This window comes from Acanthopagrus latus, chromosome 11, assembly GCF_904848185.1.
Source record: "Acanthopagrus latus isolate v.2019 chromosome 11, fAcaLat1.1, whole genome shotgun sequence".
Taxonomy (NCBI): Eukaryota; Metazoa; Chordata; class Actinopteri; order Spariformes; family Sparidae; genus Acanthopagrus; species Acanthopagrus latus.
The window spans coordinates 10,085,913-10,156,849 of NC_051049.1; the positions used below are offsets into that span (position 1 = coordinate 10,085,913).

General features: G+C 42.1%; 4 protein-coding genes and 1 long non-coding RNA gene across 9 annotated transcripts in view; 4 read left to right on the forward strand and 1 right to left on the reverse strand.

Annotated features, from left to right (window-relative positions):
• LOC119028881 overlaps positions 1-1,899 on the reverse strand; it is a 3,117-nt gene extending 1,218 nt beyond the window's left edge. The window contains exons 1-3 of one of the 2 annotated variants that reach the window (XR_005077832.1): positions 1,615-1,899; positions 1,344-1,403; positions 1-554 (exon numbers count right to left, since the gene is read on the reverse strand). The exon at positions 1-554 is cut by the window's left edge and continues 1,218 nt beyond it. This is a non-coding gene — a long non-coding RNA (uncharacterized LOC119028881). The remainder of the gene's footprint in view (positions 555-1,343; positions 1,404-1,614) is intronic. The other variant, XR_005077833.1, reaches the window with a different exon arrangement.
• On the forward strand, positions 1,168-8,298 carry fstl3 (follistatin-like 3 (secreted glycoprotein)). Of its 3 annotated transcripts, none has more exons than XM_037115293.1 (7): positions 1,168-1,428; positions 1,970-2,175; positions 2,367-3,932; positions 4,388-4,573; positions 6,314-6,529; positions 6,613-6,840; positions 6,942-8,298. In XM_037115293.1, exons 3-7 carry the CDS (start codon positions 3,863-3,865, stop codon positions 6,992-6,994), a joined length of 753 nt encoding a protein of 250 aa, XP_036971188.1. In that variant the 5' UTR covers positions 1,168-1,428; positions 1,970-2,175; positions 2,367-3,862; the 3' UTR covers positions 6,995-8,298. The 3 variants fall into 3 exon arrangements, with proteins under 3 accessions (XP_036971188.1, XP_036971189.1, XP_036971190.1); XM_037115294.1 differs by having other exon boundaries at positions 2,003-2,175; XM_037115295.1 differs by lacking the exon at positions 1,970-2,175.
• Positions 8,299-18,073: 9,775 nt separating this feature from the next.
• LOC119028343 (E3 ubiquitin-protein ligase RNF126-like) lies at positions 18,074-24,289 on the forward strand. Its single transcript, XM_037114205.1, has 9 exons — positions 18,074-18,212; positions 19,586-19,644; positions 20,228-20,288; positions 20,796-21,031; positions 21,503-21,571; positions 21,673-21,742; positions 21,930-22,023; positions 22,584-22,699; positions 22,803-24,289. Exons 1-9 carry the CDS (start codon positions 18,138-18,140, stop codon positions 22,983-22,985), a joined length of 963 nt encoding a protein of 320 aa, XP_036970100.1. The 5' UTR covers positions 18,074-18,137; the 3' UTR covers positions 22,986-24,289.
• A 1,516-nt stretch (positions 24,290-25,805) lies between these two features.
• On the forward strand, positions 25,806-38,526 carry bsg (basigin). 2 transcript variants are annotated; one of them, XM_037114207.1, is made up of 8 exons: positions 25,806-26,026; positions 32,300-32,468; positions 33,378-33,466; positions 34,165-34,301; positions 34,502-34,778; positions 37,037-37,049; positions 37,134-37,206; positions 37,394-38,526. In XM_037114207.1, exons 1-7 carry the CDS (start codon positions 25,963-25,965, stop codon positions 37,192-37,194), a joined length of 810 nt encoding a protein of 269 aa, XP_036970102.1. In that variant the 5' UTR covers positions 25,806-25,962; the 3' UTR covers positions 37,195-37,206; positions 37,394-38,526. The 2 variants fall into 2 exon arrangements, with proteins under 2 accessions (XP_036970102.1, XP_036970101.1); XM_037114206.1 differs by having other exon boundaries at positions 25,807-26,026; positions 37,025-37,049.
• Positions 38,527-40,708: 2,182 nt separating this feature from the next.
• hcn2b (hyperpolarization activated cyclic nucleotide-gated potassium channel 2b) overlaps positions 40,709-70,937 on the forward strand; it is a 39,989-nt gene continuing 9,760 nt past the window's right edge. Inside the window, exons 1-5 of the mRNA XM_037115937.1 lie at positions 40,709-41,764; positions 43,931-44,354; positions 49,554-49,715; positions 60,089-60,307; positions 70,386-70,532. Coding sequence (XP_036971832.1) covers positions 40,902-41,764; positions 43,931-44,354; positions 49,554-49,715; positions 60,089-60,307; positions 70,386-70,532 — 1,815 coding nt within the window. The 5' untranslated portion in view covers positions 40,709-40,901. The remainder of the gene's footprint in view (positions 41,765-43,930; positions 44,355-49,553; positions 49,716-60,088; positions 60,308-70,385; positions 70,533-70,937) is intronic.

The following is a 70,937-nucleotide window of genomic DNA, read 5'->3' on the forward strand; positions in this document are numbered from 1 at the left end:
CTGCTTTCAGCCAGTCTGGGGCAGACAGAGCAATTACCACTCCCGGGCCCTGTTTAGCCCAGTGACGTACGCACCAACAGTATGACCTAAGATAGGGCAGTGGGTGGACTGTAATGGGGAGGTAGTATTTCTGTCTTTCTATCGATTCGATGTCTCTAATGGAAATAAACAAGTGTTTTCTGTCCAGCTCTAGCACAAAGACACAAACTTCATATCCTCTACTGGACTAGTGTGCAAGTTCTTTTTCCCCCATTGAAATGAAGTGTTATGGTACTTTACATAAAAGCTACAGAATGATATCACTGAGCGGGGAATGCCTCGGAGTCACACAGGAAATCAAGAAAAAAAATCAAAGATGCAAGCTGACGACAGGAGAAGGTTATGCCCAGTTAGTCACCATGAAGTTGAACTAAGTTGTCAGTGTGACTCAACCAAAGGAAGAAAAACTTGACTCATCCTCACAGTGTGATGGTCATGGTCAGCTGTCGCTCCTCAGGGGATGGCACTGCAACAAGGCCTCACTTAGATATCTTAGATAAAGATGACCGATGGACCTAAGACACAAGTAGAAATTAAACCTTCGACTGCTCTGATGTCTTTATTTAATGCCTGAATGAAATTGTATATAAAGTGAGGACAAGGAGGCAGCAGAGGTGAGCACACTGACTTGAGAGTGGATGTCAAATCGAGAGAAAGGCGAGGGGCGCCCCCGTATGGTCAGCCTAATTGATTGCAACCGCAACCACACAGCATGGACCCCCAGCAAAATGCATAATGCAGCATCATCGTTGGTATTATGCAACATATGGTTAGATGCGTGTGTGTGTGTGTGTGAGTAGGAGTGACAGTATATGATATACTCAAGTGATATAATCTCGCATAAAGAAAGGGCAGCGTCTCTTCCCCCCCCAAGCCTGTGAAGCACCTGGCACTGACATGTGTCTCGGACTCATCCCCTGCTCTGCATGCAAATAAACTAAATGCATTTGCCGTATTAACAAGAAGGTCCAAATGATCAAGAATTTGTCATTGACAGCGTTTTCCAAAGTTTTTAATGTTTCCTTTAACTCAACAACTCACAAAATTGAGCGATTTTGTAAGGGAGTCTGGGGAATTTCGCCACAGGTTACAAAGTAGTTGACTGTATTTGTTACTGTTTACTGCATTTGACATGTTTACCATTGAGATCTTCTGTAAATTGTGTAGCTAAACGTTTGAAACAGAGGAGGCGTTGGTATTAAATTTAGAGTGTGTGGTTCGGCTACAGTGTTCAGCTACAGAACGTTAGGCTTAATGCCAATTAATTGACAAACGTCAGGTGTTTAGCTTGCTGGTTAACTTACCTGCTAAGTCAGCTAGCTAACGCAGCTAGCTGATATTTGCTGATGGCATAGTTGCTCATGCTGAAAGTGGAGCGACATGTGAACGGTAGGTTAATATAAAATTGTGGATAACAAACAAATTCTGTTTTAGGCCTCACTTAACTGGCTTGCTCGTCACTAGTAGTTATCTAGCTTAACTAACTAATGTTATGGCTATCGCGCTAAGGTAAGTTAGCTAGTCTCTTCACTTGTTTGAATGAACTGTTTGTGAAATATGTTCACTTCATGTTACCTTTTCCAATGGGGAGCATGCCAATGTTCCCACAGCCCTATATTCCCCAAATTCCCCAAATTTTCTCAAAATTAGGACCTATGTTCCCACATTTCCTTTTTCATAAATTTGTATAAGATTTTATCCCCCCTTGTCCCAGTTTGGAAGCCAATTACACCCCTAACCCAAAAAATCTTGTGGTAGGATAGGGCTTAAATTGAATTGAAGGGAAATGTATTTGTATTTTATTGTTTGAAATCTGTCGTGTTTCTCACACAATAATGTGATATACAGTAGGGAATACAAACAAACTACATTACCTGAATTAAATGGTTATGATGAGGGGAAAACAAACCCTACTGCCAATTTCCTCCAGGAGATGGCAGTGGTGTTTTTTGCTTTTTTTCAGCATTATCAACGGGCGAGTATCCAGTGGAACAGTCTGGAGCTCCACACCTGCCCCGAGATGAGGCACACTCGCTCCATTTCACATTAGACACAGTCCACCATGGGCTCCTTGGATTTCATACCACCCCACAGAGCCACTTGAAAGAGACCAGTATTTCTCAAAGATGAGACATAGTAAGCTGTGCCCCTAATAAAGATCATACATTAGTGGGTGCTCTCAAGTCCCCACCATGCTGTATCCATTTGTACGGCTCGGCGGTGGTGATCCAAACCATATGAGGAGCTGAGTGGATCTGCAGAGACCCATGGAAGAAGGCAAGGCCACCCACAGCCATAGCTCACTACTCTCCTTCCCTCCCTCCCAGGTCAGGCAGCATTCCTTCGGTGCCCTGGGGATCTCCGCCGAAGAAGAGAACATCATTCACAAAGACTCAGATACGACAGCATATGCTACCCTCATCCCCCCCACCAAACGATCAAAAGGGAGCATGAAAAAACAGTGACAGACAGATGGGTAGACTCACATTACTCTGCAGGCGTACCTCTCAGTGTCGGAGGTGAACGAGTGCAGAGAGAGGAGCAGTGCAGATGTTCTGATCGGACATGATGATAGTGCACATCAGCCTCTTGTCAACTCTGCTGATCCTTTTTTTTTTTCAGCAGAACATGTCAGTCCATCTGCTCGACACGCTAGACACATACTGTATATCTATCCACAGCCTTTCAGTGATTTCAGTCTCGCTTGGCTGTGGCTGTCTGTGTTTGGTCAAAGGGGGCTGCAGACATGAATGTGCTTGATAAGCTCCGGCATAGTCGTGTTTATTGAACTTGATACACTGCTCAAGGGCAGACCACCTTCACTCCTACTCTTCCCCTCGTCTCTCGGTGTTATTGTAACCGCAGCTGTAGAGCGCAATAGCAGCATTCGCTGACAGACAATCAACAAAATGTGGTATGACAGAGTTGGAGAGGCAAATGACTTCATTAATTCAAGGGCTGCGCATATTTTTAGCAACTTGATTTAATCTGATCTCACGCAAAACGGACTTATAACAACCTAGGACATTACTGTTGCCGCTTTGCTGCAGCGGCCCCCCTTCCTCACTCTGCATTTACATTACAGAGAAGCACAATTTTAGGATCAAAAGATAACGCTTTGAGCACAATAATGAGATGAGATTGGCCGGATCTGTCATTTCTGTAGGCCACTTTTCTCCTCCACAACCACATGGTGCGGCTTATGGACAGATACAGAGAGAGATGAGACAATACAGAACATAATGTTCAGACAAAAAAAAAAGTATTGGCTTAAACTTCTTCTCATGAGGTCACACCATTCACATATTATGCAATAAAGTGTTTTCCCAAATAACCAAACAGCTAATTTAATTAGTCTGTGGAATAGACTGCATTTAAAAAAAAACTTAATCTAAAGTTTAATAATGAAAGCCTAATCTAAAGCCCACTCTAAATCTTTTCCAGGACTCAATTAGCCTTTAATTAGTCTAATATGGTGTGAAAATGTTTTGTGGGGTCATATAAGTGCCCAGTGTCTGGCGCTGGAGGGCATGGATCATTTCCCGACTCTGGAAATTGAGTCAGAGTCAAACTGTGTCCTGCCCTGGCTTATTACTGGCTGAGAGGATCGCCCATCCCAGCAGCATAATTCCATCTGGGCTAAATATTTATACAGAGGGGGAACGACATCACTTATCCACAACACATTCATTCACGTAAGGGAGAGCTACTTCCAGAGTGGAGTCAGAGTGATCCGTTCGGCTTGGAACATCGCTGCTTCTTGCTGATATTTGCTCAGACAAGCTTTTCAGAAAACACTTTTTGTATCAACTAGAGAACAACAATGAGCTTCTTCTTCTGTGTTTTTGGAGTGATTCTCACTTTGCTTCAGATTGGGAGGAATCCTGCCAGCGGTGAGTGGAAGATCTTTTTGTTTCTGTTTCAGTATTTTTGAAAAAGTTGGACCACGATGTAGCCTGTTTTTAAAAATAACTCAGTGAATTAATGATGAGGTACTTTTATTGTTTGGGTTTTTTTTTTCACAGAATTCAGATTTTTATATCATTGCCTCAGTCTCTTGGACATATATTGGAACCCTCTGTTTTAAACAAATGTGTGTTTTCAAAAGTTTGCACAATATAATAGATAGATAGATAGATAGAATCACAACAGGTGAAAACATCCTAGCAGACAAATGCTAAGGAAAATCACAGCTGTGAAGTCTCATAACTAGCCATTTATAAGTGGATCTTGACTAGAAGGAGTCCTTTTTTTTTACCTTTTAGTTTTTTTTTTTTGTCTGAGTAACTTGTGTAACTAGTGTAATATTTCTACATATATATATATTATAATATTTCTTTGTCTCCAGCTGGGATGTGCTGGCTGCAGCAGAGTCAGGACCAAAGGTGCGACATGGTGCTGATGAGAGGGGTGACCAGAGAGGAGTGCTGTGCTGGGGGCCGCCTGGACACAGCGTGGTCCAACACCAGTCTGCCCATGAATGAAGTCAGCCTGCTGGGCTTCCTGGGAATCGTCTCCTGTAAACCATGCAAAGGTAAACAAACAAACCATTAAAAACAAAGTGGTTGAATCTGCCGAGAAGATGGAATTAGTTACTCACGTATTTGTTTTGTTTATCACAGCGGGGCATGATATTACTCACAGGCCTTACAGTCATATTGTGAATAAACATTGTAAATATATGTTGACTGAAGTTGCTACTGTCATTGGTAAGTACTTGGAGTTTTTAAACTCTGCTTAGGTATCATTCACAGAAGAGTTAACTCGGGTTTTAAGTATCGCAGGGACATAAACTGGCTGTTCCGTCAGACAGTATAACTCGCAGTGGGAGAGTTAGTGAAAGTTAATTGAAACCACGTCATTTGCGAATCCAGATATTTGCACAATGAGTTCCCGGCGCAGCTTTCTAACAAAATGCAGACGTGGATGGAAGAGAAGGCGTTCCACATAACTCCACCCAGCTGTCCTGAGAAGCTTCCCCTGCTGGAATCGCAGCAAGGTTCATTCAGGTTCACTTGCAGATAAATTCTGTTTTCATAAGCGGCACTTACACTATGTGATCCCGGGCCAAAGAAGTGAGAAATTCTCCAGGTTGTTAAGTTCCAGTAAAAATCTAGCTACTGGCATCTTTTCAGCATCGGCCCCAGGTTTTTTCTGGCCTCATTGTGAAACAGAGATGTGGACTGTATTTAGATAAGAAGCAGGGAGACCACGGTTAAAGGTAGCCTACAGCTTGATAACAAGAAAAATGCCTCCCACATAAAGGTAAACCGCTGCTTCACATGAAAATGAATGAAGTTGAGGAATAGACCCTCTCTCCTTGTTATGTCTTCACTTATTCTCCAAAGCTTGTTAAAAAGGAGCCCTGTTTGCTTCCATGAACAAAATAAGAAAATGCATTCCTGCAGGATGGAATAAATGCCTGCCACATGCCCAGATGTCTGGGACTCATAATGTGCAATAGTATCTTAATCATTTGGAATTCTGTGGGAGGAAAGCAAGAAGATCGTCGAAGTTTAAAGGTGGCTCGAGACACCTACGCAATCACGAGGCGTTTGTTGTTCTCAGACATTTCCTTATTGGGAGGCACAGAGGTGATAGAGAGAAAATGTACACACAGCAAGACACAGAGTGAAAGATGGAAATCAACCAAAAGAAGAAAAAAAAACACAGCTCTTGAATAAAACAGGATATTGAAGTACTGGCAGGGACAGGAAATAAGAAATAAGTTTCTCATTGTTTACAGGATCTTCAGGACTCAGAGTTGATCAGGCATCATCCCTAAAGACTCAGAAAGGTCCTGGGAAGAGACCTGTGTGCATTGTCTAATGTTTACTCTGCACTGTGTAGGATTACAGTTCCCCCTGCGCTTTGACATTATGGGGTGTCAGAGGAGCCCGGGGCTTCCTCATTTCTCAGCCTGTAAACGTCTCTGACAGCTATTTGAACTCCATCTACCGCGGAGCCCCTCCGTCCCTCTGCAGGAGCTTAGCCCAGTCTGTGTGCAGCCGTACACATAGATCTGTTATGAAAACACGCCAGCCTCACATTCCATCAGGCGAGACACCCCTGTGTGTAATGGTCAATAAAGAGATGTGATTATTGTAAATATTGTGCAAGGTGAAAGTTGTGTTATGGTCTGGGAAAACCCCAGATCTCAAGCTTGTTTTGTATGAAAATGCCTGTGGGTCACCTGATGTCTGCAGACTTGTTAATACAGTAACATTACGCTGACACTCACGCACATCTGAAACCACTGGCTGTGCTTTTGTAGAGACTTGCGAGGGAGTCAAATGCAGTCCTGGAAAGGTTTGCAAAATGAAGATGGGAAGGCCCCAGTGTGTGTGCTCTCCAGACTGCTCTCACATTACCCGGAAGCACGCTGTGTGCGGCAGCGACGGAAAGTCGTACAGGGACGAGTGCACTCTGCTGATGGCCCGCTGCATGGGACACCCGGACCTGGAGGTCATGTACCAAGGAGACTGCAAAAGTAAGCAAAATGAATCTTGCTTATGCACAAAAGCATCACACTTTATTTTGGCCAATACTTCATCTGTCTTCTTCCCTGCACAGAGTCATGCTCCAATGTGGTGTGTCCAGGCACCCACACCTGTGTGACTGACCAGACCAACAGCGCTCACTGCGTCATGTGCCGCACAACTCCCTGCCCAATATCCATGCTGTCTGAGCAGGCGATCTGTGGCAACGACAACATCACATACCCCAGCGCCTGCCACCTGCGCCGGGCCACCTGCTTCCTCGGCCGCTCCATAGGAGTCCGCCACTATGGCCATTGCAACAGTAAGGCCAGAAATACAACTGTCACGTTCTCTTTTTACCCGATTTAACTTATCTTTGCAACAAACGAGGATCTTACAGCGTACAACTCTGTTTTTGTGCAGATCCCCCTCGGAAAGCTAACAACTCAGTTGGCAGCGAGGAAAACGCAGTCTAGACGGACAAGTCCCGACACAGCCCATGTTTCAAGAAGAGTTTCCAAGTGTCACACCACTAGCTTCCTATGATGACCTCTTTTTTTCCACCCCCCCCCCCCTTTTTTTTTTACTCAAAATGACAATACATTTTATATGGAAGACCTCTGTTGGAAGACATTCATTAGTGTAACTGCCTCAAAAAGCACCACAAAAACCTTTGTGTAGAACAGAGGCAGATGATCACATGTGTCTCGAGGTAGCGATATCTCCTTGACTCTTTGGAGGATGTGTGCATATTGTAAATAGAATACCACTGCTATTTATTGGAGAAGGTATCAAACTCTATTTATGTTTTTATCCTAGCAACAAATCCATATATCCTTGGGAAAGCTGATGCAAAAAAAATTATATATTTATTGTGTTTTGTTTGTTGTGTATATACAATAGCGGTCACTGGCATTGGTGTTTTACAACCTTTTTAACAGTCTCCATTCCCCCGCAAACAAACAGTTTCCCCTCACGAGCTGATGGAAGGCAACGCTAATTTGTTTAGAAGATTCATACCACTTCACAGCCTACCAGTGTGGTTTCAGCTCACCACAAACAACAACAACAGGATAACTACAGTTGTACCGTACGTACTTTAGCTTATATCTGGAGGTGAGGAAGAGGTCCAGCCTAAACAAACCTGTATAGTCTGTCTGCCCCCACACATGTTTACTCTGGATCCTGATCCAAACCAACGACCACCCGGTGATCACTAAAAATTAACAGTTTGGAGTCTCAGAAAACTGTTGGTACAAACCCCAAAACATTAACAATACCTCCTCTGTTGAGTGCTTGGCTTTGTTTTTCTCGGTGCATTTTTGTAGGTCATGCTCGTCTTTTTTCCGTTGCTGTTCTGCTGCTTTGATTCGATTGGGTATTTTTTTTTTAAAAAGAACCTCTGAACAGACAAATGTTAATTGCACCGTCGCTGAACAGAAAATTAAATTTGTCTCAGAACGGACCCAAATTTAGGCCTTACTTGATTACACTGACATCGGAGATGACAGGGCGAACCTGGCAGATATCAACACAAATGGCCAATTTCAAGTGGTCAAGTGATCCGTTGAATCTTAAAGCTCAAAGTAGATTTATGAATTACTTTCAATAATCTTTTTTAGTGTATTACGCATCTTTTCAACGACCCTTCTGTAAATAGCAGTCTCGTGTGTACCTACCTGTGTACCTACTGTGAACTTTGAATGATGAATGCATCGACATATTTTTGTATTTTTGTACTGCCATTTCAAAAACAACATAAAGTTTATTATTTGCCACACGGTGTCTTCTTTCTTTTACAACTTTCAAAAAAGAATGAAACGTGTTTCAACCTTATTTTTTTCCTACTACATCTCAACTAACCTCGTTTTGTCTGCAATTTATTTAATTTCAATACACACAGTACTCTATGAACGTGAAACTCTGACATATTTTATAATATTTGGATTCTTCTAAACTGTGTCACAGTCTTAATCATGGCCAGCTTTCAGTCAAATGAGATCACACTTGCACCCTAAGGGGGAACTGGACAGCTTCCCTCTCACACTGGAGTTACGGGTGGTGCGTGCAGACCGGCACTCCTGTGCGTGCAGTGGCTGAGTCGCCTCTCGGACAGGCATCTCGAGGCCTCGTGAGAGGCGACAGAATCAAATCCAGGCTGAGTGGCTTTGCTCCTCAGGGATATCCCCCTGCTCTGGATTAGGCTGGGAGGGTGAGGAGGGACGGAGGGTGAGGGAACCGAGGAATGAATGTTTCGAAGTGCCGAGGCCCGGGTACTGACTCACTTTCCTGTGTGAAGTACCTCCCTTGTTTTTCAGTCTTTCTGCCTTTCCTCTGAATCCTGCGCTCCACCATGCAGCAGCATCTGGTTCGACTTTAGGGAGATGTTTATATTCCTGTCCAAGTACCCTTTTATTACACTGGGAATGGAATTAGATGTTTTGCTAGCCTGAACTGGGCAAATAACAATGCCACACGAGGCTGTTATGTGTGCCCACACATAAAATGCACAAAAAGAAAATATATCTTTACGGGACAGCTAACCCCAAAATCAAAAATACATACATTTCCTCTTACCTAAAGGGCATCAATCCATATATCCACACATCCATCTAGATTTGAGTGCCTTCTCTCGGATATAATGGAACCACATGACACTTAGCTTGCGGTGCTCAAGTAAAAAACAGCACTATCTCTTTCCAGAAATCATTAGCCGATCACCATAATCCACAGATCTGGGTGAAGATCTTGGTTGGTCCCAAGGATTAACTGGTAATATGAGGGGTCACCAGATCCAATCTTAAGCCTGACAAACTTTTCCAGACTCATCGTGGCTAACCTGATAAATATAAATGTGTTTGATGTGAGAGATATATCCCCAAGCCATGGATGGTGATGGCAAGCCAGGGTAAACAAGTAGTGTGAGCCCAGCATTAGTTAGCTTAGATAGCTAGCATCTCATCCATGAGTAATCAGAGGCCTGAGAATTATCTTGAGTAACCATGTCATGATTTCTGGAAAGAGACGTTGCTGTTTATTTATTCGAACATTGAAAGCTGAGAGCCATCTAGTTGCATTTTATTGGAGAGAAGGGAGGCATGTTGAGGCTTAAACATCTAGATGGCTATAAAGCACCACACGTAATAGAATATGAATTTTTGATTTTAGCGTGAACTGACCCTTTAAATGTTGACTCAGTACTGTGTATGAAGAAATGTTTTCAGCCACACAAGCACTACTGTGCAGATTTAGTCATCAGGTGTGCAGACGTGACCTCAGTGTGGCAAACTGGACCGAGGAAGACCTTCTTTCAACTCACGACAGTTTGATTGTTTATTTCTTCTTCTTTAACACATAGAAACATGTTCTGCATATTAACCAAACTGCCAGACCTAGACCTCATTACATGGAGAATATAATGTTAAAGCCAGTCATTCCCATACCTTTATGAGTGAGCGTGAGTCATCTATAAATTCTTCTGCGACCCACACAATAAACTCACCAAACCAGTGTTTCTCGCCATAGTTTAAAAAGTGGCAGCCCCACAGGAATTTCCAGAGAACACCCAATGAAATGAAGCGTTCACCTCACTCTGCGGTGCATATGTTGAAATGGCTGTGGTCTTCCAGTAAAATACACAACAGAAAAATGAAGTTGAGACAGCACTTTTGATACACGCGTCTGGACAAACCATCCTGATGGATACAAGGCGAAAAAGGAAAAAAAAAAAAAAGAAAAGAAAGAAAAGAAAAGAAAAAAATCCCAGTTGCTGTTGTCGTTATGACTGCGTGATACCTTCTCCCGGAACAACACGTATATCATCACAGCCCTCTGACTGATGTTGGATATGCTGCGCCAGTGTCACACCAGCGGTGGTGACGACAGAACCGCAGCGTAAACATACGAGCCATTTCACAGCTATTCTAATTACACTCAACATGAGACCTCAGGAATCCTCTGCCCACTTTACTCTGTGCTTTGTCCTTTTTTTTTCCCCGACATGTTATGGTCCATGTGTGGCCGGCCAGGGTCGGCCTCTCTGCCACTGAGGCGCAGCTTTGTGGGTGCGTGGGTGTGACTGCTGGCGCTCCTCTCCCCGCTGGAGCTCACCTGTTGTGAGCACGGCATCAGTCACACACATTACATCACGACCTCTGGCCGGGTTGTTTATATCCCTACAAACACATGGGGTTATAATGTGACGCCCACACTGACATTTCAAGGGATGCGTAATCATCCTCCTCTGACATGTCGAGCGTGCTTCTCAACGATGTCCACATGGTATCATTTCCGCCAAGTTGCCTTACTACTTCCAGTAAGTTAACAGCCAACATTTAGATCTGAAAGGATGTTATGATGAGACGAGGCGCTGCGGAGTGTTTTTTGGAGACCACCCACTCTCTGGATCGCGCCACTGGAGTGTAAACAGCTGAGTCCAACATCTGAAACTAATAGATATCAGATCCATCACTCCATCACAATATATCTGCCTCAGACACCATTTCCCACACTTGCTTTGTTTCAGGGCAAGTTTTTTAATTTTTCCACATGTGCCTGAAATTTACCTTCTGACAGCTGATGATAGTACTGACACAACAGCCCATGTTCCAGTCGTACAGTTTATACTGCGGCAGATCATGTTTTATGGATTTTCCGGAAATCTGAGCTCATCTATATTTTACTGGGACATATTCGATGGCCTGTCAGCTAAACTGTCATCGCAGATGAAGACATATTTAACAGTTTTTAGACATGATAAAATGAGAGCAGCATGAATCATCGATTCATACTTTCGGAGCCCCAGGACAGAAAGTTTTGCCAGGCTTGTGATTCATTGGCTTGGAGAAACTTCGAGGCCAAGGCTACTATCAGCACTTTAAGCAACAATTGAAAATCCAGGCAGGTTTACTGCAAATGAGCAGTGCCTGTCAGCATTACATCCCCAACAACAAATCAGCAGAGTTAGGAAGTTGTGCAAATGCTAATTGTCCCCAATTATTCTTGCTGAATTGTTTCACTTCCTCGTCATGACCTCTGGGACGGCTTCTCTTCTGGCTCCTTGTGTGGTCTGGCCCATATGTATGAAGTCTAACAAGAGGACAATGTACTGTGTGGATACATGATACTATAAATCAAGCCTTTGAAAAATATGTTAAATGTAATTAGATTATATGAATTATAATAAACAATAAAGTACTTTCTGGGAACACGTGTTCCTGAGACCATGTCTTCGTACTGACAGGGTCATTGAATTAACTGTGGTTTGAGTTCATGTTGAAATATCGAGCCACATGACCTTAAAAAAAAGTAAATGAAGTGTGATAATTGGCTGCATTTAGCTTCCAAACCTGTCTCAAATTGAGTTCAATTTCGTAATTTGAGGCTTGGAAGATCACCAGGCCATGACCATAATTTCACATCAGCTCTGCAGGTGGCTCTCACACAGAAACAAGCCGAAAATACCTTTTTTTTATAAGCCTTGGCACAGATACCTGTTTGTTTATAATGGAAAACTGGTTGGTTAGCGTGGAAAATTGCTTGAACATTTAATGTGCTGTCATGTGTAACGGTATGCCGCAAAGACGAGAGTGGGAAAGTGGCGCTGGTTTGGATTTCATTCAGTTTGGCCTCGCTCATTATCAACAGCTTCTTTCAGTTAAACATCTACAATGTCCACTAGAGAATAATCTGTTAAGAGATCCTCTGCTGGTTGAAGTAAGACAGTGTACCACAAATGAACTCGGGAGGCTCACATAATATCTATTCCCCCAGATGACAGAACTGCACATTGTGTAAACAGATTGATGGCCAGTTTTAGATTAGAGGAGCGACTTCACTCATGCATTGTGTTATCAGTCCCCAGTGTTGCTTGGTGTTCAGGCTGATGTGACATGCAACTATGTGAGCGCACTTACATGATGTGTATACCGAATGCGTGCAAAACACTCTGACACACTCTCACACACACAGAATGCATGGCAAAAGTAATAAAACTCCATATACTCCTGTAAGGGATTATTCTACAGTCCTCATGCACAGCTTTTTGTAATTGTCTTTTCGTTTGGCACTCAACCGCCTGTCAGGGAATTTCTTGTTGAAGTTACATTTCTGTCTCCTGTGAAGGACTATGGAGGATGGGCTAGTACAACACGTATGCTCTCTTTTGTGTCTTGCTCTTAAGTGTCCAAGGTCATTCTGATATATAAAAAATGATTTCATACAACCAGTGCCTTAGCAACACTTATAGCCTACAGCCGTGCTACCCTGCAAGTTGAGGTACAACGACGTTGTTAACATGCCCACAAAAGCAATGCTAACATACGGATGTTTACCATGCTCATTAGCTTTGTTTAGCCCGTTAGCATAGTAATACCATTTTGTTTTGTTTGTTTTTTTTGTTGTTGTTGTTTTTTTTTACCAGTAATCACGAAGTAGACCCACACCTGAGGTTGATGAGAATGTCATTAGCTGGTGTTTAGTCATAAACCAAAGTATTGGAATATAAAGAAAATTGATGATGGGGCTAAATCAGAAGTTTAACACATGGTAAGTAATTTCTGCTGCTAAGCAAAAACAAATGCCCCAAGTAACGTGGGATCATGGAATTTGTCTTCATTCTTAAACAACCACCGTAGAGCTTATTCACACAGCGGCCATTTTACCTGAATGACGTGTTCAGGATGGATTGTAATGTATTGCTGCTTGTGTTTCAGGTGGCAAGTCGTATAAACATAGATAGTTGTAAAATGACCACACTAGCTGCTATTCAATTGATCAACGACTATAAAGATGATGGATAGTAAGAAATCGGCCATATTTCAACATTGAAACAACACATTTGATGATATTATTAGCATTCAACAACTTCCCAGCTAATATTATGGTTTGATTACGTCGAGTTCCACTTCCAGGTTTAAACAAATGTCTCCAAGTTTTACGTTGATTTCTCTGAATTAATTGACACTTTTCCCAATCATATCGCATCAAAACAGAATTGCACTAAACAGCAGCATTAGCCAGGATGTAGTTGCCAATGCTAATGGTAGCTGTTTTCTAACCTGTATTTTTACCTCAAATATGGTCCGATTTCCCCTCAAATTAAACAGTCAGTTATCTTCACAGTTGCTAATCAATCAGAAAGCAGTGAAAGGATAACAATCTGTCAGACTGACATGATTTGCGCCCTAGAAAAACAGAAGCATGACATTGGAGTTTCCCAACTCGAGTGTGCCGTTAGAGCACAATGGCTGGTGTTTGAATGTGGTCTATTGCTGATGACATTCTACTGCTGTGACTTGAGCAAGAATATTCATGGAAGAGGTGGCGTTTTAAAGGTTTCACGTTATGGTTAATCGCATTCACCGACTTCCTTCATCACCCTCTGAAGTTATAGGGACAGGCAACTAAATGAAAGTTACTGACTTCTCTGGGTTTGAACATTGTTGGAAGCATTTAGGATTGAAAAAAAACACACAACTCCCCAAACTATATAAGAAAGGTTTCGTAATTTTGGACATTTTAATGCTGAAATGTTTGTTTACTTTTAAGAGGTTACCCAGAAGGACATGAACGTCTGTACCAAAATTCACGTCAGTCCATCCAAATAACTATAACTTTCAACGTGGTAGTAGCCCTCGATGAACCCTTACCAGACTGCAAAGTTGGCAGGATTCATCCCTTAGGCACCGTGAATATCTGTGGAAATTGAAGCCATGTAGTGGTCGTTGAGATATTTCAGTCTGGACCAAAGTGGCGGCCCAACTCAACAACTGACAAACCAATATAGTCATCCCTACCATGCTGCTAGCATTAAAAATTGCTTAAAACTACAAGTCACTTTGCCACAAGTAAATACAAGCAGACGTTTACAGACTGAAAACAACAGTATTTCAAACAAAGTGTACTGTGCATGATTAAGACTGATTACTACAATCTCATGAAGCAACGGGTCAGGGAAGCAGATAAAGTCAAACACTGCTGAAACATCTGCGGTGAAGGACCACAAACACTCCACGACAACAAAGGCGGTTGAGCCTAAATAGCTAATTGTACACATCTGTTACTCTAGCAGTATCTGTATTTTGTTAGCTGCCCAGTGATGTAATCCCAAACAGTCATGTACCAATGCAGTACCAAGGGATTTTGTTCTGGAACACAAGCAGAGCAGAAAAACACTGTACAGGACAGAAGGGATACCTGCTGTGATACTAATATGTGTATATACATGTAGAGGACGTGTTAGGTTTATTTTTTTTTAATACAGCTTTGTCCCTTCTTGCTGTTTCTCAAGGAATCGTACAGTGTGTGTGTGTGTGTGTGTGTGTGTGTGTGTGTGTGTGTGTGTGTCTGATGCACAGCTCTTGTGACACATGGCCTCAAACAGATTGTGTCTGGAGAGAGAAAGAGTCTTCGATGGGTGGGACTGAAAACAAGTGACGCATGACTAAGAGGCCCAGGAAGTTCCAGCAGGCGGCTGTTATTGCTGTGTGTGGGTGTGTGTGTGTGTGTCTATGTGTCTGTTTGTGTGTGTGTGTGTGTGTGTGTGTGTGTGTGTGTATGTGTGTGTGTGAGCGTGATTCGGGGGCCCAGAGGGACTGTGTGGGGCAATCCCGGCTGGAGTGTCTGGAAAAACTCTATGGAGTGACAAAAGCAGCAGTGTCCCTTGCAGCATATCTGTCTGCTGCCTTGGCTGCAACGCTTTATTGCATTTAAGAGCGTGATAGAAAAATGAAACTGTAAAAAGGAGGTCGAGAAAGCAACAGTTCTTCTGTTGTTTAAGTCACTGTACATGCATGTACACATGAATACATCTGCAGTCTTACTTAATTACAGCAGCAGGAAGAAAAACAGTTCCACTTCCACCCCTTGCAGTGTTGTACAGCATGTGTTCATGTTTCAGTCATGTCATACTAAGAAAACATGGTATATACTTCCTGAAAAGAAGCGTGTTTCACCTGAACATTTATATATTTTTTGGGTATTCCACATCGAGATTAGTAGCGACCTAGAGCTATGTGCTGTGGAAGGTCCGTCTGTCTGGCAGAGTTGTTTTCTGCAGAGCACATGACCTGTCTCTGACCCAAAGTCACTCACTCCCCAGATTGCATTGCTACAATGAGCACTCGCCTGGGATGGCGGTGACGCACTGGGCACAGAGAGACAATAGCTTACCTCAGCCAGGCAGACATAGCAAACCTCAGTGCTATCAGACCCTCTCTAATCTCAGCCCATGGGACAGCTGTGTCTCTCCTGCTCCCACATGGCCAGATCAGACACAACGCGAACGTAGAGAGAGCACGTTAGTTCAAGTTCAGGTTCTTTTGTTGTCACGTAAACACCAACTACAGCGAATAATATTCTCAGGCTTCCTCCAACCCTGCTTTTATATATACTGTATATATACAAAATATGGATAAAGTGTAACATTACCAAATTTCAATTGTGCAGTTTGTATGAGAACAGATTCGAGACAGATATTTTATACAATCATGGAATGTAACCAAGTAACTTTACTCAAGCACTGTACTGTGTAAATGTACCGGTATGATACTTGAGTAGTTCCATTTTCTGTCACTTTATACCTTCACTCTGCTACAATTTAGAGGCATATGTTGTACTTTTAACTCGCTACATCTATTTGATAGTTTTTAGTTACTTGTCAGATTACATATTGCATTTCAATGATGTATTCATCTACAATCAGATTTAAACAAACAACATATAAAATACACTAATAACTGTATGGTTGATGTTTACTTTTTCCAGAGTAATATTTTAACAAAATATTTTTATTTTTAATCATGTATGACTTTTGGGTATTATTTTTCATCACTGTTAATGATAGAGTTAATAGACAGCTGATAAACAGGTACTAAAATAAACATACTGTAAATACTGTGATGGTACAGGTAAAAGTAACCAGGTAAACAAGTGGAATTTGTACCAGTACATTAAATGTAGTACGAGCTGTAAAAAGTAGATTAACTGCAGTGTGAGTAAAGTGTCATAATAAGACCAAACTTAAAACAATCTTACTTTCAGTCATCAAATGTATGTTCTGCGTGTCATGTTGGGAAATTAGGCCATTGCGGAACTGAAGTATTGCAGTTGTTCTGCTGTCAAAAGAACATGGCCTCATCTCTTATCTCTGCATAATACTGAGACTGAGAAACCGAGTGTGTCATGGCTGATATGGATTTGTGGCTGAATTTCATTCAGAACACTGCGGGAGCGGGTTCCATCCAGGGCTACTCTCCTCAAGAGTATAAAACGGAACATTTGTAAATAAAAATCAGGCCAGACGGCTTGAGAGATGTGATTGGCTGATGGGCAGTCGCATGGGAACTCCTACTTACTCTCAACATGTGGTGCCAAGCACAAAAGAGATACTCCAGACTTGACTTGTGACATGTTTATCGCTGTCAGTCCGCACTCATGGTAATCCCATTATGGATATTATGAAAAAGATATTGGGGAAATTTTAATTTACAATTCCCAAAATGTAAACAGACCTGAAAACAAAATAAAATCAATCATTTTCCCCTCCAGGTCTTACGTAACTAAATGATCTCCGAGACCTTCACTGCTATCTCAGGGATGCCAGATAGCTGACAGTATCTTGTTCACAAGAATGGAGACAATGTCTTTCCCATGTGAGAGGCTACTTATTTATAGCTTTATGTCTCAGATTTGACAATTGACCAAATGATTCCAGCAACTGCTATCAAATAATCAAGGACAGCATACAAATCCACCTTAGATGAGATGAGTGTTTGCTGAAAAACAGATGCTGCACAACTTTTGAACACGTAAAATATGCCTCTTGGGCTCCAGAGGTGGTTGACGGGAATCCAACGGAAAAGTAACATGTGTCAAAATAAATCCAGTGGATTGCCAGATTGCAAAAACACATCTCAGGTTTTAATGTGAACAGGGAGATCAGGGGTCCCTGAACCTGCAGGAATAAGACTCTGAGTTCAGTGGAGACACAGCGTGGTGATACATGATACAGATTTGTCCGGGGTATTACATTAATCAGTCTTCCATTCTTTACTTCTCTGGGGCTTTTACATTGACATGTGTGCATAACCTGGTTTTCCCAACATTCAACCTGACTCAAGGTCTCACCAGTCCCAGAGGAAACCTAACAAGAGTGTGTTGAGTCCTCAGTCCCTGGCCACAATGTGAAATACAGGAACAGCCTTCAGCACTTCATACACAAAAGCACCACCATGTGGCTGTTTTTTATAAGACACATCATTGTTACTGGCTTTAAAATTCAGATAAGTTAATAACACAAACCTTTAACATCTTTCTTATCCCTCATGTTTACCCAGTTAATTAATTTACCATTTTAAAATGTCACATTGATCTCACTATGTAATTCTAGGATAGCTATGTATCATATATGCAGTAATGTTCCACTTCTTAAGAACAAATGTTCTTATAAGCAAGGTAGACATTACTTTTATTCGTAAAACACAGTTTAATTCATGTAAATATATATAATGCAGCGCAGTTATGCGAATCACATGGACGTCGTATATTCCAGCAGGTTAGAATTGACCTTTCCGGTGCTCCGTACTCCTTCCCCCCTCTCTACCTGTTTAGTGACTAAAGATGGCGGAAGCTCCTCCATGGCCCAGCCGGTTCTTCTGTCACAGATGCTCGGCAGAGATTAGTCCTCGGCTTCCCGTGAGTACCATAGACGGAAAGTGATTAAGGAGACATTTGGGCAAATGAGAAACACTGTGCTGTTGTTGTCACTGTGGTATAAACGTTTGTAGCTGCGGGGCCAGCAGTTAGCATGCTAACAGTATTAGCTGGCTTGCTAAGTGGGGGGGCTAGCGTTTATCTTGCTAACGCTCCCCTGTGTTAGTTAGTTTGTTATCTGAGTAGCGCATCGGCCAGCATACACACAAGACCTGCCTATAGAATAGTTCTGCTTTTCTTGCAAACATTGTAGCAACGTTTGCTGGGATTATATTTTGATTACTTTGGTTATTACGAGGCATATTAGCATAAACGTTAGCTGTGTTGACTGGGAATAACGGTGCGTGCCATCTGTAACAATGTGATCTCATCTAATGAGTGCGTTCCGATGTTTCTTTTCTTATCCCAGAGTTTCTCACGCTCGTCTTCCTCAAGACTATGTGCATTGCTATACTGTCCGTCATTTATGTGAATGATTCAGCGACAACAATGCCACTGCGTCCTTTGCTTGTTTTCCCATTCAGCAAGGCACACAAGTGTCATGTCTGTCCTAGGCTAGAATGATCTGTCATAGAGCTGCAAATGTGCCCCTCACAATGTAACACATCAGCCATAGGTTTCTGTGGGTTGCTGGTAATGACCCGTGGTCCCATTAACACCTCATACCGATGTGTAAGTGCTGTTTGATTGTGTAGAGTAGCATGTGTATTAGTTCAAATAGGATCTTTTATTTTGGTATTTCGACCTTAGAAATACAGCAGAGTGGCATTTTGTTTCTCTCAGGATCAGGCTGTATAAACTAAGTATATATAAAATAAAACACAAGTATTTGTACAGCTACATATATGTTGTAAATATTACATAAGTTTGCAACGTCTATGTGTTAATATTTATTAAGGAGTGTTTTGAAAGTGAGGTTGCTGTGCTGTGCCCTGAGGATGTAGCTGTTTCTCATGGTGTCAACAACCTGAGGGCTTGTCCTTGACAAAAAGATCTGGTTGATCCTCCCAACTTTCTGCAGTACTGGCTGAAGTGGCTTGAAGGTCACAGTTTACAAATCAGATAGTGACACAGCTGGTCAGGGCAGGTTCAGCTGCCTGTTTTTGTTGGGGTTGGATCCAAGATTAGTCACAAGAAAAGTATTATCGTCATCTGTCTTCCTTATCTAAATGGCCAGCTGTCAGTGGAGTGTGACATATTGGATGTGCTGTTTACACTTTTCACACACTGACACATGTCTGGGGCTTGTGAAGTGTATACAAGTGATTAATCTGAATGTCAGTGACTGTCTGCAAAACAGTTTCAGCTGTATATTATGAGTTGTGTTGGTTTTAACTATTTTTGTTTGTTTACAGGAGTACACATGTCCAAGATGTGATTCAGGGTTTATTGAGGAACTGCTGGAGGAGAGAAGGTGTGTGTATATTAAATATGGCTTTTCTAATCAAGGCATCATTTTCTCACTGACATACAGTAGGTGACATAAAGGATGAAGCCCTACAGCAACACCGATAATTGTTCATTTTGCAACAAATTAAATCAGCATGATCTTGTCTTCACTAAACAATCATTTATCACATGAATGATTGTAATCAGATTTCCATGTGAAGACTTTAAACATTAACTTTTAATGTATTTCTCAAATGAACAATTTAGATTGTATGTGTTATGAAACGTTTTGCTTTTTGTTCCATCATTAATTCATTTTTGGCGCTGCTTGACTATGATTGCATGGATTTTTATGTTTTTTTTGTGGGTGGGGAGCTTTGTATTGCTGTCCTTGATCCTCTTTTTTGAACTATTCTCACTGCATTACAAGGTGCTACAGTTAAAGTTTGGACAACGATAGCTACATTTCACATTTGAAACATTGGACGGGCAAGGATAAGAGGAAGAAATTCCACACAGAAAAACATGATATCATAACTGTTAAGAATGATTGAAACTATGATGCATAGTCGAGACATAACTTTCTCAACTGTTTGTCCCCTGTTTAGTGCTGACAATGGCTCCGTGTCTACCATCTCCAGTGGGCCTCCAAACGTGCAACCATTTGAGGTGTCTAACCTTTTCTACACAACCTCTCTCTGTCCTAACACTGCATAACATTGTCTGAAATTCCTAAAATAGATTTACATTTTGCTAATGTACTGGTGGACATGACTGAAGTCATGCTGGAGTTTCCATTTCTGCTTTTGAGGCCGACCACAGTCTTGCCCTTTATTAGTGACATTCAGTTGAATGATGGTGCTGTTTTAATTTTTTGCCAAAGATTAGAGACAGTCTTGGCTTAATACGTAGTTTATGTCAGTGTTCTGGGAAGACTTTTTACTGAAATACACTGGGGCTTGGACAATACTGTTAGCTCAGTAAATGGGGAAACTTCTGTATGTCAGCCTACATTTATATTTGGCTGAAATTTGATCTGTCAACTAATGTCTCAGTGCCTCGGGTGTCTTGTATTGACCATAAAAGGCTATGGTATGTAGAGGAATCCCTAACCCGAGCTGGTTTCTACTATCAAGATTACAGAACAAGTTTTTTTGTGTGTGTTTATCCTGCCAGAATCCAGACCAGCACTTGTTCACATTCCCCTCCGGCTATGGTCAGTTTGCTCTTGGTGTCTTCGATGACCGCTTTGACTTCGGGGCGGGGCTGGGAACTGAGGACAACAGGGATGCTGAAAACAGGAGGGAAAGGGAAAACGCATCACGGCAACGATATGGTGCCAGGCAACCAAGAAGTCGTCATGGTTCAAGACGACAAGCAGGGAGGCATGAGGGAGTTCCTACTTTAGAGGGGTAAGGAGCACAGTGTTTAGCCTGGCCTGTTGGAATCAAGTTAATAGCGGCACATTTAAACACCTTCTTCACTGCTCAAGGGCCAGCCAACACAGGAAGTTGCACTGTGCTGCCCTGGCAACTGCCGTTTTTTTTTAGAATGGTGAAGAAGATGTTGGTTTCATGTGAGTCAGACGGAGCTAGCAACATGTTGGCTATTTGGCAATTTTTTACTCTGGATAACCCCACCAGTAGAATGGCGACCTCTAGTCTTGATTTGTTCTTTTTTGGTTATGACAGATAATACGGGAATGTTGCATGGCAACCATTCTCTGCAAGGTTTTACCTGAGCCAGGCCATACAACAATGATAGCAGTCAATCACATCCATGCAGGGTTATAGGAAAAAAATATATTGGAACATCTCTACTGGAAACTAGTTTGGTTTCTACCTCAATATGTCTGTATAATAGTGGTGTGTTCTCTTTTGTAGAATTATTCAACAGCTAGTGAATGGAATAATTGCACCCACTGCAATGCCAAATATTGGTGTTGGACCCTGGTAAGTCAGTACAGAGCTATCTTTAACTACTATTCAAGCTGTATTTAAAGCTAATTTTCAACAAAAGTGTCTCCTAACTGTTGTACTGTTTGTTTTTAAAGGGGTGTTCTACATTCAAATCCTATGGATTATGCCTGGGGAGCTAATGGACTAGATGCAATTATAACTCAGGTAATTTCAAGAAATCATTTAAATGTTTTAAACTGATTACTGTACCTACTTATAAAGATTTGTTCTTTCAATTTTATATTTTTCATTAACCATTTAAGACATGTCATGAAATGAGTAGTGATATGCATAAAACATGTATTTCATCCAATTTCATTTTTTAAAAACAATCTTTTTGTCTCTTTTCTAGTTATTAAACCAGTTTGAGAACACAGGCCCTCCGCCTGCTGATAGGGATAAAATAAAAACTCTTCCTACAGTACAAGTTACAGAAGAGCATGTCGGTGAGTTAAAACATAATGATGTTGGTGTAATTTACTGTTTTATGACTGGATTCCTTTTTTGAAAATGTTAGACTTTAATATTGGCACATTTGGATGGTGGTTTCATTTTCGTTACAACAGATGATGGTTACAGGCTGTGATAAAATTGCAGTCTAGTTTTAATGTGAGTGCTATTTTTCCAGCAAAGCGGACTTCTCAGTGTTTCATTTGAATCCTCATACCAGAATGTTGACTCAAAGGCACAATTCTGTTGAATACAGAAAAAAAAGTCTGTCTGGCCCATTTTTACAACTTGGAGCACTACATGCAGAAAGTCTTAAGTATTATTGAAAGTATCATCTAAAAATTGGTCAGTGGCATCCATTTCATATTTTGCATCAGAAATGCTCAATCTTTATCTGTTGTTTTTTTTTATAAGTATCCTAGTTGCACTGGTTGTACAGCTGTCACTAAGGAAAAGTTCAAGCAAGCCAGACCAGTAGCATCTTAAGCACCTCTTAAATGAATGACTTGACTCATCATAATTATCTCTTTTTTTGACATGACTTCTTGTCTTTCAGCTTCAGGACTGGAATGCCCAGTGTGTAAAGAAGATTACAGTGTCGGAGAAAATGTTAGACAGCTTCCATGCAATCACATGTTCCACAATGATTGCATAGTCCCTTGGCTGGAACAGGTATTAGATATTAGCTATATTACACTTGTCCCACTTAAATATTCCCCATTTGCTATCTCAAACATTTTCATGACCATCACAATTTTTCTCTCTTTTCCTTCAGCATGACACTTGTCCAGTGTGCAGGAAAAGCTTAAGTGGACAGAACACTGCAACAAACCCTCCAGAACTATCAGGGATGAACTTTACCTCCTCCTCCTCCTCTTCCTCCTCCTCCTCTTCATCTTCCTCTACCCCTCAGTCCTCAAGTTCGACCAGCAATGAGAACTCCACTGATAACTCATAGAGAATGATTTGTCCTTATCACCCGATGGGGCTGTTTATAGCTCCTGGGCTGCTGTACTTCAGAGCGGTGACCTCCAGTCTCTCCCTGCTCTGGGGCAGAGACCTGAGTGCATCTCACCAGGAGCACTTGAGCCTGATTCAGGGGTAAGTGATACGTGAGGTATTACTGTCCGTCCTGTTGCTCCCACCTTCATCAGGAATCTGAACAAAGGAAGGGGCAGGGGCCTGGAATGCAGCTTCAGTCAGGGAGGATGTGGAGTAAAACTACAAAAGACTCGATCCGCCTAAAACCACCTCATACTGGAAGAGTACACAAAGGAATCCAAAGGTAGAAGACTCGGGACAACAACACAGTTCCTGTTTTTGTTTTGTTTTAATCACCGGACTTGTATGACTTAAAATGATCCACTTTTGCCGATGGAGCAAAAGGAAATGTACAGTTTATTCCTTTTTATAAGTAGCATTCATATCTCGCAGATAGAGTGACCCAAAGTGCACTGTAGTGCGCTGTTGTAAGTGTGCACTTGAGTTTCTTAATGGTTTGAAAGGATATTACATTTGATTCAATAGCTCTCAAAGCAAAATTACAGAAGTTTGTAAAATGATTTTATCGTCAAGATCCACTTGAAGTTTTAAGATTACCTGACAACACACAGGTACCGTTGTTTGCACTTGAGATGATGTGTCAAATTGCAGTAATTTTGTGCTGTTTGGATAATGATGTGGGTAACTATTGCTAAATCCCACACACATAGGTTTATTATTTTGGCTGCAAGCCCACAGTTTGGATCTGCTTTTCACATATAACACTCAGAAACATTACAGTGCATTTTAACCTAAAGGTAAATGAGATATTTTCTAAAGTTTCCAGTTGACGAACTATTGATTTGCAGTATGATTGTGTCCAAAAAATATGAACTGATGTGAAAATAAAGATGTATGAGTGCTACCACTCAAAATCCATGTAAAGCATTCTCAGCGTGTGTACATATAATATTCTTTGAAGGTCTAATCATGAACAACTGGACTTAACTACAGACAAATGTATTTTATTTGTATGTGAACAACCACTGAGGCAGAGTCTGTTTTCTTTGCTGCGCTCAGTGTGGTGCTGTGGTTAGACACTAGATGGAATGCAGTAACACAAGCAGGACATTTTCAACATTTTTGTCATTGGTAGAGCAAATGAGCTGAAAGTCACTTGTTTTCCCCTAAAACAAAATAAATAAAATGGTAGAGTGGTAAACATTTTTTGCAAACAGGAAAGTTCTCAGCTGTGCTGGCCTGTGTTTCACTCCGTCTGAATTATTTGTCTGTTCAGTGAAGTCTTGTGGCCTCAACCAGGGACAATAACATCATTAGAGAGCAGTACTGGAAGCGATTTCAATACATAATATGGTCTTTTGAGATTGTTTTGTGCTTTCAAAGTAAAGCCTGATAGTAAATAGGGTCATATTGGGCCTAAATCTTTCAACAGGATGCTTGCCTGTTAAATTTTATCAATAAGCCAATAAATTTTGCTTCCTTTTATTGTTTAGCCGCATGGGTGTATTTCCTCTACATTGTAGCTCTCTTTCCCCCTGGGGGCTTAGTTTAAAGGCCTTTAATCTGAAGGGATTGTTGTTGTGGACAAAACATAGGCTTGTCCATGAGTTGACTGTACAATAGGCATATGGAATGTTGTGTGAAATTGCTCAGTCACAGTTGTAATTTATAGTTAACTTTGTGGTTAATGAGGCACATATTTCTGCCTTAGTATGTACCTTGAAATATGATGAACAGTTTGGATATTAACTTACTTGAGATTCAATAACAAGAGATACCATTTTAGCTTGTAATGTTGTGAATACTTTAAGTGGTGGCTAGCTTTATCCAGTATTGGATTTAATGTGGATTTAAATTTTTTTGAAAACAAAAAAATCTTGATACAAAACAAGAACATTGAAATGGTTTAGATTTTTTTTTTTTTTTGCTTGTTTTGTATAATGCATTTACTTATCCTTCTTTAAGTTTAATATGAAATGAATTCCTCTTAACTTCAACAGGATTAATATCAGACCACTGATGGACTTTGACATTTCCTTTTTTTAGTTTCCTTTCCATCCTCAAGTCTTGATTTGACATCCATCTCCACAGCAAGATTCGAGGCATAACTACACTTTTAAAACTGATATCTGAATTGTGTCATCTGTCCAGGTGCCTTTCTGCAAAGTCATTTTGACTCAGTGTTCTGAGTACAATGTCTGATTACTGCTGAATGAAACCTTTCCAAGTGGACTACCTGATCAAGAAAGGATCATATTTGCTGTTTTTGTCTGTGTTCTGTAGATGAATCTTAAACTCTTGTGAGCTTGTGGTTTAGCCTCATATAGTCACTGAATGCATCATTTTTGGCAATATTTTCACTCCCAACTTACACTGACATCTGAGTGATTTCTCCTAGAAACACTATATGGAGATGGCTGGCATGCATGCTTAGTCCTATGAATTTGCAGTACTGCATATGGTTCTAAAATTAATTGCACTAATATGCGGTTACATAATGATTATTTTATGGCTTTATTTCACATTTTCCTGAGGTCTTAATATTTGCAGTATGAGTATGGCAAAAAAAAAAAAATCACAACTTTAACGAGTGTATTTTCGGTCGTTATCGAACATTTTAAAATGTAACCTACCTACATTTTGCTTAATTACATAAGATCATGATCACTAAACACGTTTAATAAGGCTTTAACCGAACAACCAGTGGAATTCGTGTCACATGACCACGCCCCCTGAATACTACGTCATTCGTACGTGCCGATTAGGGCGTTTGCGTGAGGTGCAAGTAGAGGACGAGCAACTACATCGGAACATTCAGCGCCTACATCTCGCAGGCAGTCGACGGGAAAACAAAGGAGGAAGAGGGAGATTCGGCTCGTCGTAGAGAAACACCGCACGTATTAGACGATTTAGTAAAACGCTAAATCACAACCATGAAGTTACTGTGGGCTGTCTGTGCCCTTCTGTTGTGCTGTTGGCAAGCCAATGCGTCCACAGGTAAGAATTTTGGTGTCAGCCATGTTTTGTCGAAGATGTAGACTTTGCCCTGATTACGGCCATAAAAAAAACAAATGTCCATTCCGACTGCTGCTTTGTGAACGTGACGACAGACGAGGGTTTTTTTACGACGTCGACTGCCTTTTTAAAGCTGCCATTAATTCAACATTCAGCGTTCGTCAGTAACATTCACACACTGTCGTTAGCTTAGCTGCGTTTGGCGTAGTGTTATTGCTAGCGACACATTTGGCTAATTTGCTGTCGCAGGATCGTTGCGATCGTCCGATCGTTCCGTCACTAACCTGGATCAACGTTTAATCTATGTGTTTTGAGCCGTCTTCGTCTTTCACTGTTCCAGAGAAAGTAATTTGATGCCAAACGTTAGCAGATGTACTGAATCACGTGAGCGCTCATGTCAGTTGGAAATCGTATGTATGGCGGTTTGGGGGATGTTTGTTCTAACATTCAAGTAAATTGAACCCGCAATCTTAAAGGAATGACATGCACTGGGAGTAAACATTAGGTTAAATGTCCCTTTTAACTGACCCGGGCCACGGTTTGCCAGACCACCCTGGGGGGTAAAATAATCCCCGTGCTTTCGTTGGTCTTTCATCACAGCCTTTTAGGAACCGCAGCCGTGAATTGTAACATTAGAAATGACACCCATTGGCATTTGCCAGTGGATTCTTCTCATTAAAGCAGTGGTCTGTGCTTCAGTGAGCCAGTAGGCTCGGTCCACGTGATGTGTATCAGCTGTCACGATACAGTACGTTGGGCTTTAAGTCGTATTCTGTCGTTTGCCATCAAAGTGTTGAGAGCCCGGTCGTGTTGGTGGCCATTAAATGATCTGTCACTAGCCTTTCTGCTTCCGTTCACATGGTCTGCCCTGCTCACCATTGACTAACATCAGTCGATAAGGTGCAGATTGTTATTAATAGATACTGTAGCTCTTTGTTCTGGTCACAGAGATCAGTTATCTGTTGAATGTTTCAACATTGCATTGATGAGTGTTATGGCAAATAAGAATCAGGTGGGGGGTATGCTTTATAGAGGTACTTAATTTCTTTGTTTTTGCTAGAAAGACTAATGGCAGCAGTGAACCCTCAGAGAGGTTGTATGTGGTATTTATATGATGATGGTCCAAATGTTATACACAATGTACCTGTAAAGACTGTAGTACATGGTTCAGCTATCACTGTACCCAGTCCATATCAAGATTGTAATCTGTCAGTGTGTTTATGACATTAATAGCATTTCTATTATATTCTAATATACACTCGTTACTATTGAGTTTGACTATTCTAAAATGGTGTAAGTGCACAGAAAATACCCAGACTGAGTCATTTCCTCCTCTGTATTTCATCATGCTAATGCAGTGAAGAGAGATGGGCAAATACTGATGCTGACATCATGTGTTGTATAACTATGGACTTAAGTGCACCCATTATAAACCACTGGCATGGTTTTCCTATTTTGCAGAGCGTTGGTGCCAGCAGCAACCAGACTGTTTATGCGCATATACTTATCAGTCTAGTACATATAAGGAGCCTCTTGATGTCTCCTGCTCTGATGTAGTTCAGAAGTAAAATTAGATATCCCTAGAGTTTCATCTTCTCCTTAAGATTTACTTTTGCATGAGAAGTGGGTTACGAGGCAGACACATAGGTAAGGCTACTTTATGTAAAAAAAAAAAAACTGGAAAATCCAGTTTAATCACATATGCTACTCTATGTTTAATCACATTAATTTGGGAAGTGGTGTCGAATTAGGACTCATTTTATTATTGGCCACCATTTTGAGACTCTGGCTGCTTAACCAGCTCTCACTAAAATGATCACTTTATGATAAGAGCCTACAGTCAAATCAGTAGTACTGACAGTGACGGGTTGTTTTTGGCAGTGGGGATTGACATCCTTCTGATAGTGGCGACGAATTTGTCCTGGTCTATGACAGCTGAATGATTACATAGAACAAAGCTGGATATGTGTTTACTGAACTCCTCATACACAGACTTGAAAGATCAGGTCACATCCAGCATATTTATGTGGGCTGAAGGTGACGGGTAGCTGACCCTCACCAGAAGGTGTTGATTTTCCAAACAGTGACCTTGACCGATTTGATACAAGGCTGAAACAAAAACTTGAAATGGCCTCTTTGAACAATGTGTCCATTTACATGCATGCACTGCTTTCATCAGGTTGGAGCCATCGGCATCCATCTTCTACTGGAAAGGGTGTTGCATTGTACTAGCATTTCCTGTTCAGCATGTACAATTCAATATACTTTGTAGACTCTGTTTCGAGGGTTTTGAAAGTGGCCTCATGTTGTCATCATTGTTGTACCCTTTGTGTTTTCAAAATGTTGAGTACATTTGTACTTGAGCTGTTAATTTTCAACTAGCTTGTTCAATGAGAAATTAACTTCTGTGTAGATGAAGCATGCATCTCCATAGTTTGGCTTTATTTGCGCCCCTCTACTTTTTTGTGCTCAACAAATCTCAGGGTTACTCTGTTTTTCCTTTATGTTAAAATTAAAGATTGACAGGCTTCTTGTTGAACATTGTTCAGGTTGTTTAGCTTGTTGTTGACCATATGCAAACACAGAATATCAACTATTGCATTTGTTATCTGAAAGGGCACTAAACGCATCTGGTGCACAGGTTCTTATGTTAAATAACAGAGGGCTATTGGCTGTAAAGGACACTGTCAAACTTAACATGGTTTACATCTAGTTATTGTTGGGACCGGGGGCCTGGACTATATTTAATTTTGAACTTTCATACAGCATGTTAGGAAGGTGGTGCTAGGAAGATGACCTTTGGAAGCCACCAAGCAAGAAAGGGTATATGATATAGTGTACATGCAGAGACTGAGGCTCTTGTGGACAAGTTCACAAGTCTTTCTGTCACATTTCCTCTTGAATTGATAGTCTTTGAATGTTTTGATTGGTTATGTTCTGAAAATTGATCTTCTCCAATACAAAATTAAGCACATCTTCATGAGGGGAATGTAGAAAAAGGGTGTGTGTGGTTTTTTTTTTTTGTTTTCCTATTGGTACTTTGGGCCCAGCCCTGGTTTTTTTTCTGCTTTTTGTTCTCAGAAGAGGGGGACAAGCGTGCTGTGCTTTGTCCCGTAGTGTGAGAATGTTATTCTTCCCTGGACCCACCTAAGTTTATAACCCCCCGTGACCACCACTGAGTGGCCAAACAAAACCTGCCTGCCATGAATCTGGAGAGCTGTGATAGTGGAATCAAAACACATATCAAATATCATACATGTGTACATACTATATGAGGTATATATTTTTAAAGATTCTCAAATCATCTGCCAATAGGGTTGTAAAAACACTTCAATTTGAGACAAGTGTTTCAGTCTTATTCCCACGTGAATGCATCAGTGGCAGATGCTGAACCGTGACTGTGTTGTTGAAGTCATGCACATAGCCCGCATTAAACCATCGGCAGAATGTTCTGAAAAAATAGGCTACGAGTTAACCTAGTTAACACCCTAACCGCTGTTGGGTAACACGAGGCACAGAACAAACAGTCACCAGAGAAAACTGCTTAGTGCATGTACCAAGGCTCTCATGGATCATTAATTTAACTTTATTATGTGAAATGTTTTTCATTTCAGCCTCATCTGCTTTTCTCTTCATGTTCTTTTTCACTCATTGCACATTGTTTTGATTTCATAGGAATGCTATTTAATGCTTTTAATGTTCTTTTTTGTCTTTGCTTTATTTGCTTGAACTGCCTTTAGGGATGTCTCGAGAACACTTAGTGTTGAGTAATTGCTCATACGTATCTTATAAAGCCTTAAAATGGAAAACACTCCCATATAAACAAACGTCTTTTGGTAATTAAATTGGCATTTAAGTCTACTGACAACAGAGTCAGCCTATCACAGGGCTTCATCCAATCTTCTAGCCTGATTGATATAAACGGGGCAAATGAAATACAATATAAAGCAGTACAGTTCAGCTGCATCAAAAATTACAGCCTCCAAAATGACTAACATTGAACCAACATTTTTCCAAAACTTAACACCAATTAAACTTTAACATTCAAAAGGTATTGTTTATTGCATGGTTGCTGTATTGGACTAGAATGGCTTCAGATTATTGAGCATTATTAATTGCAGACTGAATTCATGTCTCTCTCTGATATACTCGGACCATCCCTAATTGCCTTTATGTTGCATTTCTTATTTTTGTCTTATTTTTGTTTTGCCTTTTCTATTTGCTTACTTTCACATTTTCATTTCATTTGTGTTTTTATTAACTTTGTTTCTGTTTCTTTCTTTCTTTCTTTCTCTCTTTATTTCCATTTGCTTGTCGTTTTGCCATCACTGCCTTTTTTCATCCATAAATCACCCGGCCTGCTTTAAAACCCACCACATTTAAACATTTCTCAAAATCTCTGCTTGCTGGGCGGACTGTAAATGGTGCTCAGCTGGCTTCATCAAATCTCCCCTCTCTCAGATGAAAATGATGAATGACAGCACAGAGCTGCATTGTGAGGTGATAGGGAACCCCATTCCTGAGGTGCAGTGGTGGTTTATAGAGGGTGAAGAGCCCAACGAGACCTTCACCCAGCTCTTTGATGGGGCACGGGATGACCGTGTGCAAATCAATGCCACATATATAGCACATGCCACAAGCACCATCCACCTCACTAGCCTCACCTTCGATGACTCGGGCACGTATGAGTGCCGTGCTTCCAACGATCCCGACCGCAATGAACTCAAGAAGACGCCCAAAATCAAGTGGATCCGCTCACAGGCAAACGTTATTGTGATCGAAAGTGAGTTGCAGAGGAAGCATGAGGAGAAGTAGCTTGGCTGTTATCTCCTCATTAGTGAAGTCCTGGACATTCAGCTCCTGTTACACTCAGATCCCATGCTTCCCTGTCCAATACCCCCTCTACCCTGCTTCATCCAGTATACACTCGCCCTCTCCTCTCCCCAAAACCTCCAGTAATAGAACACAGACCCTGTCATAAAACGTGATTGGGCCACTCCCAGATCCTGTATTGCCTGACACACGTCTTCAATCTGATGCCTTTTTTTCCCTGTTTAAAGGCGTGAGTACAAATATGGTAGATTGTATTGAATATAATACTGGTCATAAGGTTGGAAACTTGCAAAATGGTTCCTGCCGGAAAAATCTTGTCTGCCAGGAACATATTTGATCAGTATATAAAAACAAAAAAGGGGTGTCAGATTACTTGATTAGTATCACTTCTTGGTAGATATGTTTTGCTAGCTTTTTCCTTAATTGATACTAACACTGGACAGTACCCCTTGCATTTATGCTTGTAGACCATTCCTGTGGCTTATAGCCTACTGAATAGTAGGCACAGAAGATGGCAACTAGTTATTTTAAATAGATTTTCAGCCATGAGGCATCTTTCTGCCTTGTGGTCCAGTATTATTTTTATCACTTTGAAAGAATTGGTCAGTTTCTTCATCCGACTGAAGCAAAAATAATTCATTTGTACATTGTGATTGGCAGTTTCACTGACAATGATTTTACACCCCCCTCTTGTTGCGTCTTCTGCATGTATGAAGATCTATCCCCCATGACCTTGTTGTAGACTGTCCACTAGATTTCCAGTACAACTCCTGTTTTACCCTCCATCCTTTTGTTGATGGGACAGATCTCCCCATTATGGAGAGCTCTGTCCACCTTTCCTGGAAACTTCTGTGCATTTGTTCAGAACATGTACATGTGTTACAACATTTCCATGGTTTCAATTTGTGAAAACTGATTTGTTTTCCTTCTCAAACTTGGGAAGTTGAAGAAAAATGCCAAGGACTTTGTAGGTAATTCTTTGGTGATTTCTGTTTGACAACAAAACTCAACAATTGTCTTCAACAAAAAATATAATTTTATATCAATTTCATATTTAGATTCTTAGTTACACTTCTGAGACTGTAAGAAGAATAACAGAGAACCAGTTCAGACCTATGATCCTCATAGTTGACCTCTTCTACCCTACCTCCTTTTGTATCTTTGCTCATCTGTGAATGTGTGTATAGAGCTGCCATGTTCATGGTATGCTCTATGACACTTGGTACTATCGAACCAATTATTTCTGTTTAGACAACTGTTGAGTGACAATACAAGAAGTCAGATAAAAAATGATGATGCACACATTGATAATGATACATTTCGAGTCAGTACTTTGGGGCCAGTAATGAAATAAAAGGGTGTTGAGACATTTTGGCCAAGGATGATAAGTAATTTCTTTTTTCCATCTCTGTTCATCTGAAGTCCCAAACATCATTGCCGATCCCCCTGAGGTCACCAACCAGACCTCCGCTGTCCTGAGCTGCAACTTGACAGAGACCAGTCTCCCCATCAAGGGCTCCCACTGGATGTACAATGGCAAAATCATTGAAACTTCCAAGTCAGCTGAGGCTGTTGCATTCACCGTCCACCGGTAAGTTGCTACATCCACTAAAAAGTGCCAAATGGGAAGCTATGACTTGCAGATTCGATGGTAGAATGAAACCCTCATATGATTGTCTTGAATCTGGCAGTTGTTTCCCACTGATCCATGTATCAGAGGAATTCCCTTTTTCCCAAGGGGCCTGTTGTGTTTTCTGTGCAATTCACCAATTGGCAGTACTGAGTGAATAAATTGTATAAGAACATGGCAAACCCAGTAGGCTTTAAAATCCTTACTTGTCCTATGGGCTGAAAAACTGAACATCATTGATATTACATTGAACCATTTCTCAGCCTAAAAGTGTGCTGCTGGTCTTGGTCTTTTATCTTTCTTTGTTCTGATTCTTATTCTGTCCCTTTCTAGTACTACGGTCAATAGCCATCTTTATCCTCTAATGTTCTCTCTCTCTTTCCATTTTGCGTGTCTGTCGTCCCTCCCCCCCTCACTGTATCTGGCTGCCTCCATTAGCAGCAGAGCTAGGGGCGCCAGTCAGGCATTCACTACTCTTGATTAGCAGAGAGATGGACCGTGCAGTCGTGCAGATCTGCCGGTAGTCTTGGCAGCATGGATAAGCGCCCCTAGCAGTGTGCTCACTTGCCCTGACCTTAATTCCCCATTTGAGAGCGCGGGCAGGGCTGCACGGGACAGCAGAACCAAACAACAGTGGGACTGTGATTACCGGGGGAAATTTGAAATATTTGTTGGCTGGACAAACAGCTTAAATTTTTTAACCCCCCCAGCTCTTAAGCATAAACAGGATTCTATTTTGAATTTTCTACTTTGCTGATCAGTTACTGATCCCCACCAGCTATATGCAAAATGTAAAGGGGAAAATGAAAGTGATTTTATTGTGAGATTTGTTGCAGCTCTCAAAATCCTGAATTGTTTTTCTTCCCATAGTTTAGAGAAGATTACCCACAGTTCTGGTGGAAAGTATGAATGTGTGTTCCTGACTGAACCACCGCTGTCCCGCACCATTGAAGTCAAAAGTAAGTTAATTTATTACAGATCAAAAGTTGCTTACATGGTGGAGTTCTACCTAATGTGTTATGCCAGTGTTATTATGTTTATAGTTACAGATTAAGTAGCCCCCATGTGAGCTTTGCACTTTGGATTCAGATTCACCACAAGATCTGAAGTGAGCAGCCATTTTCCAGAAAGCGCCATGTGATGTTCTGTGTTACAGATAAAGATTCCATCACGTTAAAATCAAAGCATCAAAAAGTGTCATTTTCGAGCAGGTGGAGGTGCTTAAAAAGTATTGTGAACAGCTGTAATGCACTTACTGATAAATTGGAGTAAGATACTTACTTATAGTAGATTTGAGTATTGTTCTCATCTGATTGTTTTGTATCTGTGCGTTTGTGCAATTCAGCATTAAACAAAATGATTCTATTTCGAATATCATACATCTCAAAATTGGGTGTCACCTTCACATGAAGATAAGGGAACACTCACATGGGTGAGGGTTTGATTATGAATTTAGAGAAATTCAACATCAAAGGAGTAGTAACGAAAAAACAACTGGGACTGATCATGGGAATCGATAAAACAAATGTATTGCTATTCCAGTCAATTGTTGGTCTCTCATGGGAAGGCTCTTGCTCTAGTATAAATAACTGAGGGTAGTTTGGATCATCAGTTCACAGTCACAAAAAGTGAAAATGTGTTTCTCTTCCTGCTGTAGCACTTCCCCACGTTGCTGCCTACAAGCACTCAGAGCATGGCAATGAGAAGGACAAAGGTGTGATGGTCTGTGTGAGTCACGGCTATCCACTGCCCACTGACTGGACCTGGTTCAAAGAGGAAGATGGCAGCCTAAAGGTATGTCTCTCAAGCTTTTTACATTGTGTTATCTCAGAATTATGATTCATGAGTTATTTTTCTGCAGAACATTAACCTCAACATTTCAATCACCTTTTTAATATTGTGGCAGTCTATAAGTTGAAAGTAATGTATTTCCTGTACTTCAGTTGTAAAATACAGGATGCATTACTAACTTGTCGCTTCAACATAACCCTCAGCCCATCATCAATGGCACTACCGACAAATATGAGATCAAGAGCACCCCTAACAAGACTATTCTGACTGTTAATGATCTGAGCATCGAAAACGACATTGGTGACTATACCTGCTCTGGAACCAATGAGCTTGGCACAAACACCGACAAGATCCACCTGCGCGTCCGCAGCCGCTTGGCTGCCCTCTGGCCTTTCCTTGGCATTGTGGCCGAGGTCATCATCCTGGTGACCATCATCTTCATCTATGAGAAGAGGAGAAAGCCCGATGAGATCACCGACGGTACGTACACCACTCTTCTTTCAACAGTACACATTGCATCCATTCCTGGGTCGGGTTAGCACTGCCGGATAAACGCCGCTGTCTTATTTATATTACTGAGGACACTGTGTTAATGCAGTGCTGGATGGTTCACAAAATAAAAGCAAATAAAAACTGCAGGTCAGTCACAAATAATGCTGCCTTCAAATAGAGCTCATGAGCTTGTGATACCAGCAACTCATGTACATGATATGCTTTGTGTTCAAGTTGTTAACACTGCTGCTAGGCAATGACGTTTAGAAGCCACAGAGGCTAAAAAGTTAGCAAACAATTAAGCATGTAACATAAAACAGAAAATGGAAAGGCATTAAAAACATAAAGCTGTTGGAAATATATAAAACATTTTCTTCAGATATATTATAACATTACAAAGAAAAACTCCATTTGACTAAAAATAAAACATGCTAACTTACAGTCCACTGAAAGTTTAACCTCCATGGCCTCTGCTTTTTGAAGACATTAGTAAACTCATCAAAACTTGTGAACATGGTAATCAAATATGTGCAGGGGTCATCTAACTTTAATGGTTTTTAGTAAAATTTGTCTCACATTGCTATAACAAGCTGTTGATGCAAAAACTGGGCCTCCTAGATCATATTTAATTTTCTCATGAACCTGAAACACAGCCCCGTGGCTCTAATCCTTTTTTAATGTGGTGCTAGTTGTGGTCTGACCAGCCAGTTGGAGCTGAGTATTGTATTCTTCAGTTGTCCCCAGTGGTTGGTGAATTCCACAAGTTACTGTTCATTTTGCTGTTATCATTATTTGCATGGGTTTTGGCTTAAGTAAAATGCCCTCATCATGAACATTTGGCTACCAAAGTGGCTGTGAAAATATCCTGCAGGAAGTAAATTAACATAATGAGCTTTTACACAAGCTGCACTCAACTTCTCTGTCCTTCGTCACAATGTGTATATAAACCTGTCAAACTGGAGGCCTCGTTTACTTTATTGTGAGTTAAGAAGATCTAGTGCCCCCAGAGTCTACTCGGGGACTATTAAGGCAAAGCATCGCTCTTTGGTTGGACATGTCCAGACTGTAGTTGCATGCATTCATTATGAACCCTTATTGTCTTTGGTTTTGCCATTATTTACATTTTTAAAATGAAGGCCAGGGGTTAGCTTCGGCCTCTCTTTCAACAATCTGTGGTAGAAATTATTATTTTTTATTATTTACATTTTTACTTCTCTGTTCGCTGCTGATTTTGCATTTTGGTAAGTGAACAAAAAACTGCATGTCAGACTGAAGTGGTTGAGCTGGGATGACGGCGTGGACAAAGCTATGGGAGTCTGAATGATCTGCTTTCATAGTCGCCACTTCTAAGAGGAATGTGCTCAAAGATTTGGACACTCTTTCACTGGCCCTGCAATATTTTCTTTCTGCTTCATTTATTGGTCTTTTTTTGTTTAAAAAAAAAAATACTGTGTTTGAGCCAATGAAAGAGTCAAATGAGACACGTAAGCTAGTGTAATGGTTTGACATGACATTGGATAGGTTGAAAAGTGCGAGGTTTCAGCATTCTGTCTGCATGCCTTCTGCATCTTGTACTCTGTGCATGACAAATGACAGGCAACCCTCTTCTCAAGATCATTTACATTTGTCTCATTCACCATTTGGCCACAGAGGTAGCCTTACATTGTGAATATGTGCTCTTGCTCTGGTGTGAATACTGTCACTCTACATGCCAGGTTGTGTGTTAGCTCTGCCAGTTTAAAGACATTTACTGGTTTTCTATTTTACTTCAGCCACTGCAGTGTTCCTTTGGTGTCCTTTGCTTGTTTTGCATGAGCCTTTGTGATGCTAAGACTAAGGAGATGCTAAAAATGTCCATGAATAGCATTTTTTAAAAATGTCACGACATATTTCTCACAGAGACATACTGTAGATGATTTAAAAGAGACTTTGTAACGTGTCTTAGATGGAACACCATCAATGTATGTGTGTTGATTTGTAAATGAAAGTCATTCATTGTCAGAAAAGCAACAGGAGGGCATGCTTCAGTTCATGTTCGATTTGATCATAACCTCATTGGAATCATGTTGCAGAGGATGTCATGTTCTAACATTTGTTACCGTCATCTGGGGGGGGACGGGGGGGGAGAGAGGGTTGGCATGTACTGCTCGCACCAATCACAGACATGTCCCCTGCTATTGACTGACTCTTGTTTTTGTTTGTCTTCTCTTCATTGATCATTTGCCGCTATCCAGATGACGACTCAGGATCTGCTCCTCTGTAAGTACAGTCAGCTGCTTAGTACCTTGATTGGCTTAAAAGTTATTTTTCCACAGAACTCATATTTGCTATGTTGTTTTTCAGGAAGAGCAATTCTAATGCAAATCACAAAGACAAGAATGTGAGGCAAAGGAATTCTAACTAGATGCTGAAAGAGGTAAGTGTCATTATTGGTGTGGGAGGCAAATCTTTACCTGAAAATGAGCATCATATGCCTCTTTTTTAAATTTAAAGTCAAAACATTGGTTGTGTCTTAGTCTGCATGTTTGATAGAACTGGAGGGTTAAATGGAATATTAATCCATTAGTCAAGCCATTACTCATTGACTTTTTTTGTTTTCCCAGGTGGACATCCAGAAGGCAGTCCAGGATTCAGCTGTCTGTGTTGCACACTGTACTGTGCACCCTGCAACTTTAAGTACCTTTTTGTGCTCGGGTGTTAATGTTTTAAAACTGATTTCCTCTTGTTTTTCTTTCTTCTCCTCCACATTGTGCAGCCAGAGAACATAGTGTGAAATAATTTCTGCTCGAGGCCGTGGGGGCAAATATTGCATGAGTTTTAATGCCGTTCTAGAAAAAAAAAAAGTGTGTGTTCGTTGTAAAATCATAGAAAGTTCATGTGAGGAATGCCTAGTTTGTGATAATTTTCTGTTAATGCTGACGCTTCCTACGCTGACCTCACATCTGTCAGTCGTTTTGCTTTTTATATTATGCGATCTGGAATGGTTCCCTGTAAAGCAGCACAAATCACTGCCATTCTTTTTATAGCAACGACTGGAGTGTGTTTGAACACACACGTTTGATCTGTCCCTACATTAGCAGAGTTTTATACTTTGCCTTAACAATCAAGCACCATTTCAGTTTTTGTCTTTTTGCATTTTGTTATTGGTTACAAGATTTAAATGTGACACTTTAAGATTAAATGCAGAAATGATTTCTGATTTATGTCTGCTAGGTTTTTGTTGCCGTAAGAAATTACAGTTTGAGCTTTTTTCCCTTTTAAATCGTGTTTTTAATTCCTTTACTCTTCACATACTTTCTTTTAGTCGCCAATGCTTTTGTTGCTGATGTCACAACCACATAAAAAATATATTCTTGAGGACCAAGTGCAAGAGCTGTAACATCTGTTGATTCTGATGAATGCAACACAAATACTACTCACTGATGTTTCAATCTAATAAAACAGATTAACGCTTGAAAAGAAGTTTTTCTTTCTCACTCGATGTGATCCGAGGAAAAAAAACATTTGTGTGCGATTGTTGGACTGTCGTCTCTTTCCGTTCCCTTCACTGTGTAGATGATTCAGAAGCCATATGTTTCATTTAACCTCAGTAGTGTTGTGATTGGATGTTACCATTTCAGAGTTACACAAATTAAAAAGACCTAGCCAGACTTGTGTGAATTGTTGTACCTTCCAACTCCATGGAACACCATCGTATGTACAACTTGCACAAACTGAATAAAGATATTGGATTTTACATGTCGGTGTGTGTACTTACTCAACTTTTTAGTCTAAGTAAATGGTGAAAGGGTTCTTTTTTGAAAAGTGGGTCAAAGAGCCGTGTCAACAAGGCCTTGATAGCTTCGCAGAAGATCGTGTGTGTGTGTGTGTGTGTGTGTGTGTGTGTGTGTGTGTGTGTGTGTGTGTGTGTGTGTGTGTGTGTGTGTGTGTGTGTGTGTGTGTGTGTGTGTGTGTGTGTGTGTGTGTGTGTGTGTGTGTGTGTGTATAGCCTTGTCTAACCAGCAGTCCAAAACACAAAAAGTCTTTATTTGCTATCAGAAATGACAAAAAATAAGGAAAAACAACACATTTTTGTGGATAATAGTTTTACTAATATCAGAGTACCTATGACCTTTTTTCAGGATAAGTTCATCCAATGATTTGAATTCATTCATTATCTACTCAACGTTTCTGGAGTGTCACAGCATTGCACAAACGGTTGAATTACATTATTTTAAAATGTAGAAAAGAGACAATGAAGGAAAAACGCAATGGTTCCCTACGGCTCGTTGTAACTAATCCAAGTCTCTAGGTCCCTACAAAACTTCACCTGACTTATCACTGGTATTGGGATGAGTAGAAAATGATTTATTTTTGGGTGGGCTGTTCCTTTAAGAGGTCCTAAGGGGCAGTTTGTAGGCCTCTGCAAAAACTTTTAAAACTTGAAGTTTGTAGTGTAGTTCACCGTCTTTTATAAGTTCTACCAGACTGGTTTGTTTCGACTTCACCTTGCACAATTTCCTGTTTCGGGCCAGGACAAATACTCAACACGAGCCGGTAGAAGGCACCGTCTGTGACCCCGGTTTTATCAGTAGAACTGTGGATATGTCTGATTGTCTTGTGTGCTTGCTTTTCTAGACTTATCTTGGTCTCTGACAGCCCTCAACGGTTGCCTCACTGGAATAGGTTCAAGCCCCAATGGTAAGCTGCAGCAGAATAGAGAATTTCTACATAAAGGCTACAATGTGGAACTGTGAGTTATCGTACGCTTGCTGCAGTAAAAGAATGAGTGAATGAATCTTTTAGGAGCTGATATTTACCCAAGTACTGTAGTGAACTTACAATTTTGAGATACATACACAATGTTTTTGATAACTTGGGTTAGGTTCTTTGCATCAGAGCCAAAGTTACACATTTTAATTTATTACCTTGGCCAACAACGTTATGTTTTCTCAAATGTTCATTTGATTGTTTGGTTGTTTGTTGGTTGCAGGGTTGACATGACACTTTTTATAGAAACATTTATAGAGAGATAAAGAGACTCACTCTCACTGTCTTTAAAGGGGCATGGTGTACTTTTGCATAAAATTCATTTTTAATATGTACAATGCAAATGAGGTCTTAATACACAGTCAGAGGTGAACATTTTTGTTGTCAGAAAAAATAAGGTCCCCAGAACACTGTTTGAAGCTAGAAAGGTGGCAGGGTCCGCCAAATATAAACAAAGTAAAACAGCATGAAATTTTGTTGTCCTTTAAAGTCAATTTGTTTGTCTATGAGTTTCTTTTAACACGATATTTGCATGACTTTTGGCTTATTTTTAGAACACTGAACACAAGAAACCGGCTGTGTACACCGCATGTATTGAGTCTTAAAGAGCCTTATGTCATGTGCACGTCTGTCCACAAGATGGAGCCATTTCACCATGAACTGGAGACACTGACCTTGTAAACCTGAAGCAACAGGCAGACGCTGAATGTCTACAGTCTCAGTGTAGACCAGAGGGATCTTGTATTGGAGTGACTTCAGATCACATGGTAGAAGTATGAGTGTAGTATGACTGTTCGATGTTACTCATATACCTGAGATCAGGTGCGGAGGACAAAGGATGGACAACCGGGTGGTTTTCCTTGTGGCCCTTCATCTGTCACCCCCCTTTTTTTTGTCCTGCGGGCTGAGTTCATTCATGCATTTCATATTTATCTATTATCTAAAAGGGCGCACAGTGGGGTTATTGGGTGTTTCCTGCTTTGGTCAAATCCCCTTATTTTGTTCACTTTTTTTAATCAATATAATCTACCTGTAGGTGATAACAGCCCTGGGGAAACACACACACACACACACACACACACACACACACACACACACACACACACACACACACACACACACACACACACACACACACACACACAGACAACAACAGGAGCCAGGTTGCAGCCATGGCAACGCCAACGGTGCGCTGTTATCCTCGAGGTGTTGTGTGGATGGAGCGCAGAGGGCTGCTGCCGCTCTGAACTCTCCGCTCTCCTCTCCTGCCTCCCCTCCTGTCCTCCGCCGCCGCCGCCCAGTCTCGCCGGGTTCCAGGTGCGCGTCCGTCTTTTGTCCGCGTGTCTTTTGTCTCTGCCTGTGATGGACGAGGCGGAGGACGGCGAGGAGGAGCCCAAATTCCAGCAGCCTCGACCACCTCAGGTAGGCGCCCTGTCCGGACGCGAGGAGGACCATGGGAGCGGCGGAGGAGCCGCGATGAAGAAATTGACGCCAGGAGGCGGAGTCGCGTCCGCTGCGCGCAAAAACTCCAACAACAACGAGCTGTGGCTGCTGCCAGACGAGGACTCCGCACCTGTCAGCGCCAGTGGCGGCGCAGCCTCTGCTCCGGTGTGTCACAGGGATGCTGCCGGCGGCTCAGAGGCGCAGCGCACAGGTGGAGGGGACACAGTGTCAGAGGCAGGCGTGAGAGCAGAGGGGGCCATCGGCATGATATGCAACAAAAACGGAGACTGTAGAAGGGACCCGACCAGTTCAGGGAGCCTCTCTTCTCTCATCTCCAAGCAGGAGAAGCTGGCAGATGGAGTAGCAGCAGCAGCAGCAGCAGCTGAAGACGGCAAGGCTGCGACCATGGACGGCTCCATCACCTCAGCGGGGTCCCTGACACAGGGGCCCGGGGCCGAGGTCAAGAGCGTGTCAGCGATGGAGAAAAAGGACTCCAGGGTTTCCTTCTCCAACGCCCCGACCAGTAAAGGACAGACCCCGAGTCAGCAGTCGAGGAACTCCGTCACGTTCACCAAAGCTGAGGACGGCTCTCAGATAGTGCCGGACGATGGAGACCCCAGGGGGAACCAGACCTACATGCAGCGGCAGTTCAGCTCCATGCTTCAGCCCGGAGTTAACAAGTTCTCCCTGCGCATGTTCGGCAGCCAGAAGGCGGTGGAGAAGGAGCAGGAGCGCGTAAAGTCAGCGGGTAACTGGATTATCCACCCATACAGCGACTTCAGGTACGGGTCAGATTGAGTTCGGTTCATGAACAGAGCATGGGTGTTATAGTGACATCATCCACTGCACTTTCTCCTCATCAAACTTCAGACCAAACATGATAAAATATTTAGACATTGAAGGTACTTCAGGGAACGTGTTGTCATCCATTAAAACTATTTTGGTTAAAAATGAAAACGAGATGACCCCATAACTGAGCAAATATTCTTCAGATCTCAGCAGTACACACCTAAAAAAAAAACACAGTCCCCTCTTTTCAACAGGATCAGATGTAACATCAACCATTTCAAATCAGAGCTAAAGCCTTTTTATTTCTTATTTCAGCAGGTTGAACTGATGCATTTGGCTCTGCGGACACCTCTTGCTCACACTGGCAAAACATGAAGACATCTGCTTTTGTAACACACATGTTTTCAACAAACAAGTGTCCTCAGAAAGCCTTTGTTTAATGAGCTTAACCCCAACCTGAAAAAAAAAAAGTTACGTCATTGAGCCGAAATGTGTCTAAACATCTGTTTTCAGCACCAAGGACAGCTCCTCCAATTATCTCAAGTGTGAAAACAGCAGGAGGGCAGAAGATAAAAACCCCACTGTTTGACCTCTTGACTGGCTTCTGACTCGGATTTTGCTCTCTAAGTATGACTTAACAGAGCACTGCTTAGCTGCTTTTATGGGGGAATCATGCGAGGGCGCATTAAACACTGAACAATGCTCCGAAGCAGAGAGGATTCAAGTCATGACTCAGCAGAGCTCTCCCATCAGTTCCTCCCTTTGCATCGCAGGCTCTCACTTACTCTCAGCCGATCACAGAGTATTCCTGACAAACTCACAGAAGGACCGTTTCTGTTATAGATCACGGGGGCACTATGTAGTTTTGGGAAAAGAAATTCAAACTCAGAAAGGTTGTATTTGCAACAAACTCAGAAATATTGATTTATTTCCACAACTGAGTAAACGAGCTGTCGACAGCAGGGACGATGGACCAAGAGCACCTTTGGGTTACTTAGAAGGCAACTGCAAGTGTATTCAGACTTGAGCAATGAAGATTCTTTGGAAATACTGCCCCAAAACTACATAATGCACCTTTAATATGCACTTAGTTTAGTAGTTTAAAGGAGCACTATGTAATTTTGGGGAATACAGTTTTCATCAGAGGATTTTTTTTCCCAAGCCTAAATAACCAAACTCAACTTATTTTCATGACCGAATAAACTGAATGAACAAGCTGACCGTAAAGGACGGCACAATTTCACACTGTTTTACTTTGTTTATATGTGGCGGACCCCGCCACCTTTCTAGCTTCAAACAGAGTTCTGGGGACCTTATTTTCCTCTGAGAACAGCTTGTTTAATTGTTGAGATAATTATTTTCTGCATTTGTATTATTACCTCATTGACATTTCAAATATTGAATGAGTTTGAATTTAAAATGTCGGCAAAAGGGTGAAAAATCTGTTTCTTGGGGCGACTTCTTCAAAAACTCCGCTGAAGAAGTGCAGTAAATCTTCAGGCTATGAAACGCTGTTTGGCATTTGAACATTGACTAATCGATCATCAAAACAGTTGCTAATCAACTCTGTGTTATGCAATAATCAATTAATCAACAAAGAGCCTCAGCTCTTGAATCAAAGTGCCTGAACCTCTGAACTACCCTGGTGGGCGTTCGTGGTGTCACTGAACCTTGTGTAACGGTTGTTTCGGTCCGAATGCTAACACATGTGACCCGGATGTGGAACGCAGAACTCTGACGGTGGCTTTACTGCCTGCCGCTCACCCAGTGTATCTTCCTTGTCATATCTCTGTCTCCGTGCTTCTTGTCCTTGCTTCGACCTTGACTTGGACAGGTGGTGTAGGTTACCTCACCGGGATACGGTACGGCTGCACTTAGTGAAGAATCAGGCGTTTCATAAAACAGGGTCATTCGTCACTGTGTTTAGGGGTGGCGCTGTTCTCTGAGAGAGCGTTGCTTGATGAAGGCGAGAAAAATCACCTGTCACAGATCAAGTGGCATCAGCATATCTGCCGGCATGTGGTATTTATAGCAAATGACAGTGTGCGCACCGAGATGTGAGTATTTCTGTCTTCATCCACGGTTCTTCTGGGTAACTTGTCAGAGCGGTTCTCAGAATATTTCCTGTTTCTCCTCCTCTCTGCTTCCCCCTCCTTCAGGTTCTACTGGGACTTCACCATGCTCATGTTCATGGTGGGCAACTTGATCATCATCCCCGTGGGCATCACCTTCTTTAAAGACGAGACCACCACGCCCTGGATCATCTTCAACGTGGTGTCAGACACCTTCTTCCTCATGGACCTGGTGCTGAACTTCAGGACCGGCATTGTGTTCGAGGACAACACCGAGATCATCCTCGACCCCGACAAGATCAAGAAGAAGTACCTGAAGACCTGGTTCGTGGTGGACTTTGTCTCCTCCATACCTGTGGATTATATCTTCCTCATCGTGGAGAAAGGGATCGACTCGGAGGTGTACAAGACGGCCCGGGCGCTCCGCATCGTCCGCTTCACCAAGATCCTCAGTCTGCTGCGGCTGCTGAGGCTGTCCAGACTCATCCGGTACATCCACCAATGGGAGGAGGTATGCTGACATTCATCATTTCTGATTCAATGACAGGGGCGGTGGGGATGAGGGTCTGGTTGTTTTCTCTGACCACTAGAGAAAGAAAGAGTTCAGCTGGAGAATTAATCTCTATGGTAACATTTAAATCGAGTACACAGGGAGCATATGAGCCTGGAACACATGCTGATGAAAGGGATAAGATTGTGCGAAAGTAGCTGATATACTGATGTGAGTCGTCTGTGCAGCTGAAACCTGACCGACATGGGATGAATTATCAGCTAATATCCCATGAAGACATTTTCCAAGACACTGTTGGTGATAATCCATCAAATCGGATTGTTTTAAGGACAGTCAACATGCGGCAGCAACAGAAATCTGTCAGTTACACTGTCGTACATAATGACCATCAACAAAAACATGAATGCGCTTTAAATATTGAGGTTCAGTAATGCAAAAAAAAATGCACGTCATTACTAAATGGTACATTTACAGTTGAATAAACAGTAGTTAATAGTTATTGAACTGTTAACAAACAATGACATGCTTTATAAACCCGTTATTAATCAATTCTAAACATCAGTTGCAGTTTTATGATAAACAATTGCTTAATTAATGGTGATTAACAGTGAATTAACTATCAAGTTAATGTTACCAAATGCACAGTTTAAAACACTAATGTACTGCAGTCAGTCTCTGCATATCATATACACTGATGCCACTGTGTCTGAACTATATACGGTATCTACCTGATAAGCCGATGATATCAGCTTGCTCACATATTGACCTGCTGTCATGTCTTTTCTGCCTCGCATGGCATCTCTCTCTATTCATCAGTGAGGGTGAGGTTATACTGGTCTGTCATGTCTGAGAACAACAATACAAACATACACAAAAAACAATGAAACAAAAACACTATATCTAGACAGATGGATCCTGATATATCAAGTAAGTCTTAGATGTTTTAAAGGCAGTTTTGTCTCAGTATAGTTTTTCCATCAGAGGTCACAGACAAGGGGACTTTTCAACTGTAAAATGTTCCGCTCTGTATGTTAGTTTCCCACAATTCCCTGAAGGGATTTGCAACAATATCTTTATTATCGCAACGTGGAAAAAAATGTGAAAAAAAAACTACTATCGGCCAACATGCTGTATCATTATGTGATCTTTGTACTCACAAATATCAGCACTGGTACCTGCCTCAAAATCCAGTAGAACTAAAGTATCTTATATGGGCTATAAAAGATCATGTCTGTTGATCTCAACATCTTGAAGCATCGTACATTCTCTTGAAGACAGTGCAGTGATACTGGATCGCCATCATCTGCGAAGGAATGTGAAGGTTGTTGGAGACCCTTCACAAAGCAACATGTTTACTAAGATGGATTTCCAAATCAAACCATCAAAACTGTTATTAACTGCATTAACATCACTAACATTCCAGCACAGGCGTAAGCTGCTGTTTGAATATAATGACAAAGTGTTTCCCCACCAGAAGAAACTAGTCCGACTGTGCCCTGATTAATAATACAACGTTGGCTTCCAGCGCAGCGTCTTTCTGTTTGTATATCAAAACAATCCTCCTCTGTATAATTACCTCCTGACACACAAAATTGAGGTTTTCGCCGTGTTGTGTAACAATAAGCTGAATAATGGCTCGTCGTAAGTGTGCTGATGCAGTTAAGAATTCATGAAAAATTAATTTGTGCTTATCAGAGGGAAAGTGAAAAGGGGATTTTCCAAGGAGAGAACCACCGGGGACGCTAATTAGCTTCTTTTTCTTCTCAGAGCAAGAGCTGCCTTTTTTTCCCTTCCGATTTTGACGTGGAATTTTAAACCAATCAATGCATTAAACTGTTGTAAGTGGATGCTGGCGTGACAGGAAATAATGTTCGCCCACAGGTAGATGCATTATCCTCCATCTTCCTCCGAGTGCTTTTTTTACGCGCACGAACCGAGGATCCCCTTTTTCAGACTAACCGAGCTTCTATAAATCAAACGCGTGTGTTCCCTCGCCCTGAAAATAACCGCTGCTCTTCTGATTACAGAGTGGTAATTTGAGTTTGACGAGAACCCTAATTACTGATTCAAACGCTCACAACTGAACGCTCTTATGCTTCGGCTCAGCCCTGGCCCTCCACCAGCTCAGCTCAGCTCAGTTCAGCTCAGCTCAGCCACCAATCCAAAACCCGGCTGGCTGCGTTTCCCCTCTAGCCCAGCGCGGCTCGGCTCGTCTCAGCTTAGCTCAGCTCAGCTTGGGAGGGGGTTTCCTAAAAAGATCATCCAAGTGTTGTGATGATGTGACCGTTTCGCTCGGCTGCGGGCCGACCGAGCGGGGGATTCTGGCGGACGGTCATGCTCATAGTTTTTAGAAAAGAAGCGAGTTAACATTTTTGTGTCTTTGCCTTGATTCCTGAATAGATTGCTGTGTCTGTTCAGGCAGAGATAAGCACCGTCAGGACCAACCAGAACAATTTCCCGGGGCAGAAAAGCTTGTGTCAAGGCTCCGGAGGATGCCTTTTCACACGAGCGAGACAATGATGGTGAATGGGAGGCAGTGGGAGTAATATTAATCAGGCTCGGTAGTTTCCTCTAAATGTTTTCGTCTGGATCGCTGTGTGTCTGCTCGGGTGCAGCAGAGAGGAGCAGAAAGTAGTTTATCCGTATTTTGTCGGACTGGGAGTTGTGGTCACAGTAATGTGCCTTGACCCAGATTGTGGTTTGACAGTGACACATGGCCAGGTGCTGTTCTGGTGTCGGGGGGAACATTAGTCCCGGAGCCTCATTAATCATGATGGGAGCACTTCCTAATCACAGGGCAAGTCCTCACAGTATGCTTCCCTCTCTCCCACTCCGAGTTAGCTAAGGTCATTAGCTGTTGTAGGGAGAAGTCCAAAACCAGTATAGAAAGTTGTGTCTTCTGCATTTAGTCTGGGCTTTAAAGAAGATTGAAGAATAAAGAAGGGACGGATGCAATCCATGAAGTAGAAACCGTAACTCAATGCTGAATACACATAGATGTTCTTTCATATACTTGTATATGTAGGGCAAGGAGGAGATATTTAGTGCTCAGACAGCTAATGTACACAGCAGCGGCGGACTCAGGATGTTTGAGGGGCAGTGGGGCACCAGCCGGCAGAAATTATGTATTTACAGTGAAGAGAGGATTATCATGTTTACAGAGGGCACTCTATCATGTTTTTTCCACTGGAAGTGCACTAGAGAGGACACTTTATCATGTTTTCTCCACTGGAAGGGCACTAGAGAGGACACTTTATCATGTTTTCTCCACTGGAAGGGCACTACAGAGGGCACTTAGTCATGTTTTCTCCACTGTAAGTGTATTAGAGAGGACACTTTATTATGTTTTGTCTACTGGAAGGGCACAACAGAGGGCACTTTATCATGTTTCATCTACCATAGGGGCATCCAAGAGGGTACTTTTGCAGCGTTTATTGCATGGCCCCCCACGAGCAGGCACTAGGCGGGGCCACCCCTCGCCACATACATTTGCATTCCAAAGCTTTAGAGGAAAGCCAGTTTTGAAATGCAAGTGAGCTACAGGTTTATGGCAACATGGTCTCTGAGGTCACGGGATGAGTCACCGACTGTCGCTTCCTGGCTGCACCCAAACTGTAAATGTACAACAGTGTGTATGTGTCTTACATCTCCACACAAACACACCCAGTATCTGGCCTAGTTCACATGTAGGACGATTCTCTCGTCTCAAGTGAGAAACAAGCCTTTCATTTAGATATAAGAAACTGTCAGTTTGGCCCACAGAGCAGTGTTTTCCAATATGCATGAATACACATACATATTTATATGTGAAATGCAGACATACATACATCATTTGACCTACTTCCCTTGTAGGACAATCTTCTCTGTCCCCGGTGGGGAATATGCTTTGCTTACAATTTAACCAAGCCGCCAGTTGGCCCAGCAATGCGAGGATTACACACCAGTGCACATGTGCATGTAAATCTACCCTCACACACACACACGCACACCCACACACACACACACATTGGGAACAAGGCCCTGGCCGATCGCCAGCAGAGCCACAGTGAGTGGTGTTTACAAGGCTGCGACCACAACACCAGCTCCACGTAATTGAGCCCCTCACCTGAGGGGAGTAAATGTTAGAAGCAGCAGAGAGTGGCCGGCCCGGGCTGCTGATCAAAGCTTCACCAGAGACTGGTGAGGTTTTTTTTTATTTTATTTTTTATTTTCATTCATATCATGAGTGAGTACAGACCACAGACTCTGTGCTTGTTCATTTTCCCCACACGGTTATTACGTAGAGCCTCAGCCTGACACTTTTTATATTTTGTTACTGATGATGAGTGACATCATCACACCATGCTCCATGATACTGTTTTAAGAAATGTTTCATGTTATAGTCACTATTGGAAGGACATATAGTGTATATCAAATGGGAACCCTACTGACAAACGTGGCCTTTTAAGAATAGACTTCCCTGCCGCTCTTCCATTCCACTCACTGTCGTTTTACTTGCTGATGCTGTGAGCATTGCTGTCGTTTTAGCTAACTTGCGGCCCATTTTGCAGCTACCAATCCCCTACCTCCTCTCTACGTCAGCAAACAGGAGGATCCTGCTCTCTATGGGGTCATGAGCAGAACGGACCGCCTCTTTATAGAATTCTATGTCCTGATTGGATAAAGTGGGCAGGGATATGAGGGAAATGAGTCTATTTAACAGAGATTATTGTTGGACTATGGAGCTACTTAATACTTTGCTTATGGCAGCTTTGAAGCTGACACATGTATACTTTTATATATCGCCAGCATGTCAAATGACTGCCTGTAATATGAAAGGGGGTTGCTTTTTGTGTTGTACTCCCAAAGAGTTATCCTGTATCAGTGTAGTAATCTGAAATAACGCAACTACAGCCATAGCAACCGTATGTGTATATATTTTAAAATTGAACGGTTGTTACAGTTTGATAGATGGATTCTTTTTTACTCCTCTCTCAAAGCATATATATATATATATATATATATATATATATATATATATATATATATATATATATATATATATATATATATATATATATATGCTACAGACTGTTGGTAAAAACAGATTCAACAGTTTTACATTTTACCTCAGTCTGATTAAACATACTTTTCATTCCTCTCACACATGGATCCCTGTCTTCCCTCTCTCTGTCGCCCCGTCTCCTCTCCTCCTGACAGATCTTCCACATGACCTATGACCTGGCCAGTGCTGTGATGCGAATATTCAACCTGATTGGTATGATGCTGCTGCTGTGCCACTGGGACGGCTGTCTGCAGTTCCTGGTTCCCATGCTGCAGGACTTCCCGTCCGACTGCTGGGTCTCCCTCAACAAGATGGTGGTAAGCAAAACTTGCATGTGTACTTTTTGTGTGTGTATGTGTGTGTTGGTGGAGAGGGGCTAAGTTATTCGTACGCCACACAATCAAATGGACATCAGTATGCAAAAGTGTCGGGCAGAACAATTAATGCAAAAGGCAAGCGCACACTGTTTATTCTCCACGGAGCACAAAGGTGTGTTACTTGCAGGCAGGTGGGGAAATGGGATTCATTTAAGGTTGAGTCCTGCTTACGAACACACACAAGCATGCACGCACACACACACAAACACACACACACACAGGACCGGCCTCAATTAAACCCTCTCTAGCTAAACCCAGGAGACGTGCCAGTGTACAGAAAGCGAGAGATGAAAAAAAGAGCCTGTTTTCGCTCCGCGCGGTTTCTTCTTCGGCCATTCTCTTCTTTATCTTTCTCCTTCAACTCCTCTCACATGTCGTCCCTTCCTTCCTTTTTGAGCTGGCAGGTAGCTTCTGGCCATCTGCTGATAGGCACACCATTAGGAGTATGTTCTTTTTCTGCAAACTGATTCCTGGCATGAAAGAAACCCCTCTCTCTCTGGAGAGCAAGCGGTGAAGCACTCAGGCTGCATGAAAAACAATTATCTAACCAGACAATTAATGAATAATCATTATTGTTAACCAGGCTCAGTCAACACCTTGAACCCTAAAATGTTCTTTGAATCCCGTCTCAAGTTGTGTGATAGTATCACATACATCAATAGAATTCCGAAGTACCACGAACAGCTTCCGTATGGCAGTAAAGCTGCCTCAACGCGCCTCTAGAACTGTTCCAGTGACCACTGAACATTAAAACCTTAATGAGGATAGGATTTACAGTATTGCTGGGCTGTTTTTTTTTTTTTTGGACCGTGGTAGTTTCTGGTGCTTCTAATGAACTGGCACATGAGGGTTGATTCTCTATCTGCTTATTACAACACTATTAAAGCCAGGTTAAAGTTTATTAACACACAATATCACAAAGCATGCCTTTGTGAAAGGTCTGTACATGCAATTGAAACACCAAATAAGAAAAACTAGACAACCACTCAAAAATGCATAAAAGAACACATTTGTTACCAACCCTATGCATTATTATGCTCATTTTCACATCAGTTTTCTCATACTGTCCAGTGCTGCAGCTCTGTATTCACCCTCCTGTCTCTTTAAGGCCCGCCCCCCTGAATACCCAGTCTCCGCTGATTGGTCACATCACACACGCCTAAACCAGCACCGCTACAAATAACAGAGCAGCTGTGCCAAATCAAGTCTTACAACCCAAACTAGCTGCCAGACATTATTATGCACATGGTGACATTGTGTGATGTCACAGAGTTGCAGAATTGAAGGCGGGACTTCTGATGAGGCGTTTCAGGAGCAGTGCTTTCTGCAGGAGAGAGGAGCTCCTACTGGTGTGGACCTATACCTCTTTTGAACTTTCAAGCTCTTTTATATTTCAATATAAATTCCATCTTTATCAACAAATTTCCCCAAAACTCTGGCATAAGGGAGACTCCTTAACTCAAGTAGAATTTATATAACATTTGGAGTTTGCCAACAAGAACACCTCTCTTTCTTATGAGTTATTTTACATCGCAGATGAATCCCAAATCCCAAATAAGGAACACTTTTAAAGCAGAAAAGACACAAAACATGCGGAGTATCACCGGGAAAACATTTTTTTCTCTTTGGGTGTTTGTCATTTTGGGCTTGAGCCCTTCGATCCTGTCTGACTCGTCATTCTTATCAGAGATAACAGACTGGAAGTTGGTGACAGGCAGCACCAGGGGCACGGAGAAGTCAGGCGTACCGGCAGGTTTTTTTTTTCTTTCTTTAAACTGTATTTAATCCACATCCACACACACGACCACATATTGCCTGTGGTACTTGTGGTAGGCCTGTTGCAATAGAACTATTTGTAGTGAGCAGTGAGTGTCTTTGATGTATGTGCTGTGTATTAGTGGAACAAACACTGGTGAATGTAATCATGGAGCGAACTGCGCTAAAAAGAGAAAATGATCCGGGTGCTACTTATTGCTGCAGCATCAGATGCTGAGAACATCTTTTACTGGCTCTCAAGGAAGCTTAAAACTACTTCTTGGAGGGAACATCACATAGTCGCTGTGTCGAAGCAAGTTCAGCAGACTGGATAATTCCTTCCTCGTGCTTTTGTCAGGCGCAGGCTGCTTCCTGAGCCGCCTGACGCCGCTGCTGTCGCTAAGAAATGTTACATACGCCGAGTAAGGAACCTTCTAATTTTGGCACATAGATTTGCGACACTCGGGCCTCGGAAAAAAAACTCGCCCTGGAAAACACTGTGTGCCATGACACATGGTTTGTGTGTGTTTGTGTGAGCGTGTGAGATCTCCAGGAACAGATGGATCTCACACCCATCGACCCTGGGGGACGTCGCTGTTGCTCCTCGGTCGTTCCATCTCTCGTGTCTCGTTTCGTCTCTGGCCTTTATTCTGTCTGACTGTCCCACACACACACACACACACACATTCTCACATGCATGCACTCATGTCTCTTGTTTGTCTGTTGGGGCCCGTGGCAGAAGTACAATACCACACTGACCCACCAGAAGTAGAAATACTGTTTTGCAAGTTAAAGTCCTATTTGTACTTGCATCAAAATATACTTCAAGTACCAAAAGTAAATGCATTATATATTATACGCAGGACAGAATAATGTGTTTTAATGACTGATGTACTAATGTTCACAACACTTGCAGATGATAACAGCAGAGCTGATTTTCAGATTAGATACTTTTATCCTGCTCAGCAGTGGTTGCTTTGCCCCCTTAGGTTCAATAGAGTCCTTTAATAACACATAATATTTAATTTGGTGATTGTATTTTGTATTATTTGTCATAATGTGGAAAGTAATAGTAACTCAAGTTATCAGATAAATACAGTGGAGTAAAAATGTGCAATAACTCTGTCTGACCTGATGGAGTGGAAGTATAAAGTAGCAGGAAAACAATGCAGAAGTGTCTCAAACTTGGAGGCAAGGCCACTGGTTTCAAAGAGAAGTCTGATAGTATGTAAGCTTATGAAAAAATGGCGCTACTTGTCACTTCATCTTATCGAGTTTAATTTATTTATCTTTTTACAGGGTTGCAAAAAGAAATTGATTTTGAGTCCCTTTGTATTACAAACAAAGAACAACAGTTTTATAGCATAGAGTGTGGCTGTGGGATGACTTGAGGAGGCTCACGGGCTCTGGAGGTCTTAATGAATGAGTTTATGATCTCAGTCACCAGTTTTAAGTCTTCTTTCATACAGAGTGATTAAATTTTTTTTTGCAAATTATGGTCTCATTTAAGAGTAATTGGGTGATAAATCAGGGTATGATTCAGGGCGTGGTATCTCTCTGCCTGTCGTCAGTCAGGTTCAATAAGGATATCGTCCCCAGCTGCACCCTCTTGTCAAAAAAAAAAAAAAAATGGTTCCTTATTTGTATCCTGCTCACAGTGCTCAAACAGAGTTGTTTTCTCAGTTCACAGCTGCAAATAGAACTGTGCCGACCTCCTATTAGCACTCAGCTCCAGTTCAAAGCTACGTTTTGTGGTAATGTTTTCCAATCTAAGAGAACAGGCAGCCTCCATGTTTTACAACTCTATTTTTGTGTGCAGTTTTAATCCTCACCAAAATGTCTGAACGCAAAGAAAATATATGTTACTCTGAGCTGTCAACCTTCTTTTTCTTCCCACTTGCTCTGTCTTTACATTCACCCTCCTTTTCTGATGCGCCCGTCTTGTTCGCGCCTGTTTGTGGATTTCCGAGCAGGATGCCATGATGCCAGTGAGCACCGGCGTGGGTGTGGCCGCCTGGTGTGCTTGTGCTGCTTCCTCATCTCAGGATAATCAAGGTCAGAGATCCTCTTCGGAGTAGCTCTGAATGAGAGACGCAGCGTTAAATGATCCTCATCCCCGCGCTTCACTTCGGGCTGACTTGGCTGTCTGTCTGCACTGGACATTTACTGGACCTGGACTTGTTTGCTTGTTTTTTTCCTCTTTGCATCACCCGTGCACTTAGGCTGTGGAAACACAGCCGGACAGAAGCAAACACGTGATTCATTGACTCCCTCTCGAGATGCTCTCATTAGCACTTTCGTACCTGCTTCCATGTGTCTGTGTGTGTATGTGATACGCAAATAGTGATAATCAATACAGTCTCCTTCCAACATTTGTCTCTCCTGTAATGTATTCAGCCCTGCCTCAGAAACGATATCTGTGATTGTAAAAGATATGCACAAGCAGACGGTGCTGTTTATTATAACCTTGATAATCAGGCTCCTGCAGCACAATGATCACAGGAGACCAAATCATCATTGCTGTTATAGAGAGAGCGCGTCTGTTACATCGATGGCAGGTGGTTTTTTGTCGCGTCTACATCAACCTGATTGGCTGTTGGATCAATGGCGTTAGAATAAAGCCTCTCTCTGCCTCTGAACTCCTCTCTGCCTCAGCCTGAGCTCAGCTCCCGTGTTAAATATTTAGGCTGCAGAGAGGCATTCTACTGTAGAGGAAGAGTCGCTGTAATTACAATGGCACACTGATTTGTGTGGCTTTTTTTTTTTTTTTTATCCGTGCATGTGCACACAGCACACTTCAAGAAACCCTCCCGCTTTGAAAGTTAATAAGGATTTCCTCCGTTCATTCAATTACTGAAGTGATCTAACTGGCAGGCAGGCCTGTCAGCGCGCATAAGAATAATGGACGGTTACTGAGATCTGCGAGTGGAGGTGTCGCCGTGTATGTGAGGGAGTGACAATGGACTGTCAGGATCCAACAGCCTCTTTCGGGATTAATACGGTACATGTCTAATGAAGTGTAACCCGTCCCAGTATCTCAACATTCATTCCTTAAATACGGAGGAGAACCAGTTGAATTTGTGTTTTGCTAGGTCAGGTCGTGCATCAGCTAGCTGTAAATAAAGAAGTTGCACAGCCTAGTTGGAGCTGCAGCCTTTGTGGGGCAAGTCGCCCCTTTGAGACCGACCAGAGCTCAAGAAGAAAAGTCGTCTCGTCATGTTTAGCTTTGCTGCAGAATGTACTGTTACTGATAAAGAGAATAGATAGTCGCAGTTTTGCAAAGAAACATTCTCTTTAGATCTTGAAATAGTTGACTTAAAAGGAACTTAAATTCTGAAAAAAGATAGAGGAGATAATACTTTTTCTAAACATAGACACGCTCTGACACACAGAGACTGTTTTCAGCTGTTACTAGTGGATTTAAGGATGATTTCATCACATGAATGTTCATTCAATTGGTATTTCTCTTAATAAGTTTGCTTACAATTATTTATTTGATTATGTAAGAAGAGGTGCGGTCAGAATGACTGACAGCTATACTTGGCAGCTGCTCACAATTCTCTGTTACATATTGTGGGTTGGAGGAGCGGAGTGAGCTGAAAAATTGCACTATTTATGTTGATTTATATTTTGCTTTGTAATCCACTATCAGCATGAGATGACATGATGCTGCTGCTATCATACAGCTACTGTGAGGAAACTCAAAATTTGGTTTGGTAAGTCGGTAGGTTTTGTCAAAATGTTAGCTAGTCTGCCAGTCTGCTACTATAATACTACTACTAGTACAGTTCATATTCAGGTGTAGTATGTGCAGGATTTGTCGGCTGCGGTATGAAAACAAACCGTTCAGAGTTGGCCCCTCCTCCCCAGCTCGACTTGACTGAGAAAGCAGCAATGGTCAAGGGAGCTTGAGTATGAACGAAGAGAGGGAGCAACATTAGCGAGAACAAAGCAGTGAATCTGATAAATAAAATAAGATATAATATGACGTTCTGGGGCATAAATAAACTTGCCCACAGCTCTGCACAACCTTGCAGGAAGGTGCTGCGATGCATAAAATCAGCTGAAGCACAAGCTTCATCCTGTCTTCTGTGCACCTCTCTGCTCTGTGTGTGTGCATCTCAGCTCCACCCTCAGTCAAACAGACAACAGAGCTCATGACACAAGATAAAGCTGAAGCGAGAGACAGAGTGATGTAAGCTGGACACCATGTGTTTATAGAGACACAGCCTCACACTGTTTTTAGCTGGGGGCCAAATAAGACTTTAAAGACTTTATTGCTTTGTTGGCTTTTGACTTAGGGCCCTAATTTTGTTGCTTATTCTATATAATTATATACATATTTATACATATTTATAGTGTCAGCACTGCTCGGCTGTCAAGGCTGATGTTAAGCAGTCATTTGCCATTTTTAGTCTAGCACGCTACCATCTGGCTTTTGACTCGACGCAAAGTACGACTGAGGCTGATGTGAATGCCATTAGTTTTGCAGTTATTTGGTCTTAGACAAAATCACTCCAATTAGTGGGAATAGCCTCTTCCTCTGGATATCTATCATAGGAGGGGATATACCAAACAAAGTTAATGAACTCAAACCCAGTAACAAGAGCTTATTGAGCAGCAAGTGATCCACCGGGTCAAATTTCTCTTGCAAATCAATTAAAATCCTGCCACATGATTTACAAACATCCATTTTACATCTGATGAAGTCAGTGAAGTAGACACAGGAGTCGGCTAAGTACTGCCATAAACCAGATGGAAACAGGCGATTTTAAATCAAGCACGCACTTTGCGTTTTGGTGAGGGTATTGGGATGACAGTGTTGGTCTGTTTGTTGGTTGGTAAATGGGTCGGCCCTCTCTGGACTTCAATCCTTTGAAAAATGATTTAGTACCACGCCTAAGTTTGAGTAAAAGCTTATCACAGAGAGGGCATAATTATGTCATTATAAATTCAAACTTGTGATGTTGTAATTATGTTTGCAAACACAGCCACTCTGATGTCCTCCAGTTCGGCTCATTAGTCCATTACTTTCACCTCGACACACACTGTAATTTGTGTTTATGCTTGAGTAATCAAGATAAACATTTTATCTTTTAATGTCAGCATTCTTCCTTAATGCCGTCGAGCACTTCCTGCAACTTCCTGCAACCCCCCGCGCTCGTTCAGTTTTTTAAAATAATGAATACAAACATGCAGCCGCTGGTTCTGAATAATGAATCTTAACATTGCTAACGAGGTCTGTCATGGCAGTTTACGTATTAAAAACCTTTAATGTCAGCGTCATCTAAATGTCAGTCCTTTCAGGCAAACCGAACTCACCATGTCAGTTTAAGACTGTCAGAGAGGCACTGCAGCCTGTCAAAGGGATGCAGCACACACACACGCACACACACATTCAAACAGAGGCTGTGTAGAGTGTAAAACAGCATGTAAACCCAGATGGACGGGCGAGCGTGCACGTACACTGACCGTTCTATACTTACGCCATCATACATCAGAGCTGTCCCATACTCCCTTAGTGTTCCTCCCTAAATGTATTACATACAATTAGCTATCATCCACGCTGCTCAGTGAAGACTGATGGCAAATATAATGATAAAATGAACACAAGAGCTAATTCCATTTGCACACACACACACACACACACACACACACACACACACACACACACACACACACACAGGGTGGTATCTCAGTAGAATGAGTTTATCGTGTTACTATGAAGGCTGTAATTTCCAATAGCATGAGACAGCTGTGCACTGTGTCAGCTTTAATCAGCTATTATCTCAAACTTAAACACATACTGACCTGTCAGAGTGTGTTACCTCCGTGTCTAAGGGTTTTCACTGCTCACACGTCTAAAGGAACAGTTTGACGTTTGGGATAAAGAAATTTGCTTTTCTTATATTATTCTCATATCTGTGTCTTTCAAATGAATCCTCAGAACAAACAAGGGGCAGCAAATCACCGGAGAACCTGCCAACTGCTGCTAACTGCAGCTGCTTTTAGCAAGTTAGCTCAGATAGTCATGCAGATAGCGGTTCAGACTCGGAGCGCAGGGACAAGGCGAGTGTTAGTGTTTACCCTGTTAGCACAGAGGCTTTGGACCAGCGCGGTGCTAGCTGCTTAGAATGCCAACTTCAGTAGATATCTCTCTAACATAATACATCTTCATGTGCAAACTACTGTTTATTCACATTGTGTTGATAATTTCAGTTCAACTAAAAACATAAAAATGTAACTTTTCCTTAAAATACATGTAAACAGACATGCTATACCCATTTAACTTCACAGTATACATCATCAGTCATATGGTGTAAATTCATCCGTTCGGTCCGACACACACTGTAAGCTTGGAGCACCAATTGGTTTGAGAATCAGAGCAGAAACAGGAGACTCACCTGCAGCGTGGGCGCTGACGTCAACAGCGTCATTTCTAGGAATCCGGGAGCTGATTCATGGCGGCAGGCTTTCACCGACACTCACACAGCCACACACACAGACTGAGAGTAATGCATCTTCGACCCATGGCCGAGTTATGCCTCTTACTGGCAGGACGCCAGTGGATTTACAGTAATGTTGTCTTATGAATGCCACAGTAGCAGGTGACAGTGGCTGATAGCTAGCTTTATTATCAGGAGTTGTTGCACAGATCACAGACAGACAAGGGATATCTTTCATTTTGTGTGCAGTATCTTCTTGGCAGCAGTCCACTTCAGTCCACTATGGTGGAATAAACCACAGTGAAGTTCAACATGTAACTCTCTGGTGCCAGTGAAATACTGTATATTAATGACTGAGGTGAGCGTGTGTGACGGACAGATGCATCCATGTGGAAGAAGGTGTTTATTTCGGTGTCTGAGCTCTGCGTTAGGGCCTCCTACCCGCCTGCGATGTGGCCGGCATGCTGATGGCTGACTGGAGGGATTCAGCTTCGGGTCTGCTCACCGCCCGGGGGGGCGGCGGGGGGCGAGTGGGGCTGCTGCTCAGACGGAGGCTGGACTGTTCAAATGTTCTCTCAAGGAAATATTTCTGATTATAAAGAAGGGCTTAAGGGCCGTGGACGACAGTGAGACAAGGACTGCAGTCAGAGGGCTACGTCGTATAGAAATAACAACAAAGCCGGAGATATGATGATGGTGCTTATAATCCTAAAAACCTCAAAGTGCTGCCGTGGGTTTCTCTGTCTTTTATCACAGATTACAAGGTCCAGTTTATCTCCTCGAAGAAATCCGAACTACTGATCCAGCTGTCAGCTCAAAACAGATATGAAACTTTGAGCCGCGCTTCAGGGCGTTCAGCTAAGCTCACAGTCTTGACACCAAGGCCTGGTTATCCTGCTGTGTGAGGCCCAGTTGCTTTTAAGGTCCAGCGTGGAGGAGATTTAAGGGCATAAATGGGATGTAATATTAATAAAAACTAGGAGTGGTTGCGTGCGGGTTCTCTCACAGGGGCTGCTGTGTTGCAACATCATGTTTTAGTAGCCAAGAAATGCACAATTTCTCAGCACCGCGTGGAAGTGATTGATCAGTTTTACAGAGTAATTGTACTATTCTCCATTTGAAAAACTGAGCTTACCTCTGAGGATTTTTTTTTAATGAAGCACAGGAGCAGCATACTGATGATGTCAGAGGGCTGTGATTTGTTGCAATCACATGAAATCTGCCACCTTCACCGCCAGATGCTACCGAATCCTACACACCTTTCAAATCCTTTGCTTTTTCCATGAAATCACTTTTCTAAAGACCGATTCACGTCTGAACGTCTGACACCAACCTCTCTCCAGCACGTTCTCTTTCACCTCCTTCCAAAACCAGCTCCATTTGAATCTCAAATGACATGCAAGTGCCCCTGGAAAAATACAAATCAGGGAAGAATCCACTGAAGATGCCACTTGTCCCAGAGGGGGATGAGCTGGAGAGGAAACGCACACACTGGTCAGAGGTAAACCCCGGACAGTGTGCGAGCCACAGCTGTTTGAGGGGAGGATGTGGGGGTCCAGTGGTGCCTGCAGAGGGGCTTTCGAATGAACCTAACATGGGAGAGTTGGGGCTGACTGAGCGTGTGAGCACCAATCAAAGGCAGACCGGAGCAGGCAGATGCACAGGCTCCTCATTAAAACTGTCTTTTTTCCCCCCACCTCCTCTCCTTCTGCTTGGTGCTCCAGCAACAACGATGAGGCTCTCCACCAAACCCGAAACAATCACCAGACACAGTCGTGTATCTCACCGGGAATGCCCCGCTCTTAAGCCCTCTTATTCTGAAATTCACGCTCTATCACCACTTCTGTCACACCCTTATAACTCTCACCGCTGTGCCTTTAACAGCCTACCTCGGGGAAGGAAGGACGGGGAAGGACGACCGTCTCGGGTCATCGGGTCAAAATCACTCTAGCATGAAAGTAAAAATATAAAAGTATGGAGCTATTCTGGGCGGCAGAATAATCCAGATTTTTCTCTTTTACCACCGGTCTCTTCCACCTTACATGTATTCTGAGTCATGTTTTTTTTTCCCCCCATTTTGTCTCATTGCTGTCTGTCCATCTCTCTTTACAGAATGATTCATGGAGCGAGCTCTACTCCTTCGCCCTCTTTAAGGCCATGAGCCACATGCTGTGCATTGGATATGGGAGACAAGCCCCAGAGAGCATGTCGGACATCTGGCTGACCATGCTCAGCATGATCGTGGGAGCCACCTGCTACGCCATGTTCATCGGCCATGCAACCGCACTCATCCAGTCTCTGGACTCATCCAGACGGCAGTATCAAGAAAAGGTGAGGATCTATATGGCTGTTTAAGTGGATGTCTACATCGAGTTAAAGCCAAATTGAGCTAATGTCGATAGTTTGGGGCCATTAATGGTCAGTTCAGCCAAAATACCAAAGAAATAAAAAGCTCTTTCACTTACCCCTAGTAGTATCAAAACATGCAGACAGTTGTGGTTTTATTTATTCGAAAATATCTGTCTCTGAGATTTCAGCAATGCATGTGTTCAAAGCATTAAAAACATCTTAGAAACATTCAAAAATGTCCTAAAACGTACGTCAAATGTAGAAGTATCATACTGAAGAGGTATCTGCTAAAGTTAGCATTAAAAACAGCTAGCCCTGGCCTGGCTTGTCCTGGTCCGAAGCTCACGTGCTAGCGGTGTAAGCTCCTACACTTCCCTGGTGCTCCAAGCTCACAGTCAGGACTGCTAGCTCGATTGCTACCCGAGCTAAACCAGCTAATGATAGCTACTGTTGGCAGCATTTATCGATAACTCTGATGAAATGCTGCCCGCTGTTTCTCCTGATCGTAAATTCAACAGGTGGCAAATTGTTACATATTGCACCTGTGATAATTATAGATAAAATAAATATAAAATAAAAATAAAAAATCTGCATCTGTCCACTTTTTTAAAAAAAATATGCCTGCTAGCATCTTCACAGCTCACTAATTAACATGAGCTAATGTTATGTCTGACAAAATCAATGACAAGTTGTTTAAGCACATTTCTCAATGTTGAACATTTCTCCAGATAAATCCAGCAGCAGCATCTCTTTTCAGTTTTTCTTTATTTTTTTTTTTTGTCCTGCTCACTCTGAATAATCCACACACCGTGCTGTTAACAGCTGTTATTGGACCTACCTTTCTCTCAGAAAAAAAAATAATCCCTATGAAAACTGCAGACCATGTGTCCTGTGGATTATCCAGAGTCACTGGGACAAAAGAGATGTAACTGATGATAGTTTTTTAATTTTGTTTTTCATCAACATCAGAACCCTCTCAGGGGTTGGAGCTCAAAAAACTAGGACAAAGAAGTCAGACCTGTCTGCAGTGCTGTGTACCACTAGGTTTTTTAAAATTTGTTTGTTTGTTTGTTTAATTTTGGAGCGGTGATGAGTTTTTTTGCAGTGCAGTAAATCAGATACAGGATTATATTACCAGTGTCCGGGTGGCACCTCTTGTCTAAAACATGGCAGGACACCAGAAGGAGACACCATGAGGAGATTTAATCTTCAGCGCTTGTCCTCTCCAACAATGCGGATGAGCTTATCACATTTGATATGAACTGAGAAGGTTTGCGCATTTGATTCCAACATACTTTGATAGGAACAGCATCTGTTCCATTAGTTCGTTATTCACGGCTGCAGCTCGCCCGGCCTCGGCCTGTCTGTCATCTCTGCACAGCGGCAGATCAAAGCTCTGTGTGTCTGCAGGCCAGAGACGGGAGAGCGCTCCTGCTTTATAAGGCCATGGTGTCAGTCGTGCTCTGTGTCTCGTTAGCATCCTTAGATCCCGGATGGTGTTGAGATGTCTTATGCTATGTCTCACGAGTATGCATGCATGCAGACGTGCACATCAGAGCGATAGGTCAAGCTTTGTTGCTCCGTCCAAAGTCTCTGGCTAATGTTTGTAACAAAGGCCGATCGGGGTTTATGTCTCTCGTCCTGTGTCGCGCGGCCTCAACATGTATATTCTTTCTGTTTATGTTCTGGCTCCTGTGGCTCAGATCGTGCGTCATGTTGGAGAATGAGATCATGCCGCTTTTGTTTCATGATATATCCGCCAGCATCCACGGTGTAGTTGAGTTTACAGCAGACTGACTGTCCTCTGGATTTGAAAAAGTGACTGTATGTATGTGTCACAGTGATGAGCAATGGATGCATTAACAATGGATCTGGGTTACGCCATCCATAATCACTGAGGGTACAACTGTATACACGCAAACACACAGCAGGACCATGTTGTGTGATCTAAGACTCACCTCAGTGATGTTGGTCAAATATTCTGTACATTGGAAGTGAGTAGAAGTTAGTTTATAGTACCAACAATGACCTACTTTAAATACGACCACGCAAAGTGACTGGGAGGACATTCTGATTTTAACTTCTAAGTAACATTTTGAAATTATTCTAAGAAGCTGTTTTTGTAGTATGGGTTTGGGGCGATACGGCAGAATATTGTCATTTCAGTTATTTTTTTTAATGACTTATTTATAATAAAAACTAAGTTACATTTTAAAATAATTGTGAAATGAAAGAATCATTTCTATTAATGCAATTAAAAGCGTAAGGACTTCGATGTTATTATTGCTGCTATTACAACCCAAGAAACTGTGCCAGGGCCTGTTTGTTATGTGCTTTCATTGCACTGAAGTGAAATGATTGTTGAAGATGAATTGTTCCAGGCTGAAGGACACCCACCCTGAAATGAGTCAATATTTCTTACCACATGGACTTCACTGACATATGGGGGATTTTAACCTGAGACCCTCGGACAGGACCCGAGCCTGACAGTGATTGTGCTTCTTCAGTCAGCCGATCTGCAGACTGGACCGCCCAGAAATCTCAGACTCTCACTAATTCTGCACCATTTTTTAAATCCACACTCGCAGACTTGCTTTCATGCCAGATCTTTTGATCTCCCCAACTTTCAACCTTGTGCTGTTTTCCCATGCATTTTTTTTTAAAAACAGCTTTTTCTAACATCATTTTCCTTTTGATCATGTTTTCTATATTTATATCATTGTTAGATTTTATGCTTTATTATTTGGTCATTTATTATTTCATTCTTGTCTTTATGCTATCCTGTAATGAACTTCGGAAACAATAGTTGACTTAACAAAGTTTGTCATTTTTGCTGTCCTTATTATCAGCCTGTCTTTGCCTGTTAATTATCAGGCACAGAGCAAAAAAAAAATGTTGTTAGATGTACTTGGTGCTTGGCCAGGAACAGGGCTACTAAGCGGCCATTTATGAAGCATTTTGCCTCTTAACGAAGGCGTAGAGTAATACTTCCTGTTTCAAACAAACATCACCCACTCGTCAACAAACTTGGAGTGGATGTTTGGAAGAAGTTGCGACACGGTTATACTTTAATGAGTTTGCAGATGGACTGTTTGACATTAATGCCAGCAGTTTAAAGGACGTGCCTTTGCAGTGAGCTCAGCTCTGAAGAGAAGACTTTGCGAGAAAGGGCAAACAAGCTGCTGAGTCCTTGCTGGAGTCTCTGCTCTGTGTCAGATGAGTGCAGTCGTACTTTGTCAGCGGTGTGACGTCTGCAGCAATCAGTTCCTGCTATCACTCTCATCCGCCTTTTCTTCCATGATGCACAACAGTGAACTAATGAACTGAAGTGGCGACGCCCTGCTAGGCTGGACTAGGGCAGCTCATCTAGCACGCTGTCCCTGTCCTGTCCCCCATGACTGTTTGCTCATCATTAACCAGTGAAGTGAACCATGCTGCGCCGCCGTCCGCGATAAAGTCCCGCCATCAAATAACAGACTGGGGACAGAGTTATGGGTCGCAGCTCGCCTCTTTGACAAAAGACACTCTTTGTCTAAGATAGTGTAAATGCCAGCGACAGCACGGCGTTGTGTTGACATAACGCAGAGTAAACAGTTAACATCGCGCTCCGAGTTGAGACAGAAATGTCATAATAGCTCCAGCACCAAGCATCTTCTACGGTCTGCAGACGAAACGCCCCGGACCAAAGAGAGACGTGGACTGCCGGCTGTGGAAACAAGTTGTTTGGTGAGAGGGGTGTGTGGCAGGTCCAGGGTCAGGAATATATATAGAAGGACACACAGTGAGTGAAGATAAGAGCGGGAGATGTTAATGAGAAGCGCTGCAGAGGTGTGGTCCCTGACTGTTAACTGTTTTCCACACGACTAAATGGTCGTTTGGTTAAGTTCGTAGCCTCCTGGCCTGCTACCACTTAGAAGTGGAATGAGCTGATTTCTCTATCATGTATCCATTTTTTTTTGTCTAAATGAGTCAGCTATCGATCTCAGCTAACTATTTCAGCCATGTATCCATAGCTTTAAGCTAATTTTTTCAACTGCTTATCCATTAACTTTTGAATTCCCATTTATCAATAACTTTAGGCTAACTATTCCAACCATTTATACCATTGAGCCACTTTTAGCCATTGAGCCTATAGTTAGCGTTCCTTTGTCATCTCCTCCTTCACGTTGAGCTGCCTGGTGCCCGACATCCCATGTTTCTCCGCACCACTCTTCCCGTCTCCAGCCCTCCCTGGCTTCATCTGTTCATTTGCCCTTGACTGTTGGGCAACACACCATCTGCCAGCGGACACCGCACATGGACAGAGGGCATTAGCCATTATGTAACTGCCCTCCCGCCCCTCCTCCCCCAGCACTTCCTCCCCCTCAAGAGCAATAGAGCGGCGTGTCCCGATGGCGGTGAAAGGAGGGAGATGTGACCCCCGGGGACCTCCAGTGATGAGCACCGATCCACTGGGCCTCGACACATCAAACAGCGACTTCATAACCTGGACAATGACAACCTGACCTGGACTATCTGGGTCCAGGACACTTGTATTCGATGGATTAAACACATCATCTGGAGTTTGATGAAAATTCAAATTCAACTCAGACAGATTCAGCTTAAAGCTCCAGAAATAGCGGAGGACCTAGAGGGTCCAAAGTTCACGATTTCTGACTTTGTGCACCATTTTTACGGCCATGATGTCTTCAAATATTGATGTTTTTATAGGTTAACAGGTGTAGGCGTACCTTAACATACCTGAACATCCAGGTCTCTATATCTACATTTTCATCTTTATGTTTGTTTTACGTATAAGAAGACAAATCCATTTTTAATAGTGGTTTGTGTCATCAGTACATTTCAGAGAGAGAGCGTCTCTAATATTAGAAGTTAATCCACAAATCAGAAATTGGCATACCAGTTAAAAAACTTGCTGACTTACATCACACATTTCATGAAATGGACACATTCCTCATCTCCTCTGAATGTTTTATCACTGACTTTGTGCCATCATCAACACATACACACACACACACACATTGGTAGTGTCGTGGTGTGTGCACATTTGAGTGATTATTTTTGAGAGTCTCTGCTCTTCAGTCTTCAGGACGCTGGTGAAGTCAACTTTTTTATATAGTCAAGACACACACACGCACACGCACACACACACACACACACACATGCTTGTCACATCCTGAGCCCTGATGCTCTGTGACATGGCCCATTAATAGGAGGGCCAATTCAATTTCTCTCTTCCCCTCTGTGGCAGCTTACAGTGACAGCCATGCATCATGCTCACAAGCCACAACCAGGGGCTTTATGTCCCATAAAAAACCTCTGTGCCGCCTCGCCCCTTTAACTAAGTCCACGGGCTGAGGGGAACTGATTGGATTCCAGAAATGTAACGCGTTTGTTAATTTCATACAAGAACTGCAGTTCTTGTCTGCAAGTCAAGTCTTATTTTCAACCCCCCAGCCACAAAGTTTGATTTCGTAAGATCAAGAGAGAGACAAACGAAAAAGCAAGAAAGAGTCTGAGTCCGGGTTAGGTGGGGCAGATTGGTGGGTCTTATGCAGGACTTTACGTCCCCTGTGCCAGCACCGAATTGTTTTTAAATTACGTTAAATAAGTAAGTTAACAATACTAACTTACGTAAGTGATATGACACAAAGCAGTTTTCCAAAACTCCACCAGGTAGTTTTGTTGCCTAAACCTTATCGGATAGCATTGTTTCCTAAACCTAACCTAACCTAACCCTTTTGTTGCCTAAGCTTAACCAAACCGCAACCTCGTGGCAACAATAACAGTCCAAACTTCATAATATGTGGAACGTTTATTAGATAAGGTTTATTTTGAAAGTGTAACAGGAGGTGCAAGTAGTTTTTGTAAGGAAAGCATCATAATTCAGACTGACTAAACTGTTGAAGTGGAAGCGAGAATGTGTTACTAGAACCGGGGATTTGTTTATAGGCTCTACATCTTTAGGTATGTTTGCGAACACATGCTAACACACCATGCATTGTACACTTCCAAAACACATTTCCCTTCACAGCAATCGTGTCTCAATTCAAATTTTGTGGTCAAGTAAGAGAGCAGATTATTATTTGGGGTTTTTTTGGGGGTCATGAGGCCATTCCAGTCGCACTTCTCATCTTCCTGACTTTGAGTGACATGGTCGCTAAAAATCAGAAAGTCAGTAAAACTCGACAAGCACATTTAAAGAAAAGAGGGAATGAGGGAGGGAGAGATGTCGTTTCGGTTTAAATGAGATGGCAAAAAAAGCTGAATGCTGTGGCAGGAAACACTTAATCGTGGCAACACAGTTTATCTCCACGCTTGAGTGGGTGATCCAGATTCTCTGGAAGTCGACTGCATCTTCGTTGTTACCAACACACGGCAAACAGGGAGGACTTCATTAAGATTAAGTCTTAAGTCAAGCAATATGAAAGAAATGTTCATATTGTTGTTCATCTGGATGATGTGTTTATGGTCAAGATGCCCAAAAAATCTGTAAAGATGTCTGATGATGACAACCCGTGAGGTATTCATTTAGTGCCGCCACGGCTTTTCATGCTAAATGAACCATGGCCCGAGGCAATTAGTTAAAACTGAATGAGGCTGAGATTAAAATATGACATAAGAAAGAAGAGGGTGCAGTTAATTGTATTGGTGGGTGTAATCTCATTATGTGTTTCATTAAAGTAAGTGATCTGCTGGTCATGCTGTACTGAATGTATGTAGTATTTATCTGTATATATACAAAAAAACCAGGGCAATTCTTACATAATCACAAGTTTTTCACTTTCATAAAAAAAACCTCTCACTGCTTTTATATTATGAGAGAATATCATCCAGTAGAGAAACAAAATTATTGATGTCCTTCCATGACAGCCAGTATGTGCTGTATTAAGGACGCTGTGATTTGCCGTGTCACCCAATCCACCGGGGTCAAGCCTCCATTTTCTTCCCTAATCCATATGTCACCTTACAGTGTGACAAAATGTAATTTCCTGGACAGCGAGCCATCCTATCCCATGCATGTGTCATCGACCGTTACAAGCAAGGTCATTGTCAGTGGCCTCCATACGTGCCGCGTCCTTATAAATCGTTACTGTCCGGTCCAGACTCACGGGCGGGAAGGTATCGGCACTCTGGATGATGAAAGAATCGGATTCCTATTGTTACAGATGTGAACAGCTCATCTTCTAGATATCTACTGCACACATCAGTCAAAAGGATTATCAAGTGCATTGCACTGATTTTTTTACTGACTGGTGTTGGTCTCAAATCTCAGACATATTCAGTGGGGTTGTGATGTGGTGACTGTGACAGCCATAGTAAAGGGTGGTTATCTTATTATTATATAGAAGTAGAAAACACTTCAAATATATTGTATGTAAGTTGGTGAGTGATGCCCAAGTTTTCTACCTGGAAGTAATGGGAAAATAAACAACAAAGGACAAAAGAAATGTCAACCAGAACTATATAATTTACCATTAGTGTGGTGAAAAGGCCTTTAGGTAATTTGTTCAATTAGTACAAAACATAATTTTGATCTCAACTAATCAATTTATTTTTCAGAAAATCCACCATATACTGTATAGCTCTGTATGTATGTGGGCTATTGATATACTCTTCAAGTCATTAATGAACCCCTTGTGGACTGTATGGAAGTGTCTGCATTGTATTTCTCCTCTCATGCATTCAGGTTGTCCTTTAATTTGTCAATGACATGATCAATGTCCGATGATCATGTTGTGTCGGTCACGCTAACGGATAATGGAAAAGATTTCATCAGCAGATTTACTTAAGTAACACTGACTGTTATCAATAACTGGTAAATTTATGATTAATTAGAGATGAATTCCTCACTGTACACATTATCACAGTGTCATCCAATATGTTTCTCAACCCCAAGCATGAAGTAGAGCTTAAAAAATAATGTAAATGAGACACAAAATTATTTTTAGATGAACCACACAGTCTTTATTAATCATTTTCATAGTATTTTAAACATTAGTTGCAACCAAACAATAAATGGTTGTTGTATTAGTGGTTTTTAAAAGCATTTGATTGATTGGAAACGGTCAATTAACCACCTGCTAAACTTAAATCAACTAGAAAAGTGTTTCTTATTTTGTCTTGTTCATTTTTTTTTCATTCTTCAGTCGAGGTTAAAACAATGAAACCTGACGGCCGTGACAGCTCTCACATCAAAATTTCAAGGCAGAAGAATTATGACTCTGCTGATTAATGCGGACGTCACAGAACCACAGGTACGCTGTAAACAACGGCAGCTCTGCTTGACGGGGTGCAATCAATTTCTTTTTCACTGTCAGTAAGTGGCCCGGTAAGAATTCTACGTGTCATTACCCGAGGCCGACTGCAGCAGTACTTACCTAGCAATCACAGTGGAGCCACGTGTTCGTTGCCGCGTCTTGTGGTCTGTGGCGTTGGACAGTGGGGAGGTCCTCCTTTGAGCCACTGTTGGAAATCTACTACTCATCCAATTGACAGTTTATTCCACAGTGGGGTGACTCACATTGCTTAACGCACACAAACACACTTGGGAGGCCTTATGTAACATTTTCAAGGCGCCTCACAACAAGCGCCTTGTGGATTTGTTGCACCTCGCACAGTATTGACTTGATTGATTGATTGATTGAGTTGTATAACAGCTTTTTCTTTCTGTCTTTGTCATGAAAAGCTGATTCATTAACATGTTTGTGTACCATCTCCTACATCTGTTTTTGATCTCTCCGCCGCTGACACAACAGGAAGTGCACAGCCCTCCGCTAAATGCAGGGGCATCTGTTGTTGTGGCCACTTTTCCACCCTCAGGATGTTGTTGTTTGTATAAGTAAGGGTGTATTTTTCTGTTTACAGGAAGCTGTTGATGCGTTAAACCACATACAATGTCCCGTCTTCCCGGTATAAATAAAACAAACCTAAAAGGCATTTGTGTACAGTGTATGTACAATAATAGCCAGAGCTATTCCCAGATTGACACAGTGCCGTGCATTGGCACCTTACAGGAGATGCTGTACAGTAGATCGAGTGGCTGCTATTTCCACAAGGGAATCCAGGCATGAAATGTGTTATGGAGCATCATAATGATTGAGAGAAGTGGACGCTCGGGCGGCATTTCATGTATATAAACATAACAGTGGTGATTATGTGACGGTGTCATAGTTTCGTATTTATAGATTCCAACATAAATAACAAACATCTTCCTTTCTCAGAATAGTGACTCAAGTATGTAAATGGCCCCTGTTTGGATTTAGTTCTTCACCTGTCCCTGGACAACAGTCTTCAAAGATCTGTATTTTTTGATATCACTGAAGGCTATTGATAAGATCACATGCAGCTTCCTCTGTAGCCACAAAAGGCTTCTTTTTTTTCTTTTTACATATGCAGTAGTGCTCCCGAAGACCTGTAAACACACTTTAATGTGAAACATTGGTGGAGCTGCCCTTTAAGATTTGCAGGCGCATCATCTTTCTTCTCTGACCCAGTGGTTCTCAAACTGTGGGGAGTGGAAGACCAGAGGAAAACTACAGATCTGAATAAAAATGATCCATGTGGCGAACAAAACAAACAAACATGAGTCTGCTGATGCTTTTTGTGCTGACCTTCATTTGTTATTAGTTGCTTCCCCACATCATTGTTAATAACTGATTATGCCTTTTGATGGGGGCATGCCAGAAAAGGTTTGAGAAACGCTTCTTTGAACCTCAGTAAAGCGTGATGACTCCTCATGGGCTCAACACAGCTGTTGTGTTTCCCTTAACAGCTTCATCACGGCTCTTTCTCTTACAGCTACAAGGTATAACTGGGTCACAGGATCTCCATGTTTTCAGAGCTGAGTAACGTCTTGGCAGCTGCACACATAGCCGACGATGAGACAGATTGAGAAGACGTTTTTAAAAAATGCGCGACCAGCTGCTGTAACTTGTGTTGTACGGCCGCCGCGATGCTGCGGCTTAAGACGAACTTCTCAAACCTCCTGCTGTCACAATTAACAAAAGAGCTGCTGTTTTCTTTTTTATCGATGCTTCTGCTTCTCTCCACCCTCCAGTACAAACAAGTGGAGCAGTACATGTCCTTCCACAAGCTGCCGGCCGACTTCCGACAGAAAATCCATGACTACTACGAGCACAGATACCAGGGCAAGATGTTTGATGAAGAGAGCATCCTGGAGGAGCTTAATGAGCCTCTGCGCGAGGTATGAGAACACACATGCATCTGAACCCTAATGCATTCGCTCACCCACACATATACACAGTCCTCGACTCTCCATCGAGTGGAAGTCGACCGGAATAAGTTCATTGTAATGCTCAGCCATTGTCGCTTTTTATGAGCAACAACAAAAACAAAAGACTTACTCACCTTCTAGGCAGTGTAGTCACCAGTTTGCCCCAGTTTCTACACAGAAATCACTAGATTTTACACAGAACAGAGTTCTGGGTTTAAAGTGATTTTCACATAGTCTACGTGTTCCCACGCTGGAAAAAGTTGTTTTTGTTGCTCCCAGCAGAAACTGTTCACTTCAGTTTACAGTACACAAGGTCCGCTTGCTTCATGGACAGCTTCAGGTGACAGAAAATGAAGAGAAAAGATAAGGAGAATA

What these genes read in the sequence shown, in the direction of transcription:
- fstl3 (XM_037115293.1), top strand. Translation starts at nt 3,863, where the DNA reads ATGAGCTTCTTCTTCTGTGTTTTTGGAGTGATTCTCACTTTGCTTCAG. An exon ending in CTCCTGTAAACCATGCAAAG is followed by an intron (nt 4,574 to 6,313) that starts GTAAACAAACAA and finishes GTGCTTTTGTAG; the next exon opens with AGACTTGCGAGGGAGTCAAA. An exon ending in CCACTATGGCCATTGCAACA is followed by an intron (nt 6,841 to 6,941) that starts GTAAGGCCAGAA and finishes GTTTTTGTGCAG; the next exon opens with ATCCCCCTCGGAAAGCTAAC.
- LOC119028343 (XM_037114205.1), top strand. Translation starts at nt 18,138, where the DNA reads ATGGCGGAAGCTCCTCCATGGCCCAGCCGGTTCTTCTGTCACAGATGC. An exon ending in AGATTAGTCCTCGGCTTCCC is followed by an intron (nt 18,213 to 19,585) that starts GTGAGTACCATA and finishes GTTTGTTTACAG; the next exon opens with GAGTACACATGTCCAAGATG. An exon ending in TAGTCCCTTGGCTGGAACAG is followed by an intron (nt 22,700 to 22,802) that starts GTATTAGATATT and finishes CTTTTCCTTCAG; the next exon opens with CATGACACTTGTCCAGTGTG.
- bsg (XM_037114206.1), top strand. Translation starts at nt 25,963, where the DNA reads ATGAAGTTACTGTGGGCTGTCTGTGCCCTTCTGTTGTGCTGTTGGCAA. An exon ending in GTTGCATTCACCGTCCACCG is followed by an intron (nt 32,469 to 33,377) that starts GTAAGTTGCTAC and finishes TTCTTCCCATAG; the next exon opens with TTTAGAGAAGATTACCCACA. An exon ending in AGGAAGATGGCAGCCTAAAG is followed by an intron (nt 34,302 to 34,501) that starts GTATGTCTCTCA and finishes CATAACCCTCAG; the next exon opens with CCCATCATCAATGGCACTAC.